Here is a 56,346-nt window from a genome sequence, read left to right on the forward strand (position 1 = left end):
CTCTACGAACCACAGGCTTCCCTTTCCTAATTTGTGGAACTACCTCATGCACCCTCCCAAGTTGATACTTCCCACGTTTACCAATGTCTTGGAGAGAACCTACCACTACAAGTTGACCAGGCTCCAAATTCTCGGCCATTTTTAGCCATTTTTTCCGGCCCTGAAGACCTGGCAAGTAAAAATCGATCCATTTATTCCAAAACTGCTGAGAAAGTGACAAATTGAACCGATAATCCCTTCTTAATTGGTCACGATCATGTGGTTGCCCAACAGCACAGTATGGGTCTAAGTATGGGGTCAAAAGTGAGGCAGGGGTAATGACAGTAAAATCCCTAGGGTCGTCACTCAAAGGAACCAAAAGGGCGTTCGTTCACGATCCGAACGGCACTGCCTGTGTACGTAAGCAGTTCAATAAAATTGGGATTACGAATTGAAGAGTCCAAAATGTGAAAAAAGTATTTGGTCATATCGGCCACGAAACCAAATCTTTCAAACCGAAATCTAGCCAAGACATCTGCCAGAGGGTTTAACAAGTCAGACAAGTCAAGACAAGAAGACATTAAATCATTAACACAAGTTCCTCGAAATTCAGACTTGCCATCGTAAACAATGCGTTTTTTTAATTGTGACGTCACAAAGTATGGTAAATACCATTCAAATCCCTTGACATTTCCTGCTTCACCAGCACGCTCAATATAGCCATTAGATTTAAGATCTTTCATGGTGTCAGTAAGGAAATCACGAAGTTCAGGTTGTTTTAAAGCCTTCTTCCTTAAAGCAGCAGCTCTATCTGACGCCAACACAAAATTGTTAGGTAAATCAATATCTTCCTTCAACGGAACAGGTATCTCAAATCGACCATCTTTCAACTCAATATTCGGTTCGACAAGTTCTCTAGCCAAAATATCATTGCGAGACAATTCACAGGTTTCATTTTGCAAAGTCAAATCCTGAATGACTTTATTCAGGTCTGCTATTTCCATATCGCGAGACTCAATTTTACGCTGAAAGCCAGAGATGACATCCGACTCTGAAGACGTCTGCACTCTGCACACTTTAGCAACGCTTTCAACTAAGGGTGACTTACCACCACAAGCCAACCAACCGAGAGGAGTGAGTAAAGCATGCGGTTCACTGCGATTTTCACCAACACGTTCTTCTTTTGCCCACATCAAATAAGCGTTGTCATTGCCAATCAGTACATCTACAGTACTACAATCATTCAAATGAAACATATTCACGTCATGAAAATGACGGAAACCACTTAAATCTTGTTTATGAGGTAAAGTTTTAACATCGTCAGCCCAAGCTGGGTTAACCACCGAGGTTATATCACAAAACAGTTCATCAGTCTCTAACGACTGGATGTTGAGTTTAACAAGGTCAGCACAAGTAGGTTTCTGACCAGCCAGAGTATCCATTTTAAACGACGCTTTATCATACGGTTTAAGACCAAGTTCGCACACCAAGTCACTCGAAACAAAGGTCAACTGCGAACCAGGATCATGCTGACAATACACCAACTTCGATTTGCCAGTCATTGGATTCAAAACACGAGCAGCAGTAACGCGGTTAAAGGCTGCTTTAACATTTCCAATCTTAACATTACGCACAGGAACTCTGGCACCAGCCTCATCTTTACCGACCAAATCCAGAGAATCACGTGACGTCACATAAAAATCATGCAGAAGAAAATAGTGTTTCCTATCGTTGGTAGGTCCACACTTACGACAGTTATTTGCATGATTACAGTCTCTAACCATATGCTGGCGCAAACAATTCAAGCATTTGCCAGCTTTCACAATGACATCTCTCCGATCTTTAGGTGTCAAGCGCAAAAATTCTTTACAATTAGACAAAAAATGATATTCAACTTGACCACGTGACGAACAACAAAAACATGCCGGTATGTCACTACGTCTGGCCACACCGCCGCGCGGTGCGCCAACAGCAGTCGAGTACTGCAAACTCCCTGAAATCACATTATCATGGGGTTTTACCGACGTCTGCCTAACCGGACATGAAGGCAATTTTCCTTTGCCAAACTTTTTAAAATGCTGCGACTCACCAGAATCGCCCATTAGCATAATGCTAAAATCAGTCGACTTGCGCGTTTCCTCCCGTACTACAAAATCAAACAAACTCTGAAAAGTAGGTTCCTCAGTGCTACCATACTGATCACCTAAAAAGTCAAGATAACGCTGCTTAGCGTCAAACGGGAGTCGCTTAGCCAAATCCAAAACAAAACGTCCTTCTAATTTATCACGCTGACCATAAGCTTTCGCGTAAAGCAAACACTGCGACAATTCATCTTTAAACTCTTTCAAATCACTGGAAGAGATAGAAGTCAATTTGCTACCATAGCGATACTTTCTAATTTCTGGTTCTGCGAAAAGACCTCCACGAACCCCAAAACGTTGGGACAAGCGAGCTAACGACATTTCTATCCTGTCTTCCTCTGACAAGCCAGGAGTGTCAGAAACCAAATTAGCAATCGTTTGTGCAGCTGTTCTAACACAAGCTGCTTGCAACAAAGTCAAACGAGTTCCCTTAAAGGGCGAAGCTGCCATCAAGGCCATAACACGATTTTTAAAGAAGACAAATGGCATATTATTACCATCGTAACCAATCAAGGCCGCCTTATCGAAGAACGTCCTACTATTTTGGTATTCAAAAAAGCAATCCTGCTGTTGAGAACTCGATTTAGCGGGAGAAGACAAGCTATATCCCTTAATGGGCTGAGTGGGCTCAGTCACATGCACAGCCCGATCACGATCCTCACATACGTTAAAATCAAGAGACACGATACGCCTCTCACAACCACCCAAATTACGTGTAGCTGGGCGATCAAAAACTAGCGGCGCTGAAAACTGTGAAGGGGGCAAAGCATTACTGCTAATGGCGGCCCCGTGACCTGTACGCTCTGGGGGAGGAGTTCGGTTGTAATTTGCAGACCTTGGCTCTACAGCCTTCGGAAGATCCTTAGCCGCGGCCCCGAGACCTCCTGAAACAGCTGGAAAACATGTGGATTGTACAGGTCCACTTACGGATTGAACAGGTGTGTGGAAAAGGTTAGGTAAATTAAACTGTGATTGATGTTCACTTCTGGAATGCCTAGAAGAGCCCTTCCTAGAGCTACGCCGGGAGCCCAACTCAGAACGATATTCAGCTAAAACTACCTCTTTACGTTGTTCGGCCCTCAACTGAGCGTCTTTGAGTGCGAACTCAGCAGCTCTAGCTTCGGCTCTCGCGGCGGCCTCAGCAGCTCTCGCTTCGGCCTCAGCAGCTCTCGCGTCGGCCTCAGCTCTCGCGGCAGCCTCAGCTCGTATGGCCTCAGCTCGTATGGCCTCAGCTCTTGCGGCAGCCTCTGCTCGTGCGGCAGCCTCAGCTCGTATGGCTTCAGCTCTTGCGATGGCCTCAGCAGCTCTTGCTTCGGCCTCAGCTTGGATCTGGAGCTCCTCTCGTCTTAACTGTAGGTTAATTTGTGCAACTATCCGTGACGAGCTCTCAGACATCCTAGTGCTTACATTTGAGGCGCTATCCTCAGGATGTATGTCAGCATCCAACCTATCTGACAACTCACTTTCTTTTTGTTCGAAGTTATTTTTTAACGAGTTAAATTCGGGATCTACCCTATCACGAAGTTCTGCCAAGATTGCAGAGTTAACAATTTTACTCAAAAGAGCATGGAAATGCCGTAATTCCTCTTCTAAAGTAGATAACTTAGATCTAAAAATTAACAGTTCCTGCTTATCACTCAAAGAACCTAGGGCCACAGAAAGTTTCCCAATTTGAGTCAAAATATCCCGTCTAAGATGCCGGGCCTCTCGAACTGACTTAGCCTCATCGTTAATGGGTCCCTCCCCAGAATGGCCTGCCCGACCGCAAAGAACATCATCAGGCTTAAACTCAGTCGAGTCGACGGCGGTCGAGTCCCTGTCGCCACCGAGTGTAGACATATTAAATGTTAGGGCTAAATTTAACAATTAAAAAATTAAGTTACACAAACACACAAATTACAGTAGTTATAAAAAACTTAACTGCAAAGACCGTAAAAAATACAAAAAAGAATTTAAATGCACGATACCGTAGCTGTACGAGTATGTGAAGTCCAAACGTCCACAAAACTTGCTTGGATTCTTCCACTTGAATCTTCAAGCACAGATGGATTGCCTTTAATCTTCTTTCTTGCCAATAAATGTCAAAGTTATTTTTCTTCTGTACCAAACTGAGAAGAAATGTCTTTACTTTTCTTTACTTCTTTAGACTACCAACCAACAAGATCTTCTTTTATTATTTCTTTGCTTTTGTAGCCTACCAACCAACAACTTCGTCTTTTATTTTTTATGTCTTACCTGTGCTTCCGTACAAACACTAGCCAGAGAATCGTCTTTTATTTTCTTGCTTCTAAGTGCTTCTGTGCCAAACACTAGACAGAGAATCGTCTTTTATTTTTTATGGTCACAGCGGTAAACCATAATCTCTTCTTGGGAAAATTTTAACATAAAGTTCCCTAATCCGTTCGTCTGTATATAATGACCGAAGAAACACACACTTGAACTTCTTTTCAAACAGTGTATTCCTGTAAAATTAGCCCGAGGCTACCGAAAACGAGGGGGTGCAACGCCTACACCACTTAAACTGTCACTACACAACAGATTACTTGGATAAAAGACGGAACCTTTGTCCAGCTAGCAAGCACTAAGCCAACAGTTAAAAGTGCGGCCAACTTTCAAACAATCATTTTACGAATGACCAGAATAGATATCAATATCTCAAATTCACGTAGAAAGTAACTGTGACGCAATAAATGAAAGACAATTATGAAGTCATTCCAACAGGTGTTTAAGCTGATGTAATATTTCCTGTTTAAACAGGCCCAAACAGGTCCAAACAGGTCGTATGAACGATGGTGCAATTTTGGCACATGCTTTAGGAATTTCCATGACGTAATATTCAGTAGACTTGAACGGTTTTTATATGACGTTTGATTTGGTGAAAATTGTCGGGAACACCACTTTAGATCCCAGGATGCATCACGCCAACTAAACATTTCCTGGATGGAACCAAACTGGCACACTGCAGCCTATACCAATCCCACATATCTCGGTGTCCAACTAGATAGGTCCCTCACAGTGGCGGCTGGTGCTGTTTGTGAGCAGTGGGGCTGCAAACGATTTCGCAGGGGGTCTGGGGGTTCCCCTCCAGAAAAATCGCATTAAATTTGATTCGTTCTGAGCATGTTTTTACCTCAAATTTAAAAAAAAATGCATTCAAACTTTGTTGAAAAGTTGATGTATTCCAAAGCTGTGTTTAAAAAATACTAACAGTATTGCTTTGGAGACAAACTTTACTAGTATGAGCTTAGTCTTGACTAGCCGTTGCATACAAGGTTTAAGTGATTTTGAGATGCCCTAGCACTTCCTATAACCTGTTGAATACCCCAACTCTACAGCTAACACTTCTACATTCATGGCTCATCGCTACTCTGCGAAATAAAAACTAACTTTAAAAAGTCTGTAAAGTTATTCGGTTAGGTGAGAGTGGGACTGCTTTCTATGCAGCCCCAACAGATTCAAAAATTGCTGTAAAATACCAAAAGAGGTGGAGCTTCAAGGATAATTTTTAGCCAATCAGAGAGCTTGAAATCCAGAATCTCGGGTTGCAAAGAAGTTTGCCCAAAATCTGTGTTGCCAAACGAAACTTTTAATATTTTAATTTTCGATCCGCAATTTTTAAGTGAAAAAAGTAACCGAGTCGGACAAACACAGAGGAAAATATATTTTCCCTCTTCTCTTTGTTTCAGGTGGGGCTGCAGCACTGCAGCCCCATGGCACAAGCCGCCAATGCTGGTCCCTCACATACAAATCCCATATCTAAAAAGTAAGAGCTAAGATAGCTTCTCGAAATAATATCTTCCGGAAACTAGGAAACTCTGATTGGGGCGCCCTTCCGGATATAGGCTACTGCGGTCAACCTCTTTAGCCTTATGATATTCGGTTACAGAATATGCCTGCCAAGTTTAGGACCGCTCTGCACATGCCAAGAAAATCAATCTTATGTTGAACCAAAGCTGCCGTTTGATTACAGGTTGTCTTAAACAAACTAACACCACGTTGCTACACATTCCGTCTGGAATTGCTCCTCCCAACTTCAAAAGAAGCGTGACCAGCAGAAAAAAATATCTTTTCAAGGTATAGATTTGAGACACCCACTATATGGCCAAATTTCAGCACGCAGGCGATTGAAGTCAATAAAAAGTTTCCTTGCTTATGTTGTTCAACTGGGTCAAGACGAGGTCGCCACCAACGTAGGCAACGGATCCAACTGTGGAAGGAGGAGCTGGCAGCCGGGCTGACACCGGCCAATATGGAGCTTTCTCCCAGGCCTTCCTCCCGGAAGGGAACGTTCAAAAATTACGTAACGCCTTCGAGGGGGAGGGGGGGTTATGCAAAGCGTTACGTTAGCGTCACATCGGGGGGGAGGGGGTTTAAGCAAAACGCTACGTAACGCTTTCGAGTACGGAATGGTAGTTTTTTGTGCTGAATTTGTAGTGAAAAAGCGTTACATGGGGGAGGGAGGATTGAAAAAAGCGTTACGTTGGCGTTACATGGGGGAGGGGGTCAAAAATTCGGAAAAAAAGCGTTACGTAATATTTGAACGTTCCCGAAAGCGAAAACTCTGGACGTATTGGCGACACTTCAACCGCTTGAGAACTGGTATTGGAAGATGTAAGACGATAATGCGACACTGGGGATATTCCTTGGGAAGCAAAAGTTGTAAATGTGGACGGGAGCGAACGATGCAACATCTCCTCGAATGCCCTGTACCCAAAGCAAAATGCTCTGCACAGGATTTAGCCGAGTACAACGATACAGCAAGAGCTTGCGTCAGCCGAGTGATACACGATGAAGAATAAGCGAGCAAATATTCTTGCTTTGTTCATGTCACGCCTACGTGCACTTCTGGTCTTGCATTTTGTTGTATCGATAGGCTATTCGCTGTTGTTGAATAAATAGGCTACACGTAAAGTTTCCCAAAACAGATTTCCAGAGAATTACGTTTATGATAGCTAACTTATGTAAATCTGTACTTTCGTTGTGGTTCAGTGGCTCCCAGCAGTCCTACAAGGAACTGTTGAAAACAAATTCAAAGTTGTGTCTTTAATAGAACCAAGTCACCCTACTCCAATCCTAAGCCACGCCCACTTTAAAAATTAAACGAAGCAGTTTCGATTTTACGTTTTCATCACAATACATTAGCTATTGCTGGATGGGAACGTGGGAACCAAACGCGAAACCATTGTCCCAGAAGAACAAGGTTAGGGTTATCACATTTCAATGACCATCAAGGAGGACACAGGCTACACATTTCTCATAATATTAATCAAAAGCAGTGGCATAGGTCAGGGATATCTAAAGAAGGAGATGCGAAGGCTCGCAGAGATTGCCTTATTCTCACGACACTACCAAGGCGGTAGTTGCAGCGAGTTAACCCTATCTGCCATTCGCTTCAAATACACGCGAAAAGCACGAGACGGGACCATTTGAGCCCTGTTTAATGGCTTATATAAGTTAATTCAGCCGCTAACTGGTAAAGTTTCACAGCCTAAAGTTGAGAACTTTTTGAGTTACGGAAAGTTGAAGTTTGGGGGGACTGAAATTGAGTGGTTTTATTAATTTTCACATAATTTAGACTGTTCTGCAGTTAACAAACCGCTTTGACTTCCGTTTTTTTGCATTTTATGTGAAAGATATGGGCATGCTGATGCAGTGAAACCAATAAATTTGAACTTTTTTTCTTATTAAAAGAAGACTGATAATGATGATCAGACTAGGCTAATTTTGATAATGAGGCCCATGGGGTAACGTTGTGCACCCCTGGTTAAGAAAGTGGGGGTTAAAGACTTGAGTGACCTAAACAATTCTTGTTACACCATTAATCCAATTTGTTATTGCAATGGAAATATCATAATTTCAGAATCAAAATACTTTAGTATCCCTACCATATCTAAAAACACCATGTCGTTTTTTAAAAAATGGAGCATGGGGTGGGGGAGGGAATAGTTGTCTCTGTGTATTTAATTATTAGTTATGTGCCTATGTTGCCGATTAGAATTTGTTTTGTGGTGTTGTTATTGTGAAAATACACCTTTTCCATCACTTTTGGTGCTAATTCAAACCGGGCCTTATTCACAACACGTGCATCTAATAAGGCCCGCTTGAGATTTTTTTTATTTTTTTAATATTTTACAACTCCTTTAACTTAGAAACTTGTTTCATAGATATGTTGGTTAGATAGAACCAAAGTATCCTCATTCCAAGTTTCGTTCAAAATTATGCAGTATTTAGAAAAATATTTAAGTTTGAAAATTAGCGGGCCTTATTAGCTGCAGGTGCCTGCAAAAAAGCTTCTAAGTAGAAAAAAGGGAACAGAAAATAAAACTCTTCACATTCACGCTTTAACGGACAGACACGAGAGGGAATCTAAATTTGGATGATTGCTGCAATGTGATAATTCGTAACCTCTTATTAGTTATTCTGTAATGTTTAAATTAGTTTTTGTTGTAGGCCTACAATATTATACGAACACCTTCTGATAAAGAAAAATTATAATTCGAGTAACAATTGTGTGGAAATAGATTAATGGAGTTAAATTAGTCAGAATATCCATCAGGAAGACAGAATTTTATTAGACAGTCAATTAACATTTAAAATCTCCATAAAACCATTTTTAGGCTACACATGAAATAAATGTTACCACACGTTGACTAAATTTACTTTCTATCATCCGTTTCTGCACTTCTGAAATCACGCAAAACGTAGCTTCTAAATTAATTTGATTGCTTCAAAGTTTAACTGGGCTCTGGCAGATTTTTATTACGCTTGAATGCGACGTCCATTAAATCTTTTATCGAACATATAGTTGGACTTGCTGCTTCATGAAAAAACTAACAAACGACAGAAAAACAAGTTTTGTTTCAGAAAACTGAAATCACAAATGACTTGTGTGTGTACTTCTGTATACCACAACACTCATTGAGCTAAGGCACCTTCACTTCGATCTTGTTAAACCTGAAGAGCTTCCTGCAAAATATATGTCACCAAGAATAAGGGTCTTGTGACGTGCTGGTAACGTGAGGAGCTGATAGTCTTAAAGTTTAAGACTTGTTTTTTGCTGAAATGCATATTTATTATTTAATGACAAAGCAACTACACAAATCAACAAAAGTATAACGCCATACATTAACACTGTGGGTGGATTATCGAAGATGCACTCGGTCTGATTGTCAACAAACAATTCAGCATGTGACCAAACAAAGTAACATTGACAATGTAGGAATTTGTTCTAGTGATAACACACAAGGACTGCGTTGGAGGATTGTCGGTGAGTAATTTCATTGAAATGCAGTAACAAATCAACTAATTGTTGAACTCAAGTCATGAATGCAAACTGTCGAGCAACCGCACACCTTCCCTAACAAAATATCTCACATGTGGTGCGCACCAAACCCACGTGTGGTCTTCCCTTGACATTTTGAACGTTGTGTCTGAAGAATCGTTGTAAACCTTGTGAAAACCACTCCCTTTCAGCAGCCATAGGCCTACGCAAAAAGTGGGACCCAGTTTCTTATGTTTCACGTTAAAAAGCAGGCAGTGGACCTTTTCTAGCTTTACCCCTAGTTACCAAAGGTGTACAAGCAAATGTTTTGGAGCATTTAGGAGCCGGAGTCCCGGATTTCGGCCAAAATTTGAAATTTTTAGCAAAAACAGGAGCCAGATTGAAAATCGAGTTTTGAGTCACAGACTTCGGAGTCGAACTGGAGTCCAAAAAACCTGTCTCCGTACACCTCTGTCAGTTACCCTAGGCCTAAAGCAAACATAGCTCGTCCCACCAGCAATTTAACTGCATGATAGACCCAAGTAAAATATCAAACACCTTCCATGCACTGCATCAGATGGTACGTGCGATACTTGCGACTACAAATACCGAGAACAACACTATGAAGTCATCAACAAACAAAAAACGTCAGTAACGTTAAACCGACATGAAAGAACTACTTGCATAAATCCGAAGCTAACTAATTACAATACCAATAAACATGACATGACCTATAAATATACCAAAACAATACAATAAACATCGAAACAAGCAGTTCAGCAACTTACGTTGGTCGCTACCTTCGTCAGCCATACGGGAGCAAGATGAATGACAACAATCGGGTTGTTGTGTACATATTAGGGTACAAAATGCCTAAGCAATAGGTTGGGTCGAATTTTGGACTTTTCTCCGATTTCATTGCTGCAAACTTTCTTTCTTGCAAATAGTCATAAAACGACATTCCTGAAAGTTTGAGCTTGATCGGACTTCGTCTTTATTTCTAAAAATCGCAATTTATAAAGGTACCTGAAGCGATTTTTTCGAGGCTTGAAAATGCTTTATGACTATTCACAAGAAAGAAAGTTTGCAGCAATGAAATCGGAGAAAAAAAAATTTTGACTCACCCAAATACATATATGCTGTAACTGGTACTGGGCTCAAGGACTCGAGGAATAGCACCTTTCAGCAGGTACTATGTAAGTCTAGCCTCTCCCTATTCACTGGTCTCCTCATGCCAGGTTCTCTAACAGCAAGCAAGACCGTCCCAGATCCTGTTGGTGGAGAGTTTGTTTTCTGAGAGAATCTAGAAGAGAACCTCGATAAAAACACGTAGACTCTCCAAGCAGTCTTCAGCCGGAGGAGTGTCTACCATTTCCAATGGCTTGCTTAGTTGGCGCCAGGAAGGGCATCAGGCCAAAAAAATTGTACACCTAAACAGGCTTTTTTAAAGGTTTGGTTTGGGTGACCGCTAAGTAGTTTTAAGAGACCGCAAGTGTTTCATTTAAATACCAAAAAATAGCCATATTTGCTTACAACATAGCGAGAAGCAACCATTACTTTTCTACTGTAGTTGCAAGTCCAAATTTTGGGAAACCGATGGAGAAATTTGGGGGACCGTTTCGGTCCTTAAAAAAACACTGCACCTAAAACTTATATGCAGTGCAAACGGATGATGATAACTGGCACTTCCACTTTCCATCGAATCACGTTTGCGGCAAACATGACAATGAATGCAACGCGGCCAAAATACAAGAATCAAAGATAGCTTGTCTAAGCACGTATCAAAATAACCTCAAAAATCGAACAAATTAGCTACAAAACGATAGATGTTCCAGTTATTGGAAACTACAGTACAATGATGCACAGAACAAATAATCTCTAGTTTGAAATAATCTATCCACTTTTACGTTGAATGAGAAGTAGAAGGAAATTGAGTCGGGCCTTCTTTAATAGCTAATCGAGTATATCTTAAGCAAAATAAACTGCAAAACAAAAGTGAGAAATTACACTATTTCGATATTGCAACAATGTATGACGACGTCGCTCAAATTACAATCACGCACATAACAAAGCAGCAAAGACTGGTGAGTTGGAATCGGGGTAGGCAGGAGACGTCACCTCAAGCGTATCGTGAACGGGTCGCTGAGGCCCAAAAGACAGGACATCCTCGAGCTGTAATATCCGACGCGGTATCGTGACGTCTCCATGACAACGGGGGCAGGAAACTTGTGTCGCTGGGGACTTTGGGGAGCGTGGGGTGATGCGGAAACATAAGTCCATGTTTTGTAAGAACGAAAGTCGGTAAACCGTTCCTGCAAGATCAAGTTAAAGTTACCAACAAATGGTGAAGTTTGAACAGTAGCATTTAATCGATTGGAAATATATTTATCACCGAACTGAAAAAACATGCTCTGAAATCCAATCTTAGTCACAAACAAGCCTTGAATGATTAATGCAGGCCCTTCTCCGAGATTGACAGCTAGTGGTGTTTCTGTTTGTTGACTATTCCATCAACTAGGTGCTTCTAAATGTAGAGCTGCCCGTGAAGAGAGCCATTAAAACTGTACCAGATCAAATTTCAGCGAGCGATTTTATCTGAGCTATGCCAACTACACAAATCCATGCTACCGAAATAGTGAGATATGGGAGTAAGGAAAGCAAAATAGAACATGACTACCTCGTATAATGCAAGGTAGTCTCTCTCTTCAGGCTTCATATCCTTGTGGTAAGATATCACAACCTCTCCACCGCTCTCGCTGCTCCACGCGCCCGCCACACGAACTTCCAACAACGACTCCACCTCTTTGGTGATCTGAAAGAGAAACCCATCAATTGCTCGGTGTGGGTACCTTTGCACTGGGAGTGCTTTGCTGGGGGTGCTTTCACGGCTGCAAGGCGAAGATACAACTTCCGCTTTTAAAGTATCAAGAAATTGATATAGAATAAACATTTGCTGAGCAAATACAAAATGTAACGAGCTTTCAAATTAGACATAATTTCTTTTATCTGTTTCTAGCGCTTTTGGAGCGGTTTTCAAAGCGAAACAAGTGAAAGTGGAAGGGTCACAACAAAAAGAACATTGATAAGTGACATGGTAAAACAAAAAGGCTTTATTTTTGAATGTCCACTGCCTAAAGTTTCAATTAAATAAATACAAAATCTTCCAACAATATTGCAACATGACCGAAAACAATTCTGGTAAACTCACAATGGTAAACCACCAATTGAACAACAAAATGGTGAGATACCGTTCGGTGATTCCCCCGCTTTAGTATGACAAGACAAACGCGCCAAAAGAAACAATTCAAAAGAGGTAAGGAAGGTGTTTTTAATTTGGGGAGATGTTTTGATTCAGAAGATAAACACGAAATAATCAAAATAGGCTATTGTAAGGCCCTGCCTTTACATCCGCTTGTGGAGTAAATAGCCCTGATGATGATTCAACCTGTCTCAAAAGCGTAAAAGCAAAAGCCCATTGTTGACCATATGCTTTCCAAATTCGCACGATTAATACGAAAGCAAAATTTGCTTTTCGAACTAGTAGTGGTAAACGTAAAAGCAACGAACAGCATGCTATATATCACAATGGCTGGTGCTGCAAATTAACTTACAAAAACCACAAATGTAAAGATATTGAAAAAGGCCGGCAACACGAGAGTTATGTTTACAGTAACAAACCACCGTTTAGTTACCAACTGCCACTGCAACTCAACGTAACAACATCTACCTACATTTAGTGCGTACTGAGCCACCACCGGCTTATGGTCACTCTGTTTCATGTATCCCAGGCTGTCATAAGAGCCTTCCACCAACTCCACCAGGGATGGGGGATTCTTGAGGGTTGGAGAGGATGTGGGGCTTGCCGTTGCTATGGAGATATCACGCACTTGAATAAACAATAAAGGGCATTATTTCATGCAACGTTTTTAAAGTGACGCAAGTACGTAAATTGGATGGTTGGACATGTAAGTTCAATGTCTGATGGACATTGACAAGAGATCATTACTATTTACTAATGTAATAATGTATTTCGCTCAACGCTTTAATAAAAGAACAACAAAAGTGTCACAAACCTCTATACAGTATATACATTAGGGTGGTCCAAAAAAAACTTTTTTTGTAAATGTTAATGTCTCACCCTAAAATATTGTTACCATTGATGAGAAAATGACATATGTGAATTTTCATAAAGATTGGTTGATATTTAGAGGCTGCTACCGGGGTTCAAAGTTTTGTCGTTCGCCCCTATTTTAACATTTCGAGAGGATATGATACGGTATAGTAAAAAATACGGTACAGTGCCATGGTATATTGCAAGAAAAATACAGTTTAATAATTACTCTATAGTCTGTTTATAAACTCATGTGTCTGTATTACGAATTATACTAACTGGTGTACATGTACGAAATGTGCGACTTGGAATAAGGTAAAGTTGAGTCCAATACTTGAATACAAGCATCGAGGGATGAGGTTTTCATTATACTAAGCCTTCGGCACTAACGAGAGTAGGGTGGCCAGTTCCTTTCTCTCGGCCGCCTTTACTTCAGCAACTACGCCCACCCAATATATTACACCCTTGGTAGAGGTGGGCGTGGGCGGTGTTTGTCAACAACCAGTAAAAGCCGGGAGTCAAACCAGGATTGCATAATTGGAAAGCGAGCGCGTCACCGCTGCAACTTTGTATACTTGTGTTTAAAATTCAGAGACTAAATTGGACATTCATTAACAACTTTAGAATACAGAAAATAAACTACATGTACATGATGTAAACTAATATACATAGTACATACATATAGGAATTATTGCGAGAGGGTCTTTCTACTGCAGTCTGGATATTGCTGACGGTGATCGGCGACGACACGCAAAAGATACTGTTTTTGTTCTTCGTCACATGTGTGTAATGTGTTGTATTCCGTGATCAACGCCACTCCACGCTCGGCAATGTCATTTACAACCTTCATTTCACTCACAATTGCTCTCGCTCTTTGATACGTGTCATTGGTCTTCCAGTTATGTGGATCTATCTCCAAAAATGATGAAGACAAATTCAGAGCCTTAAAAATCTGTTTGTATTTGATGTAACAAAATCAATGAATGACCATTTTATTTGAAAACCAAAGACTTGTTGTATTTGGCCTGCCGTCATCATATTCACGAGATAGTTCTCGAGGCAATATTTTCATGTGTGATGGGTCGTTCGACTGGTCCGGACATTCTACTCTTCAAGCGTTTTCAAATGAAATGGTCATTCATTGCTAAAGATGATGTACAATGTGCGTGAACTGACGACGAGGCTTTAAAGCATGTGACAGACGTAGCAGATGCCATAAGAACCTTCGCTAATGAAAATTGTTAATACAGCAACATTGTGACGACTACAGAGCTCCTTGAGTTTACCATCATATTCTTGGGTAGAGTTCCTCTTCGTGGCATCAAAATCATGGCTCCTGGTGCCCTTCATCGTGCCAGGTGAATGGCGAAAGCCATCTATGCACTCAAAGTTGGGATGTACCGAAAACAGTACACGTTGACTAAAAGGGAGGATGTCGCTTTGTGCAATATCTGTGTGTTTGTTGTGAGAGTGTACGTGAAAGCTTGGTTTCTCGCCCCATCGCCGATTCTTGCACTATCTCAGGATCTCGCATTTCTCAACAACTCGATCAGTACAAGGATATTCATTCAAAGATGGCAAAGGCCGCAGTGAACAAGATGTTGCGTCATTTGTGGTACCTGGGAGAGGAGCTTATCGCGTTGGCATTCTTTGATAATTCTGTATCATCAGATACTAAACGGAAGATGATGACTCCAATAAAGACATGTGACGAAGGAGTACAGCCTAGTAAAAAAGCTGTAATTGGCCACAAAGAAATAGCAGACAAAAAGTTGGAAGACTTTGCTACATCAAATACAAACCGATTAAAAGGCCCTGAATTTGTCCTCATCATTTTTGGAGATAGACCCAGATAACTGGGAAACCAATGACGCGTATCAAAGAGCGAGAGCAATTGTGAGTGAAATGAAGGTTGTAAATGACATTGCCGAGCGTGGAGTGGCGTTGATCACGGAATACAACACATTACACACATGTGACAAAGAACAAAAACAGTATCTTTTGAGCGTCGTCGCTGATCACCGATATCCAGACTGTAGTAGAAAGACCCTCGCGCAATAATTCCTATATGAATGTACTACACAATAAAAACTATTAATACTACAAAAAGTGCTCAATGCCAATCAAAAAGCCAAGCAAAGCGAATTAAATCAAATATAGTTATTACTCTCTAAACCCTTGACAGCCTGTTTTAACCTTCTGATGGTTACCGGTACCCTTTTAGGAGGAGGACTTCTGGAGAACCTTCTGATGATTACCCTTTTAGGGTGAAACAGGCTGTCAAGGGTTTAGACAGTGGTTCTCAACCTTTTCTGAGTCATGGCCCTCCAGACTGTGGCTCTAAAAGACCATGGCCCCCTTGAGTGAAATAAAAATGTATATGTTTAAAGAACAACGAAACGAAATCAATAAAAGCAGTTAACGAGTCATTAAATTAAATGATATGAGATGTTAAAGTGAGTGATTAAATGATTTAATGCTTTCTTTTTCGTAATAGACTACGCCAGTAAATCAAACGTATCCTTAATTGTTACGTTACAATCACAAGAGATGATGCAACATGCAGTGAGATAGAACATACGATGAAAAAACATGCTTTTAGCTAGCTTTACGATACTAACACCTACATGAGTGTTTTTTGTGTCACAATTCTACGTTTCTGTCAATACATGTTATAATTCATTAATGAAGCCTTTTATCGTGGCTCCCCTGAGAACGCTCTGTGGTCCCCTTGGGGGGCCGAGGGCCACGGTTGAGAACCCCTGGTTTAGAGGGTAATAACTATGTATGTACTATGTATATTAGTTTACATCATGTACATTTGTACAATGTACATGTAGTTTATTTACTGTCTTCTAAAGTTGCTATTGATTGTGAAATTTAGGGTCGAATGCACCAACAGTGATTAACTTAAACATTGATTAAAGTTAATCATTGTTTAACTAAACAGTGATTAAAGTTAATCGTTTTTGGTATGCACCAACAAAATTTTGTTCATGATTAGTTGATCAATGATTAAATCAGACTGTTGATGGTTTTTGCTGAGTCATAACTCTAGCAATGAGTATTTCTTGGATTTGTTATGGGGTTCAGTACAGTTCAGTGGTAGAAAAAGGTACATACATTGTTTGTTCATAATTGACAATGGCAAAAAGCGTTATATTTGCTGATAAATTATTTGGTAGAAACGTAAGCTCGACCGGTATTCGCAAATTTGCTTGAAATGATGTCTGGTATATGTGAGTCAGGTAGTAAGTAGCCCTTTTGTCAGGTGCCAATGATACAACTTTTTAAAGTGCTTCCTGGTTTTAACTACTGAAGTTGGTGTACCTAACTTTCACTACATTGTAGAAGCAGCCTGAAATCAGCTGAATTTAGCAAATGCAGTTAGGCTACAAGGTTGTTCATCAGAAATTTGAAAGTGAATCTTTGAGACAATTCCACTTAGAACAGTGTTTCCTAACCGGGGGTGGGAGAGGTGTTATGACAGTCTAATACCAAGAAATCATTTCTTATTCTTTTTAAGAAGTTGTGAAAGGGCATTTCAAGTGTCAGCGACGGTTGTGCAAGGTCGCTTTGCTTTTCAAAGCTTTGGGGGCCCGGATTTTTGCTTGGTACCAGGCCCGAAATGTTCTCTCAATGGCCCTGATAGAAACCGTCGCATTTTGAAAGAGGTTTATCTTGTTTTTAATCATTTTGTGCTCGAAATACTCAGAATAAACTAAATTTAATGTAATTTTTTCAAAATTCTCTGAGGTAGGCCGGAGAGGGTCCATCTGCATGGATCAACTCCTTGCTGTTTAAAATCCTGGCAATGCCACTTCAAGGCTACAGGGTGCTAAACTGTCCAGACCAGTTTAAAGTAGTGCGCAGGCTTTGTTAAAAACAACATGTTTTATTTACGCCCATTGCGACAACATACAGTATATACACTGCGATTACACATGCAACACAACAGACGACTGGAAGCAGCGAAGGAACCATACAGTTATCGAGCAGACGCTCTCACCACTCAGGCGGCTAGATGTCAAGGTGGAGGTAATAGAATGCTTTTCATCAAGACACAACTGCCAACTAGAAATTTATTTTCATAAACATTGGGCTAATGTAAATTTTTCTGAAATGATTTGACTACATTATTTTACTGTTTTGTATTTCAGTGTAGAACAAATATTTCACCATTTTTTCTTGACTGTTAAATTTAATTCATTTATAAAATGTCAAAACAACAATCGCAAAATTTTTCTCCACACGAAAAAGATCTGTTTCTCACTTGCACTGCAACATATCGCAATATTATTGAATGCAAGAAGACTGATGGCGTGACCACACACAACAAAAATGATGCCTGGCGGGAACTCACCAAAGATTTTAATGGTGCCTCAACCTTCGCAGTTAGAGAAGAGGGTACGCTTCGAAGGTTGTGGACAAACATGAAGGCCCAAGCAAAAAAAGGGTCTCTTTGGCCCGCCAAGAACGCTTTACCACTGGCGGTGGTCCACCTCAAAAGAGTAATGACACCGAAAAAGAAAATTTAAATTAGCTGAACAACTGATACAGGCACAAATCGAGCAATGTAAAAAATAACAAATTTGAGCTTTGCTACTCTGTTTAAGTATTTATGTGATAACTAGGGCGATTTTTTGTAACCAAAGTTACTTTTTTATAGTTGTACCAACTAACAAAAGAAATGTATATATATATAACCAAAATTTCATGGTTGTGTGGAGTCAATGTTTAAGATGTTATAAAGTTACCAAAAGTCACTTTTTGTGTTTTTAGATTACTTTTCATTTGTTATGTCACTTTATTTTGCATACTTTTTTGCCTAATTTCCCTATTTGTATATCTTTTATTGCTACTGGAGAGATGAATTTACATTTTATGTAATGCCAAGACTTTTAAAATATCTTCTACTATGGTATGGATTTTAGGTATGCACGAGCCCATGCTTGTTCGTATCACGTGTATTACCGAAAACTCGTTAATAAATTTTTGCGATCAAACAAATTGTGTTAACTATATTTAACCAATTGTTTTCCCTGCAACAGCTAAAGTGTTTGTTTTTTCCTGCTGTTTTTCCTGCAACAGCTAAGTTGTATAAAGTGTTCGATTGACAGAAACTTCTCAGAGAATGTAAAACATTACATTATGTAATTTGAATGTGTAATTCTGATTTGAGTACAAACTGAAACTAATTTAGATGCTTTTTTATATGGAATTGCTTCCATTTTTTTTGCTGTCTTGTTTTCGTTGAATAAAGTTACTTTTTGGTGACTTTTTTCGCAAAATTGAAGTCATTTTGGTTACAAAAAATCGCCCTAGTGATAACATTTTGTATATGTACAATTGAATGGTTGTAACTTTTCGCTGTTTGTAATTGTTATTCATACAGAACAATTTAAAAATAAACACACCAGGTAGCTGTAGCCATGGTTTCATAACTTCATTAAAACAGACAGAAAAAACTAGTACCTCAGGATACTACCCTGCCAGCAAATCAACCACTATTTACATTGATTCAACATCTGTAAATGTTGAATTAATGTAAAAAAATGATTTGCTGGCTGAGTATTTACCCACAGATCCCTCATCAGGTGTACAATGAAAGAAAACAGCAACCGGCTCATTTGCAGCACTAGGTGAAAATCAATCGATTACGTTAAAAATATTACGTTAGTTTAAATATTGACAACCCATGTCCTCCTGGTGACAAGATTGGTGTATGAGTTCCAAGACCGGATTACTTTAGAAGTATTGACTGATAATTTGCCATCTCATTGCGTTTCCACCATCTGTGGGCATGGGTTGCTGCTGGCTCCTTATGCTGGAGTTGGCGTGAGATGAAGATTCTTCAAAATCCACAAATTCGCCACGGCGAACAGCATAATTATGCAAACAAGCAGTTGCGACTATAATGGGAAGGGTGTTGTCCAGTTTAGTTCGGAGAGGAATTCGCAAGCACCAAAACCTTTGCTTCCCAACTTCGATTTGTGAGGTCTACAGCATCAAGTTCAGCACAATCCACTACATTCACTGCATCAACCATGTTGTTATTACTATTTTGTATCTAATTGTACACACTGGTATTCATGAATTCCATACATGTAATGAAAATACAAAGTGATAGGTGTGCATGGTCAATGTGATTAGGTAAACATTGATGACAAGCAAAAGGGTTAGGAATAGACAATGTACCGGTAGTGTGAGTATCAAGTATGTATGTTGTACAACAACTCCTACCATAAAAATAGTTCTATACCGGTATGTCATGAAATGCCAAAATATGAACAGTCACATATATAAATATATATATGTTCAAACAGCTTGTCAAACAATTTTTAATAGGCTTGGGACAATGTATTCTGAGACATCCCTAGAAAGGGGTCTAAAAATAGTATCTATGTTGTACAACAACTCCTACCATTGAGATAGTTCTATATAACATATCATTGAACGCTAAAATATGGACAGCCACATGTATATAATATATCAAATATAGTTATTACGGTATCATACTCTCTAAAACCTCTAGAGCCTGTTTCACCCTAAAAGAAGGATCAGCAGAAGGCCCTTATTTAAAAACAACTTGTTAAACAATTTGCTATAGGCCTGGGACAGTGTATTACAGGTATAAAGCCACACCAAGCCATCAGTAACAGCGCATATGCTACAATCAGGGGCGCCGGTAAGCTACTGCACATATTGCAATATAACAATTTCTGCTATTCGCTTGTAGCCTAATTATAATCTTTCATTTTTGCCTCAAAATAATATTCACGGCACAAAATTCTGCAACACAGTAGGTTACATCATTATAACAAAGCATGATGCCTTTCTTTGTATACCGGACACTTGTTCATTATAATACTCAATAGTGAGCTGATAGATGAGCATTATCGCTACCGTATATCTTATATTAAAACTTTTAAAAGAATTGGCCTTTCAGCAACAAAAATGCTCTTTTTTCAAAATCCTGCACCCCCCCAGTCGAAAATTGTTCAGGCACCCCTGGCTACAATAGCCAAATTTTGGTAAGCAACCCATAACCTCAACTATTTTATATACAATTATAAATCAGTTGCTGTCCATGAAAAGTGAAGAACCTTTACAATTACATTTTGGTTATTCTAATCCTATCACACATCACACCTTCCATAGTTCAAAAGGTGCAGCCTGATGTTGCAATTACCAAGAAGTAATACAATACCAGTACTATAAACCTTTGCTGGAAAGTTAATCAACCTTTAAACCTACTCTGGAGCTGTATTAACTCTGTTACTTAACTTGCCTAGTTAATCACAGTTTAATCATGGTTTAAATAGCCCTTGGTGTTGGTGCATACGAAAATCTCACTTAATTGTAGTTTAATTCAAGATTAAGTTAAATACAGTTTAATCACTGTTGGTGCATTCGACCCTTAGTCTCTGAATTTTAAACACAAGTAGCCTATAGGCTACAAAGTCGCACATTTTGTATATGTAGACCAGTTAGCATAATTCGTAATACAGACGTACATGAGTTTATAAACAGACTATAGAGAATTATTAAACTGTATTTTTCTTGCAATATACCATAGCACTGTACCATATTTTTTACTGTACCGTATCATATCATATCTGTATCACATCCTCTAAAAACGTTAAACTGGGGGTAAACGACAAAACTTTGAACCCCGGTAGCAACCTCTAAATATCAACCAATTTTTATGAAAATTCACAGATGTCATTTTCTCATCAATGGTAACAATATTTTAGGGTGAGACATTAACATTTACAAAAAAATTTTTTTTTTGTACCACCCTAATATACAGTACATGCAAGTGACGAAGTAAGATAGAACATCACAACTTTGAAGAAATCAAAGCAATCAAGTATTCAGGCAGTGGTTCGTCATTAGAGAAGCTGCACTGAGAAGGGCAGCAATAAAAACTAAGCGAACTCAAACAATCAAATGAAAAACATAAGTTTATCCAAACATTACGAAGTTTTATCTCAACTTACAGCTGCTAAATATTTTAAGTTTACGGTCGCATGCCCTCACGGAATTCAGATAAGTCGATCTAAAACTCACAAGCATCCCTCAATGTCCTTCCATCTGGGTTGATCCTACACAGTATCCTGTCCGTCCAAGCGGGCTTCCTCTGCTTTTCGCTGGTATCGTATGTGTCTGTGCCCATGTCGAACTGGAACGGTAGGGACAGTTCTAAGACTACTCAATCAATATGCGAGTCACACGATGCACAAGGACCACGGGAACTAATCAAGGCAATAAACAACTTCTAGTTACTTCACAATGTAGATACTAACGAGGTCCCTGCTTTAGCCTGATGCTGCGAGTTCGCTGTGGTAGTGGCGGTTTGCACTAGCCTTTGGAAAACAATTACTTAGTCATGGGCTATGACGAAGTTCTAGTTGAAGACTAGGGAACTGTGTTCGATCAGTCGTGACAACAACAAAAATACATACCAAACTACAGTGGACAGTCGTACAGAGTTATTGCTCAACTGGTTGAAGTTTGGCAATCAGGCACATTAGCTAGCGCAATAAATCTATATTGAACAATGCAAGACATCACAAGTTTCAGCTGAAAGTCAATTTTATCCAGCAAAGATTTAAAGGGATACTAAAGGAAAAACCTGACTTTGCGATTTTCCACGTTCTTTGTGTTTAACATGCTACCATAAAACGATTTTCAATAAAATTTTGCCCCATTGCGGTCTGACCATCATTGCGCGCGTGCTTTTGTCAGAGCTTTCAAAACGAAATTGGCCTGAGCAGCGAAGCGTGCGACTGTACAGTTACGTCACTAAAGACTATAGCAATCAGCTAATCTCGCAATAATTGTTACTGCGGGCGATTTGACTGCAGGCTATGTATTGTATGTATGTACATCAAAACAACACATTTCAACATCAAAACATCAGACAGTTTGCTCAAAACATCACATGTGGTAACGTGGCTTTTGTTATTGCTGTCTTTATTGACGTATTCTCGAGCAGTGTTTGCACTTTTTGGTCATTTTGAAAAAAATGAAAATAAATGAAACACTGGACTTTGGGCCTTACCAGTGCCATTAAAAACATTTTTTTTTTCGGTAATTTTTTTTGAAATGTATTCTTGAATGTTCAGTTTACTCATTTTAATGCTTAATTCCCGTTTGAAATTTTCATTTAGTATGCCTTTAAAAGTACCAATAGACAGTATGACGAATGCCCAATAACTGATGCAGTAGGTTTATCTTAAGCAGCTGGCGTAGGGATAAACGAGAGTGAAAATGTGGTAATCCCCCATGTGGGTACTACAGGTCATGCAGTAGCAGAGACAATGTTGCAAGCGAAATTGGTTACTGTACCGTTACACACTTTGAATGAAGGAGGGAATCCTATTGGTCCTTCTTTGAATTGTTTCATGACGTCATGATCAGTAAGGTGTTTGTTCAGCTGAAAATATTCAACAAAAGTAACATACAGTTAAGTCTGTGTTTGTTGCTCACTGGTAACATGAGGAACTAACTACAATGCAAACAATGTAACAATAACCATCCACCTCAAAAATGATTGACTTCAATCTCTGTAAGCGCTGTAGTAACCTGACCCTTGACCCATGTCGCAGCAGTGTGTTTATTTGGACATTCAACATGGCAATGAGATTTTTGGAAATTTTTGAGAAGTTATAACTCAATGGGAGGGCTACATTAGGGGATGTCAATACTTGGTGCCATGTATTAAAAGCTGCAGGGTATTAATTGATGACATGAAGATTAGTTTGAGTACATAAACATACTGACAATTACAAAACGACAGAAGACGGTACCGGCAATAGACATGGCTAGCGGCTAGCCACTAGCCAGCATATGCGCCAAGGCTGGATGGGATAGAAGAGATACCCAGACTCTATAAGAAGACAATATCACACATTCCTAACTCACAAAACAGGCGTCCCATTGCAACAGGACTGCACTTTGTGTCATGTTCAACGCGTTGACTTCGTTGACACCAACATGCTAACAACCTAATGTCTTCTTCAATTGTGACGTCACAACACTTTCATACGCATGTTAAGATATTCATGTAGACGAGTGTACTTGGAAAACCTAAACAAATAATCCGCAGAATAGGGCGATTGCGATATATCATTACTTGCGTTATGACACTCAGACAAGGGGAACTGCATGCAGCTTACAATGCTAAGTTCTCCGACTTTAAAATTCTTCAGTAAATACCTGATCGTTTTTCAAAAGTTGTTGAAAATTCTTTTCTTTCACTAACTTTAGCATTTCTTCCCGTGGAATGTTGTCAATGCGGAAATTGGAATCCCCCGCCCAAAATGCAACGCTGAAAGATAATTTGTGTGGATGAACCAACATAATCAATCAACAGACACAAACGGCACTTTCGTATTAGCTTCTGCGACGTTGGTACACGACTGCTATCAAAAACAAATGTAAAATATTTCAGATCTGAAAGTGTAATGACTAGTGACTACACATCATGCATGACCATACACAGAAATGGGTCTGCTACTATTCGGTGAGTCCGATTCGGTGAGTTCCTAACCTCTAACCCTAACCCTAAAACGGCAATGATAATTAGGCTACGGCACCCGATAATTTAAAAAAAAAATTGAAAAAATCCCCTGTTATGGGATCGGACTCACCGAAACGGACCATTCCGCACAGATATTGAATTAAAAAAATGTTGATGTTGCAGTTGAAGTCACAGCTAAATGACAGCGCCGGAATATAGCCAATACAAGACATCAATCATTGAGAATAAGCAAGGAAAGGAATTTACAAATAGTAATGTTCCTGAAAAGCAATTAAAGTACAACACAGCTACAGTTGAATCTTGCCTATGATCCTACTTGCTTTGTTACATCAAAAACATCACATTAGCGACTTTATTTTAACAGCAATATTAAAAGTGAAACACAATGAACGTAATCGGCTTTGGCGTGGTTGAGCCGGACAGGATGAGCGCATTAATATCGAAGTATCGATTCACAATGTCTGTAAGGTTCACATCTGTTGAAGCAGCGCTGCAGTGTTCACCGCTTCAACCCTTCCACAGACGGTTGCCGATCCGCTTATGCGGTCTGACTGATGCACTGCACTCCTGCATATCGAACGACCTCCGCACTCCACAGGTTGTTCAACCTGATATGAAATCCTCGGAATGGCCCAACGCCTGACAATGGGGATTGAGTAAATGGAAGGTCTTTTTCAAATAGGTTGTTTGTATCTAGCAAATACTTTCGATTTTTCAAACTAGTTCTACAAAAATAAAACTAATATGGCCAGTAACAGCGTAATTCGAGAAAAAACTTGATTAAAAGTAAAACAACCTGATTTGTAATTGACTGTGCAGCAATCCGTTGACAACCGGTAGAGTGGGTAGACCATATCAGTGGATGCTGCATGGCCAATCAAAAGCGTCTGCTAAAAACTGTTTAACTGATGCTATGTGGATGTCCACAAATGACACTCTGACAAAGGTTCAATCTTGCGTAGTTTCTGCGCACTAATATATAATTGTCATCAAAAATAAAAGTAAAATATTTCAGCTCTAAGAAAGTAAAAAAAAAAACTATATATATATTTACTTAGCTACAACGTGCTGTACATATTCACGCGAAGTTATTATTTGCAAAGTAAATAATTATTATCAGCAAAACTAACATTCAGTCACACTCACACAAAACTCATCGTCGCAACCTAACAAGCCTTACTTTTTCATTGGTTCAACGTCTGCTCCACGTAATATATAAAATAACATTTACTGGTTGGCAACTCACTCGTGACTCAAGATCGTTGTGGTTCCGTCAAATTCCATCGATTCAACGATGTCCTCGAAATGCTCCACCCTGGCTGCATTGAAGTCCATCTGGGCAGGAAGATGTGTGTTCAGGAAGCAGATCCTCTTCCCATAGACGTTGCTGGATATGGCCACTCCACCTTTGTTTCCCTGAGAAAATATCGTTTCTATAAAAGCTCATATGACTTCATGTATAAGTCTTCCCAATCAACAAATGAATTCTTTGTTTACTTTGGCTCAAGGTCTGCAGAATACGATTTCAATTAAATTATAATCCCGGTTTGATCAGGTGGTTTAAAAGAATGTTAATCCACACCCGGAGGCGTGAAATAAAGAAAACTTAATCCACTGATATAATACTTAACAAACACATTAAGACGACGTTCACATTGATCAAGCGTCGCTTTACGGCAAACGGCTTAAGTCGCTAAACTGGTCAATAAAACTTGTGAAGTTGATAAGCAGGATAGGTATTAAATATATTCGCTTATTTACGGTTATTTTGCTTATTTTATTATTTTATATTTTTTGCTTATTTTATTATTTTCGCTTATTTCGATCACAACTAACTATCCGCACCAATGGCTTGGTTGCATAGTGGGTGGAAAACATTCTCAGGCAAAAAGGCTTCTATCACGAGTGGAAACTTCACTTCAGCGACAGGGCTATCGAAAATCGGAATGGCCCGTTTTGGTGAGTCCAATTCGGTGAGTCCGATTCGGTGAGTCCAATCCCTATTCGGTGATTTTATCAATTTTTTTTTAAATTATCGCGTACCGTAGCCTAATTATCATTGCCGTTTTAAGATTAGGGGTTAGGTTTAGGGGTTAGAGGTTAGGAACTCACCGAATCGGACTCATCGAATAGTAGCAGACCCATCGAAAATGGATCAAAGGTCTACAACTCTACAAGTATGAAACTGCCAGGATTAAGCTTCTGAAAAGATTTCTCAGTCGGAGAATAAAGATTCCAATCAGTCACATCTCAGCACTCACCCAATTCCCTCCAAGGCCCGTCCTTCTGATGTCACTCTTTATGAAGCGAATATATGGCAGATGATGCAACCGAGCGAACACAGACAAGGACATCCCTTGGACACGCACGTTCTCCACCTGGAACACAGCCCACTTTAACATCTGAACACACTTGGAACACAGCCCACTTGCATATAATGCATAAGTCTCAACGTTGTAAGATCAAAAAGCTCAACAGTATCGTGGAGTTTAAAGTTCAGCACACGACCACAAGTCAACGACAAAGGAACTCAACGGAAACAAAGCTGAAATTACTTGAGAAAATACATTTGAAATCTGTAACATTAAAAAAATCGTTTTTCTAGTCTTCTCCTCACACGACATTGCAAAACACAATGGACGTTAAAAACAAAACTCGATGATGGATTACCTGGTTACAGCTGCCAAAAAAAAAAGTTAAATGTTTCTTCATTGCCACAACCCAAGAATCAAGAGGCAGACGATTTATAAATTCTTTAAAAGTGAAGAATATACCGCAATAAAACACTAGCCTATAATTGGTTGGTGGTAACCCATTGCATTTACCGATCGCAGTTTCACAACCATTACATCACAGTTATAAATACGCGTTCAAGCTTAAAGCTATGGCAAGTATCAAATTACCAAACAGCAGTCGCTAATACCATTAAGAGGTTGACATCATTCAATGATTCAGCTTAATGAGTTTCATTGGATAAATTCTGATGCTCTTGAGTTAATCAATTATTTCGAGCGATCTTTATCAATAACGTGTTTGGAGTTTAAATGCATTGGAAATAGTTTATGTATCGGTAACCTCAACAACTTATTAAAATGTTGTACTACCAACCAACCAAGCGATTATAACAATAAAGTTTTACTGAGACACTTGTATCTTCCCACACACACCATGCACCAACACTAATAAAATCTACCAGCACTCACCAAGAAGTATCCATGTCTTGGCATGATGGATAGCAGGGTACGAGTCCATCCGTCGTATGCTATATAACTGAGAGCTGTTTCCACCACCCCAGTAAAAACCTCCTGCAGACTAATGCCCATGGTCAGAATGAGAATTAAGCATACATACTCTTTGTTCTTACATGGGAAGCGCTATTTTACAACTTAACAAACAAAACACTGTTTGATATATTTTTAACTCTCATGCTGGTATGTTTAAAACTGTATACAAGTGGAACAATTTTAAGCATTATTATCCCTTCAAAATTGTGTGCGCATTTTCAAATTAAGTTAAAATCATACAAAGTGTTTGACATGGTTTGGTGGGTAAAACGACAACGCAGGATTAATCATTACCGTACCCACTCAGGTAGGAAAAAAAGCTAATAAGAATAATCTTAATAAACAAAATCATTCACAACTTAAGTCATATATCTGAACCCACCTTATCAAATATAAGTCAATGTTGTCATTGAAATCAAACAATTTGGTCAATGCTTCGTCATCGATTGAAGACAATCCAGCAACATTCCAAGTATGAATCTGAATCCTGTAACAACACATGTGAAAGTCAGAGTGATCGCTCTGCTATTTAAACATACAAAAGAAAGGTAAATAACACACAAATTTAATAATAAATGAAAAAAAAAAAAAAACGATAAATCTGACTGTGATACTTTGTTTGACATTGTTTTGTTTGTTTGACACACACAACAAAACAAACTCTCCAACACATTTCTAGCTTCTGATCACTACTTCAGTTTCACAATTCAAAAGCATCAATCAGCCCATTTGCAAGCCATAAAGCAGCCGGCGGCCATGACCGCTAAGCAGTGGTTGAATGACCGCCAGTGCTACCTCCTCAGTCGGCCAAGTTTGGCCGCCGGTTTCTTCTAGCTAATTCTTTAATTTCGCAACAGAATGATCGTGAATTAACCGTCGAAAATATCTAGTATCAAAGAGTGACGCAGAATTAGGTCAGCGCGACATAATCACCACTGTTGTATTGTGCGGAGCATTTGCTATTGTATGGAAAATATCCAGCTGCGATCACCTGCTATAAGTCTTGTTTGTAATTCCGGACGTTTATTATAACAACGTGTTAATCCGAAGTGCTAATTTACATCGGCTGGCAGTATTGTCGTTTTTATGTCGTTTCAATGTTGTCAGACATTGAATCGTTGTTATAAAAAAGAACTAGGTTAGTTGACATCGGAGGGGAAAACACGTGTCTTCATAGTTGAGAAATGTTTCCGCTGTGGGGTAGTGACCTCACACCCTCAATGGTGACATCATAACGGAATAAATGGTCAGGTTTTATGAAAGGCGGTATGCAGTTGAAGTGTTGAACAGTTGAAACAATTTAGTGTCATTAGATGGTCCCGCAATACCGGATTACAATCACGATAAAGCAGTTATTGCGTGGTACAACGATTCTATAGCAGGACGTCGCCCAGACTTCAATAACGCTAAGTGATCATTTTAGCATTGTTGCAAGTTTAATTCTATTTACTTGTGCTATCTAGTTCATAGTTCATCATAGATCCGCCGCCAATGTGCGAGACCGGGCTGGAGGCTTCCAGCTCTACCAAGCCTGCCCCCGTTACCCGTAATATCATCGCCATTGGGCTTTGGTTTGGTCCTGGTCCAAATTGAGACAAAGGCCATTCGCTTGTGTGGTTGTTTAAGGTGGTCGTGACTACGCGAGGGCTACGCACACACTCTTGGCCAGCTCCATGTCCACTGCGGTCCAATAAGATCGGAACGTGCAGATTCAGGGGAACCGGTTGCAACGGGCTGCCGGGTGCTCTGTTCATTGAGGCCCGCCTTACAGGTTGCATGCCCGTCAGACATTGCCCTCTTCCGCCATAAAGAGATTGCCGTTGGGGACTTTTACGTGTGTCTATTAGCCCCAGGAGTTGCTAGGGATTAGCCTAGTTTGCTAGCGACAGATCACTTTGGAGAAAAAGAATTAGGGAAGGCACGGAAATTTTTGAAAAAAACAGGATACAAAAAGCCCAAGAAGAACGAAACACTAGAAAAGAAAAGCTAAAACTACCACGTCCCCCACACTCCATCTCCATACAATGTGACTTTTGCCCACGTCTTTTCCATCATAGACTGGGCCTCCAAAGCCACATACGACATCACCATCCAAAACCAAATTCAATTTGAAGACAAAACCAATGCTCGGACACGAGCTGGAGCCGACGACGACGACTTGTGCTATCCTTATTTGTATTTTGGCCTCCAAGCACGCAGATTTGGCCGCCGAGAAGGAGCTCTCGGTAGGCCACGATGACTGCCGGAAAAAAATACGAGTTTTAAGACCTGCATTTGGAAGCAGTTTTTAGGTAATTTAGAAGTGCAATGTTAGAGGACTTGGTCAAAGGAACGAATTGAACTGAAGCGTGGGGAGTTACAAGTACTGGGTTGAAGTTGTTAATCCCACGGGACTCATCAACCAGTTGAAAGATGTTTTAAAACATTGGCAGTTAAAGCTTAGAGACATGAAACCTGTCACACTAAAAAAAACATTGAAATGATATAAAATAACATGAGTTAAAACAAAGATTCCGCGAATACGCTGCATCAGTGCATTTTATTGTTTCTAATCTCGATTCTACTTTAAGAATTAGCTTCAGACTTCAGTAGATGAGATTACAAAAATGCCAGCTTATTGTTCACTGCATCATGACACATTTGCACAAATGACACATGACAGATTTTCACAACACATGCCTTTGAAGTAAACAAGTTAAAGCAATACCGGTATGTATTGGCAGCAAAAAAATGAGAATGTCTTCTTGATGTGCATTGCAGACAAAGATATACAACCAATTCTATAATACTCTCCTCACCTTAATTGCTTCATCTTGCAATTTTATAAGTAATCAGTCAGAAAATATAAAAATAGTATCATAATCTATAAAACCCTGTCAAAGTAGCATTTCAAATATAACTAAGTACAATCGCAACAATGAAATATTTAACTTCAAATTGTTGAGCTTAATATACAAATACAGCTAATGGAATTATAGCAAGTGCCTATTATTATATAACAGAATTTGTAGATGTCTCTACACAATGCAATTTCAAAATTTGGGATCATCTTGTAAAACCATCACTTTGATTATTATCTTCATATCACTGTAATTATTGAATAAAGTCACATTTTCTTTCAAGCACTTGCTGTCAATGAAATACGCACAGTGAGCGGCATCACATTAACAAAACTACACCACATTATACCAGATGAAAGACAACTACTTGAGTTCAGACAACACGTGATCTCGTACTCATATTGTAGATTATGTTGTAACAATTTAGTGACTGAGTAGGCAAGTCAATCCATGTCAAGGTTCGTTTTTTCTTTGCGAATGAAAATTAGAGTTTCCAATAAACATACTGGCAAATGGCATAAGGTCCGTGAAGAACCACTCACTGAAAAACACTTAACAATTTGAAGAAACGTTCACAACAAACTTTCATTCAAAAAAGCTCCCACAAGCTTACAAGGAATGACGACATCAGAAGATCTTACAAAAGTCTGTGAGAATGACGCAAGCCATTTCACTAAATAGAAGAATATATTTACAAAAGAAGCAAAAGAACAAAACAAAAGAGCGTTTCAACAGACATGGCAAATAGAAAATAGTTTGCTCTACAAACTTACTTTGTACCTTTCTCTGGCATTATGACCAATATCATAACTAACATCGCTCAAAATATGCAGATAAAAATACCAAAAGCATAGTGCTCAGCCATTTTACGTTGCGATTGGCATTGTAGTTTAATGCTCTTAAAATATGATTTAACAAATAAAAGTCAGATGCAATGATGCATATTGTATATCCGTAAATTATAGCTGAAACTAGTTATCTTGAACCCATGTCCTGTGGATAACTGGGTACATTATGTCGTTTTTTTTAATTACAAACTTTTGAAATTAAATGAGGGAACGTAAGGCATCCGAGAGCATTGTACAATGCGCACAGAAAGCATGATGCCACAATATGCAACACAACTAACATCAATCTGAAGATATAAAAAAAGTTGAATATAATATAGTTCTATCACCATGTTTAAACAATTGGGGCTACAACCTTCAATTGAAGGAAGCAGCTGCTGCCATAAATTTTACAAAGCTGTTTGTATGTTCTTGATCAAACTTGTGAAAGCAACGCAAAAAGTACCAGGTAGCAATGGAAGCCAGAGAACTGTGCTATCGCATCTGCTCATTGTATTTGCAAAAAGCTGACAATAGGTACAATTATTATAACACGTAACTTAGGTGAATGTTAATTTTAACAACGGTTATCTTTTCAGACACCACTTTTAACTGAAATCTTAATGATTGTTGCACAACCCAGAATGCAGACCATCAACATGTTTGAAACTGAATTTAAATTGTCGTTTTAGATTGTGGGTTACTTGAATGTTATCAAACGTACAATTATCTTTTTTAGTAATTTAACATCTGCAGAGGATAAATAATACCGGTATAGAAAAAGATTAACTTTGCTAATTACATATGTAAACAGCAGAAGGCAAAGCATAAAAAGTTGATGCATTGCTTTCGCTGACAATGATTAAACAAAATTTCTGAGATAAATCAAATCATTTCAAAAAGTTCGATTACCGTACTACTACTACACATAGCAATTCTGGACTCCAAACAATAATTATGTAGCGACACAGAAAACTAGGCTGTAATTTCCAAGAAAATCACCATTTCCAACTGTCAAAGTCTCAACTGAAAGTAGTTTGGCGCAAAAGCAAATTTTTTAGTAAATAACTATATATGATACATATAAAAGTTATGGACATTTCAGTTCAACATAAAAACCTTGATATTTTCACATGACCTATAGCATTTTACACAGTAACAGATCAAATCTGTATTTTTTCAAAGTGGCAGAATGAAACAAAAACCTGGTAATTTGTAAAGGAAATATCCAATGCGCACTTTCATCTATAAAAATCAGCAGTTTGTAAGACAACTCATTGCTTGTTACAATTGCCTTACAAGCAGGAACCTGTACGAAGAAAATGGAAACACAAGAAAAAACGCACATAGAACATCGGTTAAAAATAACAGTTACATATATACTTTATGACAAACAGGTGTATCACCACCATCGCCTTTTGCTGCTGCTATTGTCCTTTTGACGACTTGAATGATGGTCTGAAGTGCTTTTCTTCTTTTTCTTTTGTTGATCGTGAAGGCTGGCTTCCACAGCTCTCTGCATGTCTTCATCATCAAAACCATTGTCATCATAAGAATTATTGTATGGCCTGTAGCGTGATGATGCTGAATATCCAACTGAAGGGTGAACATCAGACCTGTGTCTCCCTCCCGTGTCCTCTTTGCTCCTTTCAATGCTTAACTGTTCTTCATCAAGTTTTCCATTAATTTTTACAGCTGTTATTTTTCCATTCTTTCTTACTTCAACTCGCTCTTGGCCATTTTCTACAACTTTTTTTGTTTCAATTGTTTCACCATTGACTTGCTTCATTGTTTTTGTCACTGATCTGCCAGCCGCACCACCACCTCCACCACTACTGAATGACGTGAAGCTGGAAGCACCTGTCCCACCAAAGTTGGAAAAGTCACTGAACTCTGATGAAAACCCCATTGATGGAAAACCAAATCCAGCCCCAAATGGATCATGGTGACCAGAGTGCATTGAGTTGAAACCCGAAAACATTTCAGCAAAAGGGTCTCGGCCACCAAAAAACTCTCTGAAAATATCTTGTGGATTATGAAATTCAAAGTGAAAATCTGGACCTCCTCCACCTCTTCCTCCAGTAACTCCTTCTTTGCCATATCTATCATATACATTCCTCTTCTCTTTGTCTGACAACACTTCATATGCTTCAGAGATAAGTTTAAATTTGGCTTCAGCTTCTTCTTTGTTGTTTGGATTTTTATCTGGATGCCATTTTAAAGCTAACTTTCGATATGCTTTTTTTATGTCTGCTTCCGTTGCACTTTTTCCTACACCCAATGTTTCATAATAATCCACATTTGACATGGTACTTTGTTCAACAATCACAATTGTATGATATTAAAGTGTTTTTTTCTTTCGAAATTATTTTATTAACAAAATATGAACAGTTGCTGAATTGAAGGAAAAGGTTATGACTATCATACAATCTTTGTAAGCCTATCTCAAAATTAAAAACCAAAATATTTCAATCAAGTTCAGGCTTCTAAGCTCCCGGCTCCGAAATTTCCATGCAGATAGTCCATATTTGGCCGTCGGCTCCAGCCATCGAATTTGGCAATTGTCGAAGTAATCAAACAAAGTGTGAATTGCGTATGCAAACAAGTACCAACACAAATTTTGAACACTGTGGGGTGGGGGTTACAGAAACCCAATCAGTCTGTAGACGTTGAATCAATGTAAAAAAATGTCTGATTTGCTATCTGGGTCTCCAGTCACTACTCCTTGATATTTCAAACTTTTTTTCTCCACTTGCTTTCGTTTGTTTGCTACCTCAGTGCATTTAACTACAACTACAAATATGTTTCAAGGCCTTATTTGCTGGAATGGCCCGTTTCGGCGAGTCCAATTCGGCTAGTCCGATTCGGCGAGTGCCCTATATTTCGGCGAGTTCCCTCTTTGGCGATTTTTCGAAATTTTTTTTTTAAATTATTGGGTACCGTAGCCTAATTATCATTGCCGTATTAGGGTTAGGGGTTGGAGTTAGGGGGATAAGGGTTAGGGGGTTAAGGGTTAGGGGGTAAGGGTTAGGGGGTTAAGGGTTAGGGGGTTAAGGGTTAGGGGGTTAAGGGTTAGGGGGTTAAGGGTTAGGGGGTTAAGGGTTAGGGGGGTATTTGAACGTTTAGCGACGTTAAAACGATGTAAAAGCGGCAATGATAATTAGGCTACCGTACCCGATAATTAAAAAAAAAAATTTGAAAAATCGCCGAATAGGGCAATCGCCGAATCGGACTAGCCGAATTGGACTCGCCAAATCGGACTCGCCGAATAGTAGCAGACCCCTTATTTGCATTGTTTGGGCCTTATTTGCGTTGTTCTTTCCTAAGTAAATCCAGAAACACGATATCAAATAACAGATTTTTAAAATAGTGAATTTTTAACAGACTCTTCATTTTGGCTGACAGGCGCAAGAATTAGGGTGCCGGAAAGAAACTCTGGTAGGCTATGTTTGGTGGCCGGAAAAATAAAGGAGCTTAAAGACCTGAAGTTATATCTGCATACAGGTACACAACTACACATAACCAATTATCATATTACATTTATTACATTTTGTGGAATGCTTAGTTTGACTGTAATTGTGTAGCGTTGACAGTAGGGTAGGGTGCGGCTGATGCCCTGTAAAATTTAAAACTCGATCGTAGCAAGCCTAACTTTTTTTGGGGAGTGAGGCTTGGTGTACAAAACTTAAATATGAAGTTTCAGCAAAATTGAATAAGGTCTAGGGGGTCCAGATTGCAATCAAACTTTTATAGGATTATCGATTTTCCCAAATTTCAATTTTGCCATTAAATTGAGTGATTTATGTTAAAAAGAATTTGACTGATTTCTATACATTCATGTGATGGCAGCTAATTTTTGTAAATCATTGCAAATTATAGTTTTTATGCTGAGAACAGCAACTTAGGTTTCACTTAGAACCCGTGTGTCGATTTAGGGGTAATTTTACATACTTCATACAATGAAATTTCTAAAATTTTTGCAGAATTATGGCACTTTTTAAAAAAAAAATTTGCATTCTTCTTAAATTTTGTACCTTAGAGGGAACACTGCTCCAGCCCATAAAATTGAGCACTCCTGCAACACACGTATGCCTTCTTATTGGAGGCATTGAAAAACAGTGATAGATGCGCTTGTAGTCTATAGTTACAAAGTCAGAAACCAGGTATTGTCATCACAAGAATCAGTAGCTTTTCTTTTCCTTTGGTTTGAAAGAATCTTCCGACTGTTTTCCACAACTTGTATGACGTTTTGATATCTACTTTCAATTTGGGCAGCTGGTAAGAAATCTTGGGCTAATTTCACTCCACGTTCCGCCGTATCATTAAGCACTTTAAACTTAGATACAACTTCTTTGGCAGATAAGAAAGCTTCATGACTTTGCCACTCAGCAACTGGAATATCTATTAAGGAATGCTGAATATTTAACAGGTCAAAAAATTTCCATGAATCACTACCGATCAAGCTTGGTAAGGTTGTTTCAGCATGAACTTCTGGAAAACTAGGTTTCCCAAAGTCCGTTCCAAAGCGCTTTGAAAGTGTTTCAGCTTTGGATGATTCTTTAAAGCCTAGACAATATCGCATTTTTCTGTATAACTTACTACATTACAAAACAGCGACAAGGGAACCATTTCCTCGGTTAAGTACCACAAATGGTTGCTAAAGGCTTTTTTTGCAGTAGCCGCAACAGAAAAATCCATCTTTTCATAAGCAGTTAAATTTTGAATAAGCAGTAAGTCACTTGATGGCGCAGTGCTACTGACTGGACATTCAAACCACCATGGTAAGTACACGTAAACACAAAATTGAACGAATCTTCTTACTTTGTCTGCTTGTCCCTTCTGGAAAATGGTGTTTTTAGGAAGTTTAGCAGCGACAATATTGCTAAGAAGATGCATCTTTAAGGAGTATAATCAATCATCTTGGACATCCATCGGGCTCTATGAACAGCTCCAGGTTTTTTAAAGTGAAACTCATCAGATTCTTCTTCAATTTCGAGGTACTTTAATGCCAGCTCCAGTAGTTCCTTGTAATCCTCTCGTAAAAATTTGGGTGAATTTCGATTTCCTTTCAGTTCATTTGCTAATAGTAAAATCTTTTGTCTTTGATTAGTTAAAAAATAGTTGTCTTTGTAGGATTCAGAACAATTGAAGTTACAAGTCGAAGTGTGTGTTAATAAAGCAAAGTTATCTCGGAATCGTGTAAACAAAGAGATACTTGGGCCTCGTGCTATCTCAATGTCAAGATCTTCCCACACATGAGAAAGAATTACTTCACCTACATGGTGCCTACTAGGGTAGAGTGAAAAAAAATTTTTCTTTCAAATCAAAAAGTCTAGTTTACTAAAATTCGGAGTTGACCCCAAAAACACCTTTAAACACAGTTTTGGGTCGGTGTCCCCCAGGGGGTGCAGGCACACCCCCCTAAAGTTCGAAAAACCCCAATTTTATAAAAAAAATTAATATTTCATTAACCACAGACGATAGAAAGTCGGTTGATGGCTCAAAATTATCAGAAGGTACAAGTTTATATTACCTTTAAGAAAAGTATTTTTACTAAAAGCACTACAAAGTGGTCATTTTTACAATAATGTAATTTTAGTCATAAATTTACGTCAAATTTGGTCGATTTTTGTATATTTAGTTGATATTTTATGCTTAGTATGGTGTAAATGCGTACAGTGGCGCTTGGCTACAAAACCGCATTGTTAATGACGGATAGAGCAGGTGCTGCTATTGCTACTGCCACTCTCAAAGCATTTGGTATAGTAACTGACATTGATAAATCACAAGTTATTAATAATAATAATAATTTATTTGCATCAGACAAAGCTGTCCATATCCAAAACGAAACAACAAAATAATACACAAACTGCAAATGCACAAATAACGAACAACAACAACGAAATAACATCAAAAAATAACAAAATAATACACAAACTGCAAATGCACAAAATCTCAATAAATAGGCTAGGCCTATCTACTGTTACAAGTTTACAGACAATGGTACGGTAGCGTTACAAGTTAGAAGAACTGAAAGTATTGAGAACGATAAAAACAATCAGATGAAATGGCAGCCATCAAAACTAGATAATAGCATACATAGAATTATTATAATGAAGACGGTAATTTGATATACGATGGCAATCAGACCTCATCAGGGAGGCAACAATAGAGTTAGACGATACTTCGCATCTTCCAACAAAAGAAAAAACATATTTACGAAGTAATGCATCAAATGTTATGATGTTACACAAGACTTGATGTTCACGTACGCTATAGCCTAGTGTTTAGGCAAATTGTGTATAATTCTAAACGCATTATTGAAGGCAACACGCAGACGATTAATGTCACGTTGATGATAATAATTTTCCCACAAATGACATGCATACATTGGAGTACCATAAGAACGGAATAGAACAATTTTAATATCACTGGAGCACTTGTAAAATTTTGATTTTAATTTGTTGGCAGAACAGTAGATTGATCGCACTTGTCGATTTATATCCTTGTCGTCACACATTGCCGTGTCAAGAAAAACACCCAAATATTTGACACTGTCTACGAATTTGATCTCACTTCCATTGAGCCGTACAATTGGATTCAAATTTAACTTTAAGTGTTTGGTTTGGAAGTACATAGCAAATGACTTTTTGCAGTTAAAAATGACATCGTTAGAAAGCGCATAATCTTCACACACATTCAAGATACTCTGCAGACCATGAACACTTGGAGAAATACAACAAATATCATCAGCAAACATGAGATGATTAACAAGTGTATTACCTATGTAACAGCCTGCCTTGGTTTTGCTTAACACAGTCGATAGATCATCCATATACACGGCAAATAAGTAAGGACTGAGAACACCACCCTGTTTGACACCATTGCTGACAGAAAAAGACTGTGAGTAATGACAACCCCAGCGTATGTACATCCGCTGATGGGTATACCAATAAACTATTAGACGAACAAGGCACATCGGCACTCCTCGTTGAATTACTTTCTTGAATAGGAGGTTGTGGTTTACCCTATCAAATGCTTTCGAAGCATCTAAGAATACAGAAAAAACAGGACTTCCACGTTTTCTGTAGTAAGACACAGCTTGCTTAAGTACAAAAATGCACATATCTGTGCTATGCTTAGGTTTAAAGCCAAATTGATTATCGTTTGTTGTGAGATAGTCATTAATAAAAAAAAGTACAACATGTTCAAATAGTTTAGAAATGACAGTAGCAAGAGCAATAGGTCTGTAGTTTGCGATGTCTCTAACGTCACCAGATTTGTTTTTAACAATGGGAACTAATTCAGTTTTAAGACAAGCATTTGGCACATACCCATGAACAAGGCACATATTAAAAAATGATGAAAGATATACACTGATACTGGAATCTGCATAAGCAATGTGCTCAGAAAATATTTTATCACAACCAACAGAGCAATTTAATGGCAATTTATGAAGCAAAGAAGAAACTGTGTCAGCAGAGGTCAGAAATTGATTAGTATTGTGATACCCATGTATATCATTTAAGTGAGATGAAACAAATTCTTCATTGACAACTTTTTACCAGTCGAGTTTAGCAATTGATTAAAGTGACACATCCACATGTTCGAAATGTTTTTACTTCCAACAGCACTTCCGACAGAGGTAGGTAATGAACATCTTTGTGATCCAGACTGTCTAATTTTATCCCAAAATGTTTTAAACGAGGAGTCTGCATTAAATGCTTTGGCAATGGCATCTGCTTCATGCTGATCTCTGTTACTTTTGCACTTTCGTAGAGAAGATTTGAATATTTTACGAGTAGCAGACATGGCCTTGTGTATGCTGCCAGTTTTAGGTTTGCCACCTTCAACCCAGTCCAGGTACTTAGCTCTGGCTTGCTTGTGGAGGGACTTGACAGTATTGTTCCAACCAGGAGTTGAATAAGTAGATATTTTCTTGTTTTTAACTAAAAGAACTTTTCTTGAGGCATCTAGGAGGACCTCTACGATACTGTCATAAAACTTGTCAATCTCCTTTAAATGAGATTTATCACAGCAGAGAGAGTTTTGACATATGACAGAATCAGCTTGCAAAGAAATATGAGCTAACCTGTGTTTAGTTTCTTGAGCATAGCGTTCTAATTGCAGCTGAGATGCTGCTTTCCAAGAGAAAGTATTTGAATTGGTATATTTGGGATCAATGAAATCCAATTTTGGAAGCGACTTACAGTTGAAATTAACCGATAAGGGTCGATGGTCAGATATAATATAGTCATTGAGAACTTATACCTTACAGATGGATTGGTGTGGAGCGGTGGAAGTGACACAATGGTCAATCCAGCTACATGTCCCATGAGCATCACTGATGTAGGTAAATGATTCAGCAGGTAACAGGGCCATGTCAGAAATAATCAGGTCCTGATCTGCACAGAAGCTTTTGAACATGCTTCCAAACATATTTTTGTCACTTGCATTAAAGTCACCTCTGAGGATACAAGTGTTATTGCTTGGGCAGTCAAAAAGCATACTTTCTAATTTACCCAAGTATTCTAAGTATTTGTCCTCATTGTTATCACAGCAGTAAGGTAGATAGACATTTATAAGGACCATGTCTGCTTCCCCTATTGCAACTTTAAGGCCAATAATAGATGAATCATCACTTTGAAAAACAGAAGCAGGAATACTTTTACTCCATAGGATGGCAGTGCCACCATAAGGTCTACCTGTATTCATCTTATCAGAAAAGTCCATTGCAGAATAACCATATGCGTAGTGATTTTTGCTAATTGTAGAAAGGAAGGCCAGGTTTTGCTTAGCCAACCAGGTTTCCTGCAGCAGTATGATATCATAATCCTTGCATAGTAACTGAACATCATGCAGAGATGATGCCACACCTCTGCAGTTGTATGAGACAGCCTTTAATTGTTCTTTATAGTTACCTTCCATCAGGAGTTTGTGTGGTTGTAGGCTCTATCCTAAAATTCTTAGAAGCATTAAGGAAACGTTTTACTAAGATACCAGTAGGCCAGTTGGCAGTATCCAGACATGTTTTCATTGGGATTCCTGAGACAGAAACTTTAAAAGAACTTATTGACCGAAGTAAATTAAGGAGAGAACGACAAAAGTACAGAGAAGAAATTCAGAAGGAAGAAGAATTGCAGTTCGATATTTTGGATGGACTTTATGTTGATGGGCGAAAGGAGGCCACCATTACTAGTGTGAAACAAGGGAGCAACTATCATCGAACCAGAATCATTGAAGAGCACTATGTAGTTGTCGGTGAACCCTTTAAATTTTACATCACGCATATCACACCAGAAAATGGAACTGGTCAACAAATTGCTCAAGCCGTGTATGGTGCAATTGAAGGCACAGCAATGGAAAGCAAGCTAAACATCATTGGGACAGACGGAACAGCAACTATGACAGGGAAAAAAATCTGGTTTCATTACTTTCCTTGAAAAAAAGCTTGGGCGTCCATTGCAATGGGTGGTGTGCTTGCTGCATCTCAATGAGCTCCCTCTAAGGCATATATTTCAAGAATTAGATGGTTCAACAAGTGGTCCAGAATCGTTTTCTGGAACAATTGGCAAGCAATTGAATGGAAAAGTGTCAGCTTGGGCTGTGGCGAATTTTCTGCCTATCTTAAATGACGAATTTCCTATTCTTCCTGATGAAGTACTTGAAAGTCTCAGCAGTGATCAGTATTATGCTATGCAAATGTGTCAAGCCTTTATGACAGGCGTAGTTACACAGGATTTGAAATACCTCGAAGTTGGTGGATTATGCCATTCCCGTTGGTTGACCTTAGGATGTCGAATCCTACGTTATTACGTTTCAAGGAAGAGGCCTTCAAAGAATTCGCGCACTTTGACTGAATACCTTGTTCGAGTTTATTTTCTCTGTTGGTTCGGCATCAAATATCATCATAGAATTACAGACGGGTCCAATTTTTTTTTCTTTATGCTAAATGCCATTTCTCATTTTCCAAATGTACTGGTAAACAACGTTGGACTTAAAGTTTTGCAAAACAATGCTTTTTTGCCCACCATGAAAACATAATTTTGGCAATGCTGGGAGATGATGACCGAGGCGTTCGTATCACTGCAATAAACAAAATTCTTCAAAGCAGAAGTCAAAGCATCCATCAAGAAAATGGTTCTGCTAAGATACGAATGTTCATTCTTCCGAAGTTAGATGCGGGAGCCAAAGCCTATTACGATATGTCAAGTTTAGACCTTTCCGGTTTTCACGAGCCGCCTGCAGTCAGGAACATGACGAATGAAGCTGTGCAACAAATTATGACAGATGAACTTGAGCTAAACCATCCCTGCCATAACCAGGCAGTGGAAAGGCATGTGCACTTGGTAACTGAAGCTGCTGCAAGCGTTGAAGGTTTTCACAGACGAGATGGCATGATTAGACAAAAAATTAAGTCTCGTATGCTAATGCCGTGCTTCAATACCAAAAATCAATTTAATGTCTGATGAACAATTTGCTGAAATTTGATTTATGATAAATTTGAACTTGGTCGTATAACTTACACGTAATTGAACATTTTTACATCAGCTCACTGTAGTTAAGTGCATTTCTTACAGCAGTTTTCTTCGCTAAGAAAATTGTAAAGTAAGTATTTGCTCAAAGTAGATTAAAGTACAAGTTTGCCCAACGTATTTTTTTCTGCTTTAAAAAAATTTTGCCCATACTTTTACTTCAACACACGAATTTTTTAAGTAATATGCCAAAATTTCACACAAATCTATCTTCACATTTTTCAAATCAAGGAAAAAATTGCTCAAATAATTTCTCAACTTTGCACCTTAGAGCGAACACTGCATTACAGTTACCATTTTATGATATTCATATTGTTAAATGACAATGAATCTGCTTGATTTTTCACTTCTATGACACATACTAAGCACAAAGATTAACTTAATTTACAAAATCGACCAAATTTGACGTAAATTTACAACTAAAATTACATTATTGCAAAAATGATCACTTTGTAGTGCTTTTAGTAAAAACATTTCTCTTAAAAGTAATATCATATAAACTTGTAGGCTACCTTCTGATGATTTTGAGCCATCAACCGACTTTCTATCGTCTGTGGTTAATGAGATATTATTTTTTTTTTGAAAATTAGAGTTTTTCGAACTTTAGGGGGGTGTGCCTGCATCCCCTGGGGGGCACCGACCCAAAATTGTGTTTGAAGGTGTTTTTGGGGTCAACTCCGAATTTTGGTAAACTAGACTTTTTGATTTGAAAAAAAAAAATTTTTTCACTCCACCCTAGTGCCTACACGCAGCCCAAAGTAATGGGTGACCTATATGTTCTTGAAGTTGTATACAAGCACCAGTTTTATGCCCTGTATTACAGCTTATTGTGTCAAAAACAAGAGATGCCACAGAATCTTTGCAATGCCAATCTTTAAGCAACTGCATGGTAACTTTGGACACAAGTGCTCCAGCTTTTTCTGTTGAATGGGTTGGGATTTTTGGAACACCTAACAATTTACTGCCACCAATGCCGGAAATCAAAACTGGGAGCCTTTCATCTTGCTTGTACTTGCTGGTTAATGTTTCTAGAAGTATTCCATCCCAATGTAAAGCACCAACAGCAGGTGGTGAGCACGCAGAGAGAATTTTTTCTGAAATATGTTGCGCTGTTTCAACTCTGTATCTATGTGACTGAGATGGATGGAGATTAAGCTTCGAAGCATCTCCAGAACAGGCTTGAACCACAGAATGGAGAGTAGCAGATAAGGCAGTTGGTGTAATGTTGTTTCTTATTGCTGCAGAGACTAATTCTGGAGATTTCATTATGTCATGAGGAATGAAGATGGTTGTTCCTGTTTTTGATGTTCTTTTATGAGAGCGTTTTTTTTTTTCTATCTCACAAATCATTGAAGATGTGCATGGCTCGTTGTCCACGTCATCCTCAGCTTCTAAATCAATAGCATTATTTATGTCATTAACTCGGGTCTCCTCCTTTGCTACTCGTCTGTCTTGCTGTTGTCGCTTGGTACTGATCTTTTTAACTTTTGCTTCTAACACTTTATCTTTTCCAGCCATACTTGCTTCTCTGTTGCCTTGCATACTGATAAGGAATATTTAGCCTGTCTTCTTCATTGCTAATTTTTTCCATTACATTGCGTGGCCAGAAAGGAAAGGTTTCGTTAAGCTTTTTCTGAAATTCCTGTATATTTTAGTGGCTTGCCTTTGTCTCTCTGGTCTCTATTAATCTTCATCAGCATTTGAAATTCTTGCTTGTAAAAAGAAATGATTTTTTCTGACATTTTTTGCTTTGCAACTGTAGGAATGTTGGGTCTGCTACTATTGGGCTAGTCCGATTGGGCTAGTCCGATTCGGCTAGTCCGATTCGGCTATTTCCTTTTTCGGCTACAGCCCGATTCGGCTAGTCCGATTTGGCTAGTCCGATTGGGCTAGTTCCCTATTTGGCTACAGTCTTTATCAGTTAGTTCACTATTCGGCAATTTTTGGAAAATCAAACGATAATCCTTCTGTAATCCTACAAAATCCTTCTGTAAATCCAACGACGCCTTCTGTTTATTTAGAGAATTTTGTATTTTATTCCACAATATGGTTTCTTTTGCATTCCGACAAACAAAAACAAATTGAAATGAAATTTAGGGAAAAATGTTTGAACTATTAAATTGAACTGTTTGCTCACATAAAATCGACAACGATGCCTTCTGTTTATTTAGAGAATGTTGTATTTTATTCCACAATATATTTTCTTTTATATTTGAAATAATCGAAGCTTTAGATGAGTGGGGTTTACACCTAACCACTGAGATCTTAAATCATATTTATGACACCGGTAACATCTCTAGTGATATGGTACGTTCCATATTCATAACTTTACCAAAGAAAACCGGAGCAACAGAATGCTCACTCCACAGAACAATTAGTCTTGTGAATCATTTAACAAAGATCTTACTCCGAATCATGATGATGAGATTGAGACCAAAACTAAAATCGGAAATTTCAACAGCACAGTTTGGAATTGTTCAAAACAAAGGGACCACAAAAGGAATTTTTACATTAAAAATGATAACAGAGTATATATGTCCGATTCTTCTGTGTATTTAGAGAATTTTGTATTTTATTCTACAATATCGTTTCTTATGCATTCTTGCATTTTATCCAGTGTTTACCTTTGAGTGCCTTCCCAGACGGCAAAATCTGTCATTTTTAAAAATGACGAATTTTGTTGTCTGGGTTAGTTTAAAATATGTTTTTTACATCAAAACAACATTTTTCATTATTAACAATAGAGGTTAATGAGATAAATGGAAGTGTTTTGTTAGTTGTTCGAGTGTGTTATTGTTCAAAATACATGTAAAAACTTACATACGAGTTATTAATTACGGAGATAGCATAAATTTAATGCTCTAAAACAAAGTCATATATTATCATAATAGTATAGTCAAACTGGCAAATAAGCGGACGACAGTTTTTTATGATAATACGCGGTCCATCAATTTAGAGTACTAACCGGCAGTAAGTATTAACCGGCGATTCAATTCGATAATATCAAACCTCCATCTTTACACTCTGACTACAAAAAAAAATCAGGCCTATATCACGTGAAAGTTACGAGTAATTAAGCATTGCTTTTAACGACCTAATTTTTGAAAAAAAAAATGTCTTAAATTTATTTTTGGAAGCCGGTAGGTTATTAACCGTCACCATTGTGAATAGAGAGTTCAAGGCAAAGAAGTGTTTAAAATTTATATTTGAAAGGGCGTCACAAACTAAGATATCGATTAAATAATTTTAAAGATATCCATACTGTAGGCAGGGTGCAACCTAGTTCGTACCCTGAACAGTTCGTACTCTCATTTTGTACCCTGAAAAGATGGAAAGAAAAAATAAAAAAAGCCGAAATCGCTGATTGCAGTTTCTGAAAACAAACCGGAAATTTTAAATGTTTGCAGAAACTCCAATCAACCCTAACCCTTTTAAAATGTTTGTGGAAACTGTGATCAGCGACTTTGCCCTTCGGCAAACTCTTAGGATCATTACCAGAAATCAGGGATATCTAAAGAAGGGGATACGAAGGCTTTTACTACGTCTGACAATAGAAGGGCTTTTGTTTATCGTAAATAATCTGTGTTTATCGTAAAATGACAATTGGCACTGATAGTAGTTTAATAAATCTTGTTATGATAACTTGCATTGCGCTATTAGAATCAGGCCTGGATATTCACAGCATGCTCACTCATGGTTGCTTGTTAATTCAACTACTAAACTAGCCTACCCATACACTTGCTTTACATCTAGCCTACTGCAAAGGCTTTGTTGAGAAAAACAGCTTACTGGTAACTTTTCAACTGTCTTTGTAAACAAGGGATGCAACCTAGTTCGTACCCTGAACAGTTCGGACCCTCAGTTCGTGTCTTGAAAAGATCGAGAGAAAAAATTAAAAAAAGCGGAAGTCGCTGATCGCAGTTTCCGCAAATATTTTAAAATTTTTCCCTAAAAAGATCGAGAGAAAGATAGCACAAAGCCGAAGTCCCTGATCCCAGTTTCCGCTAACTCTAACTATAGACTAATCTATGCTCTAACCCTAAACCTCGCTGATCGTAGTTTCTGCAAACATTTTTCCGTAGTTTCCGCTAACCTTTACCCTAACTCTAACCATAGAGTATAATCTATGCCCTAACCGTAACCCTCGCTGAGCGCAGTTTTCTCAAACATTTTTCCGTAGTTTCCGCTAACCTTTACCCCAACCCTAACTATAGAACAATCTATGCTCTAACCCTAACCCTCGCTGATCGCAGTTTCAGCAAACATTTTTCCGCAGTTTCCGCTAACCTTTACCCTAACCCTAACTTAAGTTATAGAGCAATCTACCCGTCAACCGGGGTGACTTTGTTCACTGGGGTGACTTTGATCAGCACTGTTTTAGCTTTGTAATCGCCAATTTGAGTAACTGCACTTCGCTCAAATTCCAAGGATGGGGTCTGAAGTACTTGAGCGAAGTCCAGTTACTCAAATTGGCAGTTACAAAGCTAAAACAGTGCTGATCAAAGTCACCCCGGTGAACAAAGTCACCCCGGTTGACGGGTATGCTCTAACCCTAACCCTCGCTGATTGCAGTTTCCGCAAACATTTTTCCGCAGTTTTTGCTAACCGCAGTTTCGGCTTACCCTAACTCTAACCATCGAGTAATCTATGCTCTTTAACCCTAACCCTCGCTGATCGCAGTTTCCGCAAATATTTTTCCGCAGTTTTGCAGTTTCCGGTCACCGCGGTTTCCGCTAACCCTAACCCTCGAGTTCGGCTTTGTGCTATTAAACCACAGTCTCTATATTATATACATAATATAGAGACTGTGATTAAACTGCAATCAGCGATTTCGACTTTTTAAATTTTTTCTCTCGATCTTTTCAGAGTACGAACTGAGGGTCCGAACTGTTCAGAGGGCCCGAACTAGGTTGAGCCCGTAAACAAGTATACTCTTTAAATATGCTCTACGTAACATTTGCTAACTGTCTTCTGTAGCTCATTGTACCAGCTGCACTACAAAACTTTATACAATTTTAAAAAGAACCACATGTTTAAAGCACTACAAACTACCGCCCTGGTAGTGTCATGAGAATAAGGCAATCGCTGCGAGCCTTCATATCCCCTTCTCTAGATATCCCTGCCAGAAATTTCAAAATGTTTGCGGAAAAACAGTTCTATTTTTTCCCCTGATCTTTTCAGTTTGTTTGTTTGCGAAAACTGCAATCAGCGACTTTGGCTTTTTTTAATTTTTTCTCTCGATCTTTTCAGGGTGGGAACTGAGGGTACGAACTGTTCAGGGTACGAACTAGGTTGTATCCCTGTAGGCCTACCTACTGTAAATATATCTTTAAAATTTATTGTTAGCTAAACTACGGTAGGCTATACAGGTACGGCATATTCTAAGCTTGACTTTTTGATTTGAATAATTAGCCTATGGTACGTACTAGCTTTGTCTAATAGGCTACAAACATGGAAACAAAACATTCTATTGTCAAAAAATACGATAGTCTGCAGTCTGAGTTAGTAATAATGATGAAAGCTTGCAATTGTCACCAATTATAATATTTTGGCTTATACTTTTTTGTTGTTTATGTTGAACATGTGAATTATGATACCTAGGCTATTGCAACATAAAAAGGCTAATAGGTTTACATAGGCGGTAGACCCAAACTGAGCTATACGTTCAATTTACAATTGATCTCAGATTAACTGCAACTAACTGTGCCTGGATTTCTCAACTTGTCCCAACTTCTAAACCAAACCTTGACCAAACCCCAAAGCAATCAACAGTTTCAACACCGTCTCTGATCTGATGAAGTGTGAACTGTTGAACTTTTCTAGAAAAGAAATAATTTGTTTTCAAGCCACCAGTGTTGCTGATGTGAATCAAAACATTTCGAGAATATTCTTTGGTGTTGTTTTTGCTTTGACGGGATAAAGAAGGAAAGGGACATGGTAATTTTTTATTTTCGAAGAAATGACAATTGTGTAACACGTTTGTGTAATACTGGAAATTCAATATTACCATGCTTGTTTGGAGAGTTCTTATCAGCAGTTTCAAAGCCTTACCAATAAGCCCCTGCACGATGGATTTGTCGGTGTGTGGAGGCTTGTGCGGGTAGTGGGCATAGTATCTGGGTTTCAACAAAATGATATCCCAGACAAAGGCCAATTTTAAAGCCGGTGCCTGGACGGCACAACGCCTTTCCAGAATTCCAGGCAGACATATCTGTATGAAAATGCCAAACACTGGTTGAAGCACCAAAGGCAGCGCACATAGGCCAGATGTTCACGCCTTACCACTCTGTTTCAGGCAGAGGTGGGCAGTAGCGCGCTACTTTTGTAGCGGCGCTACCTTTTCGTTAAAGTAGCGGTAGCGGCGCTACTTTTTATCTGGAGTAGCGGCAGCAGTAGCGGCGCTATTTTTTTTCCAAAGTAGCGGTAGCGGGAGAGGCGCTACTTTTTTTCAGTCGCATTCCCGCTACCCGCTACTTTTTAATTTAAATTGAAAAAAATGCTTGTTTTTTGCAATACTGACGTGGTCAAGCAGCTATATAATCGGCTTGGTTGCAAAGTTTTGGTCTTTTCTAGCTGACGTCAACTTCTTCGGCGAATATCTCCGTGTGATGAAGCCTTTCTGCCAGGCTTTACACATTCTTCAGGGCGAGTACAAGGCATATTACGGTGTCTTGCTTCCAACCATCACAATTTGCGAGAAGAATTTGACCGAGATCAGTGATCTTGTGACCTGTGAGGAGTTGAAAGTGAAAGTCCTTGGAGGGGTGAAGAAACGATTCAACAAGTGCTTCAACAACATGAAATGCGTTATGGCATCATGTCTTCATCCCTCCTTCAAGACGTCGTGGCTACAATTTCTGCACTACGTTTCCACGGATGATGCTGACGCACTGCAAGAAAAAGTCAAGACAGATGTAATTCAACTGTTGAGCGTGGTCAAGCAGCTATATAATCGGTTTGGTTGCAAAGTTTCGGTCGTTGCGTCAACTGTTGCGAGAGACAGCAAGCCAGGTTGTTACCGAGAAGAGTGAAGCCAACACCAGTCACGACTCCGAGGATGAATTTTTTGGTGTGTTGACGCCATTCCGTGAAACGTCGATGCAGAAGGAAGCAGCAATTGTGGACGCCTTTTTTACGGACAGGAGCAAGTCCTTGAGCTTTTCGAATACCGAGTTAAAACATACCTGTTCATTAAATACAACACCCCCATTCCTTCCAGTGCTGCGGTGGAGAGACTTTTCTCTGTTGGAAAAGATGTGCTTAAAGTGCCTCTTACAGGTAAATAAATTCGCTAAATTTACCTAAGATACCAAAAAGATGACACTAACAAACTTCCTTGACCAGCAAATCGTAAAAAATATCAACAGGCTACTAAGTTACACGCTTGCAAACTTTCGTTGACATCGTTGGCACTCATTCAATTGCGAAAATAAAAATGGCAACACTGCTGTGACGTCACAGTAAGCGAGAAGGATACATTCTTTCTCTGTGATGACTTGGTAAAGTATGGTACGGCTACTGCAAAACGTGAATGTGTGGGGCTCTGTTGGTCTAAAGCAGGGGTCATCAACCTTTTTTGCATGCGGGCCACTTTGGCGCTGAGGAGACCTGTGGTGTGCCGCACTAATAAAATTTTAGGTAGGTTGACTCTTATGCTAGAAAAGAACGTATTTCATACCCAGTATCCAGCGTTACATGTTTTTAATATTTATCTTAGAATACTGCAGCAACAAAATTAATCGAACAACGCTACTGCCAGGCCAAGCTCCTCAACACTTTTGACTTCTTTAACATTGCCTAGTAAACGAGGCCACTTGTTTTGCGCACTTATAGCGAGGCGAGCGGTTTCATCAGAATGTTCATCGCCAAGCAAGAGTGGTGTTGTCACTGCGCTTCGCAAAAGATGTCTTGCAATTAACAGTTTCAGTGAACATGGAAATATTTGACACGTCGCAATACAGGCAACAATAGTGACCTGCAAACACATCAGCGAAAAATAGGCTCCAATAACAGGAAGAAAGAAACCAGGCACCATGCATGTAACAAACGCTGGTGGAAATCACCGAAAAAATGTTTCTATCGTAACTCATAATGAACAGTGTTCCCTCTAAAAAAGGAATGAATTGGTTTTTCATCTTTTTTGTGAGAGTCTATAAAACTGTCTTTCCTTGATTATTAGACAAATGTCACTTGCGGTGCTTATTATCATGGCAAGAATTTTTGATTAACAACAGTCTGCAGTAGGCTACTAAGCTAAATATTTTCATAATACCAGAAAAAGTCTTTAAATTTATATATAATATTTTTCCAATTTATTATAAATTGAGTTGACACACCGACCTATTTTGCCAACAAAAACTTGCATAAAGGTATTAAAGGAACACTGCTCGTGAAGCCCAATAACGGTGAAACGCACACTAGTGTTTACAGGACATTTAAAAATTTAAAATAAGCAAGCCTATGCTCACAGACATTTTCGAAATTCGAAAACAGACGTTTTAATCAGCGATTGGGACAGTGTGGCTGGACATCGCATTGGAATAACTTTAAACGACCCCTACCTACAACTACAATCTGATTAATCGGTCGGTGTAATCGTATGCAAAGCGAAAATATGCTTCCCGGAAGGTATTTTTTGCCTTCGTGCTGTTTAACTCTTCAAGAAAACTATTTTTGGTTAGCCTATACTTGTGCGCTGATATTTTCCGCGGGCCGCACATAACAGCGTGGCGGGCCGCAAGTTGGTGACCCCTGGTCTAAAGCATGTGCAAATTAAGAATTAGTGAACATGAATTAGTGAACAGAAATTAAGAATTAGTGAACAACCGAAATGAAAAAGTGAACTTATTATTACTATCAGGTTTCGATCAAATAAGTTGTTTACTTTTATCAAACAGCATCTCAATTCAATAGGGCTACAATTTTCATACTTTTTTATTTGTCCTAATCTGGCTATAGCCATTTGCAGTGTAACAACAGTATCTCACAAACAGCACCTTTAATTTATGGTTGAAGCAATGCCTACAAATTGCTGTTTATGTGACATTGTCAGTGACAAAGACCGTGTGCTTTCTTTTCCCACTTTCCCACAAAACAAGGTAGGCTACTGAGAAGAAAATGATCAAAGTTTTCTTCAAGTGTTCGAAAGTGAAATGGGCCGTACAAAACTAGTCGTATATGTTCACTTCACTGAAGATGATTTTGTTAATACCACTAAAGTAAAAATGCCTACAGGCATGTGTTGGAGTATATACTACAAGGTGATGCTCTCGGAAGCAACAATCGGATTGTGATGCCGTCATGCATTGTTTGGCGAATCCGAAACAATTTTCCAGATCCAGATGGCCGTTACACAGGATTTCAATGGCCAACTGAAGGCACATTATGAGAGAGAGAGAGAACTATTATTTTTGAATAGTGATGATGAATTAAATATGAATGATGATTCGTACGATTTCTTCATTTTTCACTTAAAGTATACTTTAGGTTTTGTAGGAACGTATCCAGTACAGTTTTATTAAACTGCAAAAAACAATAAATCTTCGAAAAAAGCAACCACTTGTACCAACACCAACCAAACTGTGATCCACTAATTACATCTAGGAAGCGTTTGTTTCATCCGTTGCGAACGACGTCCACTTAGGATGACGTAATACCACCAAAGTCGTTCCAGAGCAGTGAAATATGGAGTTTCGCCTGTGGTGGCGCTGCGGAGCAGTCGTTTGATTAAATTACGCCCTAACCAGTCGAGCTACGAGGTTAAGATTAAAAAGTTCGCTAAGTATAATTCTGCGCTAGGAAATGCTTTAAAAAGTTACTATACGTGGGTCCAACCTGTCAGGGGCACTTTAAGCGAAAGCGGGCAGAACTTAGAGACTCTCATTTTGAAATGCTCGTGTTTTTGAAAGATGCGTAACAATAAATTTTCCTTAGAATGTGTTTTCTATAACGACGTTAAAATGACAGCGTAAACGAATGATAACATTCGTTTTCAAGGTCATTTTTGCGTCACTAGGGACTTGAGTGTTTCCTAGTGTCATTTTAGACAAAGGTAGCGGAAGAAGTAGCGGTAGCGCGCGCTACTTTGGCCCGAGTAGCGGTAGCGGGTAGCGCGCTACTTTTGTAAATTGGTAGCGGGTAGCGGTAGCGCGCGCTACTTTGGCCCAAGTAGCGGTAGCGGGTAGCGCGCTACTTTAAAAGTAGCGGGTGCCCACCTCTGGTTTCAGGCTACCAAAATTAGCATAACTATTGCCTAAGATTTGCAATAGACCTACTGCCAGGAGAAAGCCTGTCAGTGAAAGACTAATACTTTTATTGAAAGGATGAATAGTAGGCTAGTTTGTTGAAACAGATCCACCCGATAGTTCAATCAATTTGCCTAACCTAGTGTACTACAAAACACTCAGACGAAGAAACGGTAATAACAAGGGTAGGCTAACTATAAAGGCCATAATCCTACAAAATTACTAAGATTTGGATTATGAATAATAGGCAGGGCCGTTGGGAGGATAGATTCCCGGTACCAATAAGATCCTGAATACCCTAGTCTAGACACTTCTAAGAAAACGCACTACAGTCAAAAAATACGTGTTGGTTTCTCCCGTTTCCAGGCTCCTTGGAATGATTTCCAGCCCCTAAAATCATCCCAGGCCGTGGTCCAAAATTACCCCAGTCAACGCTATATAGGCCTACTGATAATAGTTATTATTGTGATGAGCCAAAGCATCACCTAAAAAAATGTATTGGATATAAAATAAATCAATTCAATTTATTTGATAGGACTATAGACATATAATACAAAACCCAGTGCGACTGAAGTAAAATATATTTTTCGATTACTTTCAAGACTATTGGTCTAAGGCAGGGACGGGCAACCTCTCCAGTCGGAGGGCCTGATATGGTAAAATCAACTGGATAATAGTTTTAAAAATGTGGGGAGAAAAGTTTTGCTTAAGTTTTGTTTGTAATAATTTTCTTTAATATGTCAAATTCTCTATAATAACACACATAGGCCTATGCTGTTAGGTCAAACGGTTCAAGGCGCATAATAAAACTTTTAATGGTTGTAGCCTAAGTGAGTGTAAAAGTTCTAGCCTACTCAACAACTAACACACAATGAATCAAGCAGAGAAAATTGAAAAAATAACAGATAGGCTACGTAGGCTAATAATGTGGGTTTGACACCTGTCAGAAGATATTTCATTTTCTTGATACATCCATTAATCGCACATACAGAATTATATAATAGGCTACCAACTTGATTGATAAAAAGTTATTCGACTTTCCCTTGAAAAACACAACGGTCACGGCTTCGAGAGCAACACAAAGTAGGCCTATATTTCGTGAAACCCTGACTTCTGTATCGTATCGTACAACCGACACAAACATGATTAGCTTGAAGCAAGTTTGCACTACTAGCCTGAGGTATAAGATAGATCAGTTCAGAGCCACGATGATGTCGTCACAATCGAACAAACGCTTTGCTAATCAAACAATCAATTTTGTTTGATTAGCAATCGAAACTTTGCAACAATCAAAAATGAATTATACGTCTTTATGACGTCACTGACGGAAGTCGAATAAATAGCGACAGTAAACTGTTTCGGTCTCAGGATCGAGTCTTATAATAAGTTGAGGTAATCTCATGCTCAATGCTCATGGTAGCCTAATTTTCGCACATTTATTGCACTGAAGATAAAAACTTTTCACAATGTTAGCTGAACATGAGTTGAGCATCCCCATTTTGGGCTCTTTGTTTTTTTATTAGATTAACAAGGCGTTCCGACCATTTTTCTCCTAAGTTTCGCTGATAACTCATAAAAATAAGGTCGAGTCAGTAAAAACAGCCATGTAGTGGTTGTTGCATTCTGAGACTTACGATAATGCCATAAAAACGTTGAAGCACAATACGCAGATGACAGTAAAGAATTGTAAAGGGGCGGATGGTAAATCTGGGGCTACCAAAATAGTAAATGGGATCATGAGTCCTTGTTTTTTCGATGATTGTCTTACATCTGCACAAGCTCTCATGGCTATTCAAACAAAGTGAACAATGGTAGGCAGGATTGATAGATCCCATTCATCTCAGATATAAAAAGTATATTTTGTATTTATGCACAAGCTTTGCCGAGTACCGTAGTTGGATAGCTTAGTGGTTATGGCGCTCGCTTCCAAATGATCCAATATGCAAAATACTAAAATACCATATAGATAATATAAATATAATTCAAATACAAATAAAATACAACATAATTTACCAATAAACTCAATATAAAATAAAAATAATCGTAGGCCCTAATTACTTTGCGTCAGTTAATGAGAAGACTTTCTACATTTTTTCAAACGTTTGCAGGATCCCAGATTATTCTTTATAATTTATTTATTATTGCCAAAAAATGGCTTTTTTGTTGAAATAACGCAGCTACGAACGACTATGTAAAAAATAAAAAAGTTTAGGCTTTCTACATTGAAATAATGAAATGTTTGTCTTACAAGTTTTCCTGATGACGTTTTGCAGCATCTGAAAAGTGAAAAAATAGTAATGATAAATAATTTCACAAAACTGTGGTTTGTAAACGCTTCACAAGCAATTGCCCATGTAGCTTACTTATTGTAGACATCTGAATCAAATAAGGTTGGGAGATAGATATCTATCTTCTTATTTTCGCTTTGGCTCCATCGCTGTGCCATACAAAGCGGAGCAACACCTATGCCAGGGATGGCGAACCACTGACCCGCGAGTCACGAAGTGACCCATCACAGATTTTCAGTGACCCACTTGTCTTTTTTAAAATAATGCAATTTAAACAAATATTTCAGCAAAGAATAAATGTTTCACTAAATATTTGTAATAAGGCCCCACCCTATTTTAATCTAGTACTGTACCTAATTGCCATATAGCAGTCTGATACAACTAAAGCTAATTAAAGCGAATTGTTGGAAGAAGTACAACTTTTTTTAGCTGAAAAAAATCAAAAATATCCAGAGTTAAGCGAAAGTAGGCTACGTGGTTGAATGATTTACATTTTTTCGCTAATTTCACATTGCATTATAATAAGTTAAATACTAAATTGCAAGGCTGTGGAAATATTGTATTATCCATGTTTGGGCACATTAAAGCATTTGAGAGGAAACTCGCTTTTTTTTCTGTAGACCTTGAACAAGGTCAGCTGAAATATTTTCCTCAGTTGTTGAAGCACTTTACCAGCACCAATTTAATTTATGAACAAAAGCAAACTGCACTCAACAAGTATGTTTTACTGACGAAAGAGGCCAAAATGTAATGTCAGAAAGGTTTACCCAGTTCCGAAAGCTAGATACTACATTGCAGTTCATTCTTTTCCCGCATGCAATTCAACTTGAAAATCTTGAATTTTCAAACTTTGAATGGCTTCGTACATGTTCTAGTAGGCCGTGCTTCGTCTTTACAACTTGGAAATGATAGACTTTCCAGAAAGTGCAGTTTGGAAAACAAAATTTGTAGACTTAAATCATCTCCTACAAAAAATCGAAATGAAAACGGATATGGATGGTTGTGACTTTCCTGCTGTTGAAAACCATGCTGAAAATATAATTCTCACACAGTGGAACTCCCTGCCAAATTCGTTTGAAGCTATGAAAAGATTTGCGGCAGCTCTCTTAACGTTGTTTGGTTCTTCATATTCGTGCGAATCTTTATTTTTGCACATGAATTTTATACAATCAAGCACACGGAATCATCTCAGCTCAGATATGAGTGCTGCATGTGTAAAGCTAAAAACTACGGATTACCAACCAAGGATAATAAGACTTGCAGAGAAGATGCAGCAGCAAGTTTCGCATTAACATGTAGTTTCGCATTAACATGTAACTAAATGTATGACCCACTTTTGCTTTTTCAAGGATTAAGGTCTCTTTTGTGACCCATGCACTAAAAAAGGTTCGCCATCCCTGACCTATGCAGTTTGAATGCAAGTGTAACTATACTGTTGTAAGTGCCATCTCGCAAGCAAAATTCCTGATGGATCGAATGCATAAGAATATGACCCACGTGGCATTTTTTTCAACTCACTTTGATCGGTCAGTGTTGTTTTGCCGATACGGTTACTCCGAGTGGTTCCTGTTCCGCCAATATTTCTTTCAGACAGGTAGTCAAGCAATGGCATAAGACCACTGACGTGAGCTTGCACATTACGGCGTAGGCTATTGAAGCGAGGGCCGGCGCAGAGGTAGTCTAGAGTCTTAGACACTTTTTTTTATTGGCAATAGAAAATGTGAAAACAGCTAAAAAAAATGTGGCTATGTGGACGGTGTCCTTTTAAAAGGTAACAATAAATATAAAGCAAAATAAACAAACACGAGAAGCAAGACCTTACACATATTAGAGTGTAGTAGGAAAGAACAACGTTATAGAGTGTAAAAGTATGAACAGACATATTTCATATCTAGGCTATTACTAATAGGCAATAGCCTAAAACTTGCATGTTCCTCCTTACCACCACTTCCTGCCCTTCTCATTTTTCAACAATCTTCAAACTTTCACAAAATCCAGAAAAAGTACACTGTTCTCAAATATTTATCAGCACCTTCCAAAACAGTCCCTAAACAAGTATTAGCAAGTCCAAAATGGTTCAATCGAAATAGGATGATGCAATACTGAGTCATTCAAAACGATGTCCTTTTAAAAAGACACCGGCCGTAAATGGGTTGCAAGTGAAAACACTAGAGCGTGAAATTAAGTAGTCAGTTTTGACGCTCACTGCTACAAAGTGGTTAGTGCAAGTTTACTAGCCTAAATATTTAGTCAGTTTGAAAATTTAAAAGAAGCTGAGTAGCTTAAA

At 38.7% G+C, this 56,346-nt stretch overlaps 2 protein-coding genes across 2 annotated transcripts; both read right to left on the reverse strand.

Annotated features, from left to right (window-relative positions):
- Positions 1 to 9,142: 9,142 nt before the first annotated feature.
- On the reverse strand, positions 9,143 to 30,197 carry LOC145767630 (inositol polyphosphate 5-phosphatase K-like). Its single transcript, XM_082579484.1, has 11 exons — positions 30,124 to 30,197; positions 27,708 to 27,812; positions 27,245 to 27,353; positions 26,303 to 26,419; positions 25,288 to 25,457; positions 23,717 to 23,828; positions 22,857 to 22,934; positions 21,566 to 21,677; positions 13,113 to 13,267; positions 12,059 to 12,193; positions 9,143 to 11,693 (listed from the first exon to the last, which is right to left on the reverse strand). The coding sequence occupies exons 1-11, from the start codon at positions 30,135 to 30,137 to the stop codon at positions 11,496 to 11,498; spliced, it is 1,305 nt and encodes a 434-aa protein (XP_082435610.1). The 5' UTR covers positions 30,138 to 30,197; the 3' UTR covers positions 9,143 to 11,495.
- A 1-nt stretch (position 30,198) lies between these two features.
- On the reverse strand, positions 30,199 to 33,381 carry LOC145767631 (dnaJ homolog subfamily B member 8-like). The gene has a single exon (XM_082579485.1). The coding sequence runs from the start codon at positions 33,298 to 33,300 to the stop codon at positions 32,395 to 32,397; it is 906 nt and encodes a 301-aa protein (XP_082435611.1). The 5' UTR covers positions 33,301 to 33,381; the 3' UTR covers positions 30,199 to 32,394.
- Positions 33,382 to 56,346: the final 22,965 nt, after the last annotated feature.

The sequence above is a fragment of the Aplidium turbinatum genome, chromosome 3, assembly GCF_918807975.1.
Source record: "Aplidium turbinatum chromosome 3, kaAplTurb1.1, whole genome shotgun sequence".
Lineage (NCBI taxonomy): Eukaryota > Metazoa > Chordata > Ascidiacea > Aplousobranchia > Polyclinidae > Aplidium > Aplidium turbinatum.

Coding starts and splice junctions, on each gene's coding strand:
- LOC145767630 (XM_082579484.1), bottom strand. Junction 25,458..26,302: donor CGGGCCTTGGAGGGAATTGG/GTGAGTGCTGAG, acceptor ATATTTTCTCAG/GGAAACAAAGGTGGAGTGGC. Junction 13,268..21,565: donor AAGGACATTGAGGGATGCTT/GTGAGTTTTAGA, acceptor TGTTTATTCAAG/TGCGTGATATCTCCATAGCA.
- LOC145767631 (XM_082579485.1), bottom strand. CDS start 33,300: ATGTCAAATGTGGATTATTATGAAACATTGGGTGTAGGAAAAAGTGCA.